This window comes from Bemisia tabaci, chromosome 8, assembly GCF_918797505.1.
Source record: "Bemisia tabaci chromosome 8, PGI_BMITA_v3".
Lineage (NCBI taxonomy): Eukaryota > Metazoa > Arthropoda > Insecta > Hemiptera > Aleyrodidae > Bemisia > Bemisia tabaci.
In genome coordinates, this window is record NC_092800.1 from 47,003,039 (window position 1) to 47,075,127 (window position 72,089).

The 72,089-nt window shown below is 39.7% G+C and overlaps 2 protein-coding genes and 1 long non-coding RNA gene across 4 annotated transcripts in view; 1 reads left to right on the top strand and 2 right to left on the bottom strand.

Annotated features, from left to right (window-relative positions):
* Positions 1 to 13,673: 13,673 nt before the first annotated feature.
* Positions 13,674 to 44,799, bottom strand: LOC109041462 (uncharacterized). The gene is made up of 2 exons (XM_019057825.2): positions 44,029 to 44,799; positions 13,674 to 19,626 (listed from the first exon to the last, which is right to left on the bottom strand). The coding sequence occupies exons 1-2, from the start codon at positions 44,624 to 44,626 to the stop codon at positions 19,082 to 19,084; spliced, it is 1,143 nt and encodes a 380-aa protein (XP_018913370.2). The 5' UTR covers positions 44,627 to 44,799; the 3' UTR covers positions 13,674 to 19,081.
* Positions 44,800 to 46,186: 1,387 nt separating this feature from the next.
* On the top strand, positions 46,187 to 52,400 carry LOC109041463 (uncharacterized). Of its 2 annotated transcripts, XM_072303218.1 has the most exons (4): positions 46,188 to 46,306; positions 46,745 to 46,824; positions 48,408 to 48,871; positions 51,900 to 52,400. In XM_072303218.1, the coding sequence occupies exons 3-4, from the start codon at positions 48,664 to 48,666 to the stop codon at positions 52,034 to 52,036; spliced, it is 345 nt and encodes a 114-aa protein (XP_072159319.1). In that variant the 5' UTR covers positions 46,188 to 46,306; positions 46,745 to 46,824; positions 48,408 to 48,663; the 3' UTR covers positions 52,037 to 52,400. The 2 variants fall into 2 exon arrangements, with proteins under 2 accessions (XP_018913371.2, XP_072159319.1); XM_019057826.2 differs by lacking the exon at positions 46,745 to 46,824 and having other exon boundaries at positions 46,187 to 46,306.
* Positions 52,401 to 71,073: 18,673 nt separating this feature from the next.
* The window catches only part of LOC109041464 (uncharacterized), a 7,168-nt gene continuing 6,152 nt past the window's right edge, over positions 71,074 to 72,089 (bottom strand). The window contains exon 3 of the long non-coding RNA XR_002009956.2: positions 71,074 to 72,017. This is a non-coding gene — a long non-coding RNA (uncharacterized lncRNA). The remainder of the gene's footprint in view (positions 72,018 to 72,089) is intronic.

The window sequence follows — 72,089 nt, forward strand, 5'->3', positions numbered from 1 at the left end:
TCTTGTAAGTACCTACATTTAAAAAAATTGCAAAATTTGCCGCCCCCTTTTACTGCCATGGGCCGCGGCCCATGTAGCCAACCCCTTAGTCCGGCCCTGGGTAAAGCTAGGCGGCGGCGGCATAGAAACATCTTTTATAAGCGTCATTCATGCGTTAGTGGGTGTTGATAAAAAATTGCAATTTATTGTAATTTTATCTCTATAAAATCGAAATTTTATTTCAATTTATCGCAATTTTATTTCAATTTATCGCAATTTTTCTCCCGATAATATTGCGATGAATCGCCGTCGATAAAATCGTGATTTTATTGCAATTTATCGCGATTTTTTATCCGATAATATTGCAGTAAATCACGACGTCGATAAAATCGCGATAAGGTGAGGTTGGGTAACTGGGCGGTGAGGTAACTGGGCAATACCCTCTGTATTTCTACCAGATTAGTGCAAAAATTGTTTTCACTGTTGGCATATCTTCATTATGACGTAAACCATCTAGAACGCATGTAAACATAACTTCAAAAAAAAATTTTATGGTGAATGGTGAAGTGCCGAAAATTGGACAGCTTTTTTTTCAAAACAACGCCGGAGGTGGTCCCGAAAAGAGCCTCATATCTCACTCCCAGCAAGTATTTTATTCAACTTTGACAATTCTTCTTCATGTATGATGTATTTGTGTAATGCGTGAGTAATTACAACGTAATTGGATGAAAATACTGGCTGCAAAGGGTTGATGCCCAGTTACCTTGAAAATTTTCCCTTTGTGGGGTAACTGGGCACCCACCCCAAGGTAACTGGGCAGGTGGCAGTGGTGGCACCTGCCCAGTTACCCATTGCAAGGTTGCTGTGCTTCGGTGTTTGTTTACTTCTGAAAATGTCAAAACTAATTGACTATTGTGGACTTTTAAGTGCCAAAGACCAATAATCAGGGTTCCCAGCACACTAAACTTCTAACTTAAGTCAATTATAGCATAACTTAAGCATTACTTAATTACATTTTTGCCGCTAACTGTTACGACATCACTTTTAACGACTTAAACATGGTTATATAAATTCAAATGAAATTCTCTGAAACCCTCATGAGAAGGACATTCTTTTCTGGCCAATGAGAATTACAAATAATGCCCCCCTTAAAAATTAAGGGAACTTTTTGGCGCCTGACTCTATCCCAGATCAGCCTTGCGGCTTAATTTTTTTTCATTTTTTAAAAATGTATCATGCTTAATCTCACTAAAAGTGGCCAAACAGTGTCCTGGTATACAATACTACTTTATAAGTAGTAATACAGAAAGTTCTAAGCATTTATCTACAAGGAAACAATTTTTTTTTACCGTTATTCAATTCTCAGATTTGAGGGTTTTTTTTGCCGCTAACTGTTACGACATCATTCTTAACCACTTAAACATGTTTATATACATTCAAATGACATTTTCTTAAACCTTCATGAGCAGGACATCACTTTGTGGCCAATGAGAATTAAAAATAATGCCCCCCTCAAAAATTAAGGGGGGGGTAGTCCAGTTACCCCACGACGTTGGGTAACTGGGTGAAAAAAACGGGAAATTTTTGAAAATTTGTGGGAAAAAATTGAAAGATGAAATTCGACTTTTGACTCTTTCTACATTTAGACAAGGTGTTGTACTTACTAAAAAAAATTTTAAAGTAGCCTCCACTGTCAATATAATGATGGGAAAAAAATCATGAAGTTGAAATTTTGACATTTTTCTCCGAACTCCTGCCCAGTTACCCAACCTCACCTTACATTCTCCGATTAAATCGCAATTTATCGCGATCATTGCTACTTGGGAAAAGAGAAATTAGGAAAAGTTTTTAAGAAATTACTTTTACTAGTCTTTCAAAGAAAAATTATAGTATGACAGGAAGTCTGCATCGTTTCAAACTACGCGGTTCCGTACTTGAGCCATGGTTTCGCGCCTTTGACCCAAAGAGCGCTCCAATTAACCGGCGAATGGTCCTTGAAAAGAAACAGAAAGCGGGCAGTCCGGACGACCTGACCTGAACAACGAAAGCAAGACTGAAAGTGTCAGTATTTTGTCTGTACGTCTTAATTATCGCAGCCTCCGTTTATCTCCCCCGAGCCCATTCATGCACTAGTCCTGCCAAAACCGAAACTATTCCGGTAGAAAGTGCTCGGATAAACAAGGGCAAGGAACACGAAATGCGCCGAGTGTAACTATTTTCTTTTTAATGGAATGCCTAATTGGTTCATTTTATTGCCTTTGTTTATAGACTGATCCGAATTGCTCGGGTCCGTGGGACGGGTGTGCCGAAAACGAACGTCTATCCGAATCGAAGAAGCGCGTGTGGTTAGAATGAGGGTGCTTTGAAGAAGCCAAGTTTGTAAGTCGCACGTAGTGGTCTGCTTGATTTATTTAATGATTTTCGGTTAATTCATTTGCTCCGTCGAAGGCAGACGGAATCTCGATCTGGGTAACCCACGTCGAACTTGTCTTTCCTTTTGTTTTCACTGTGCTTGAATCGCACTTGACTGCGTTGCGTCGCCAGGGAAAATCGACATTTATAAAATGTTGCCAAATCTCTCCCGAAAAATCATTTACTTTTTAGGAACGTTAAGAATATATTATCCTGATATTTTCATATACTTCAGCTAAAATTCCGAGTAAAATTCTTGCAAAGGTTGGGAGGAGGACATTCCAAGGTCGTGAGATTGATCTCCTCGTAAATTTGCGTATTATCGGGAGAAATTTGGCATTGTCTATAGGCCCGCACGGGCGTTTTTTCTAAGCAGCTAAAATAGGTACTAGACACACCTATAACAAGAAAAAGATAACATGGAGCGATCCTATTGGTAAAGGCAAGTGGTTGCAATGGACTAAGCAGGTAAGTAATACACTAACTCACAACGGACCCTATATAGTTAGTCCTCCATTTTCATCCTTTGTCCATAATGACGACCCGTTTCAACCGATAAGATCGTTTTATGTCCCCTTTATCTTTCTTGTCCATTCCTTTGTCGTGGTCCATCGACATTGATGCGAAAAGACATTGTTGAGTTTGGGGCGTCATCCATTGAAATGATTGTTTTTTTTAACTCTGCGTTTAAGTCTCTGAATTGAAAAAATGATTTGCAGTCCATGACAACCAACCGTTTTAATCGATAGGACTGCTTTATTTTCCCATTTTCTTCTCTATCTGGGCTATGTCTATCAATTTCAATAATCAGCAGCTTAGTCTTTTAACACATGCCCATCGCAAGTCTACGTCGCAACAACAACATTGATAGTAAAATATTAAATCAAGGCTGGTTTTGCGACGTATGAGTTTTTCTTCACACTTGAATTTTTTGAATGCGGACAACTAACACGGATGTAACCAGGAATCATCCTAATGATGTAGAAGAGATTCCTGAAAACTGTCCTAGGTTGAATCCAGCGATGACAGTGCCAGTATCTTCTTCCGACGGCAGTAAATTCTCGGTAAGTTAAGTAATCAATTTTTTCCTCTATTGCTCCTTATTTCCATATTCCAGTTCATTTGTTTCAACTCGCGTATGTTCCGCATTCGACAGCGTTGCGAAGCAGCACAAATGTGCGCAAACGTTATCGGTTGTAAAAGTGTATGCAAACGTTATGCAGGGAGAAGAAATGCACATATGTAGAAAGTTTCAAGACTATGATCTTTGGTTGCTAGTCGAAGAAATGAAACATGATAGAATAATAGGCTACGTGAAAACCTTGATAGCACTTCTAGGATGCTAATGTATTTATGTTTTTTTATTTCTTTTTGTATATATCTTCAAACAGAGACCGGGAGGGTGAGGGTCATTACGTTTGAAGCGATGCTCCACAATCTGTACATGTGCTCTTAAATAATTGATTCAACTTTTTGGGGGCAACAAATGAAAGTTATATTCATAACACATCTGTCTGTATATTTACGCTATGAGTTTAGCATTTTTCTGTAAAACTGGTCAAGAACCTAGATGGACAAGCCCTTTCACTGGTAGATGCATGATCTTGCACGAAGAGTATCAGTGCCGCACTTTAACCACTATTAAAAGTGAAATTAGACCGAAATTGCGGCTCGTTCAGTGGTTGGTTGCTCGTATTATTCCCGTTTCATTTCAACCTTGACGCTCATAGATCTGAATCAAAAGTTGTTCGAGAGTTTAAACCGCAAAAGTAAGGTGCATTACGGCTAGTTTGACCTACAGAGCCTAAAGCTCCGATTGATTCTCATGTTCGGTCGGCTCTTATATGTCTTGTTGCTGGTAGCATTATTACGATTAATAATGAATCTCTTGCAGCCTCGGACTGGCCATAAGGCCAATCTGCCATTGGCAGATACGCCCCCTTGGCGCGCCAAAAACGTGCCCCTCTGACAGATAGCAAAATAAGAAGAGAAAAAAAATTACGACCGAGAATATATGCGGAAAATTTCTTAAATAAACGGAAGAAGAGAGAGTTAGGAGTGAAGAGAGGTGCTTTTACGCATAGTGGTGAACAGAGGTCCAAGAACTACTTTCTGAAGCGTAAACACTTTTCTGTGAAATTGTCACCTTTTTGTTGACATACAGGCGCTTTATCATCCCCCTCCTTCATTCTCCATGTGTAACTCCCGTAGGAACGATAGCCGGTTCGATTTTTAGACATACGCACACTTTATAGACCTCATGAGAGACCTTTAAACATATTTCTTCCTTTTCAAAATGACTATTGATTTGGACATATCATAGCATATCTCGGGCAAACTTAACCTTAATTTATTTCGAAACTCAAAAGTAAGAGACATCTAAAGTGTAAACGCGATATAACTATTCTCGCAAGATGGATGTCCACATTGCATACGAAAAATGTAAGACGCGATGGCGTGAGTCGTGAAGTCGCAATGCTCTGTTCTAGTTTAAAGCAACATTACAAATAAGACAAACGGAAACAAACACAACATGGAAATAGAGCGAGGGAAAGGATGCGCGTTAACGACGGCGCAGAGATACAACTATTCGTACTTGATGGACGTCCGTGCTGCATCTGAAAAATTGAAGGCGCGATGACGCGAAGCGTGAGTTCTCAATGCTCTGCTATATCCTGCCAATATGAGGTGTCGCTCAGATTCGGGAGTAAAGTTAAAAAAGAGGCCCGAACACATCTCTCCTACCTTCGGCTGTGTTATTCACGTAGTGCTTGAAGCACCATTACGAATAAGACGAACGCAAACAAACACAATATGGAAATAAAGCGAGGGAAAGGATGCGCGTTAACGACGGCGCAGAGATACAACTATTCGTACTTGATGGACGTCCGTGCTGCATCTGAAAAATTGAAGGCGCGATGACGCGAAGCGTGAGTTCTCAATGCCCTGCTATATGCTGCCAATGAGGTGTCGCTCAGATTCGGGAGAAAAGTTAAAAAGAGGCCCGAATACGTCTTTCATGTCTTCGGCTGTGTTGATACTCGTTCTTTCTTTTTTTTTTTCAGGTTCTTGCCTGATTCTTTTTTAGGATGAATTTTTAGACCCACGTCTTAAGCTCGTGTAAACCGCAGCACTGACACGGTTCTTGTGGAAATAATGGTGCTTGGATGCGTCCAGTGGCTTTAATTTTTTTTGGTTTTCTTTAATTTCAGAAGTCTGTCGGTCACTTCAATACGTTCAATTTTACAATTTTTACTCTGTACGATTAATAAACTTTGAACCTGAAAATAGCGTAAACTTGTGCTGCTTTGCCAAAATTTTCTGAACCCCTCTCCACGAAGGGGATGCCCCATCAGGAAATATCACATTACGCCCCTTTAACCAGCCAAGGGTCTACGCCCTCAGATGCGAGCCAGTCCGACCCTGATCTCTTGCACATCACTTGCTAACTTCAAGTAAAATTTCGCGAGAAACAAAAGGATCCCACTGGTTTTTTCCTTAAACGAAATTTAAGCTCAAAATGAAGGCTGTTAAATTAAGTGGAGTTACTAAAGGAGATGATCGCCCACATTATGATAAGAGTCTACTCCTGTGTCCAGTCAAACTATGCATGCAAAGATAGGGAACAAATACGTTAGCAGGGTTACCGTTGCTGAAGCCTTTGAATCCTATGGCAAAGAGGCAATGCTGCGAATGTATACAGGGTGTCCCAAAAGTCACTTCCACCCTGCACCCCCTCTAAAATTTTACCTAATTAATATTTTGAAACGAAACTTTGGAGATGTTCATAGATGAATGTTAGCTGCTTTTGGGCCCCCCTTCGCCCATGAGGAGGGGCTACGGCCGCCATTTTGATAGTATTTAACATTTCAAAAATGTAATGCGAAAAAGTCATTTTTTACGACCAGAAACCATCAGGAGCCCGAGTCTTATGCGAATCCAACCGCAAGCGTCCGTAATACCAAGTTTCTGTCATTTTTCCGGCGCCATTTTGAAGCTATTCATAATTTCAAAAATCCAATGAAAGATTCGTTTCTCTCGTGCCGAGATACTCCCGGATATCAAGTTTCATGCAAATCCACCGATAAGCACAGCCTAAGTATTCTCATGCCGCTCTAAAGTTAGCCATTTTGACCGCCGCAAGTTTGAAATGGACAAAATTTTCCGGAAAACAAATGCCAGAATCGTTTTTCTTGTCCCAAAAAACTCCAGGAAATTAGGTTGCGTCCCAATCCGTTAACATAAACGGATATGTCAAATTTTATTTTCATCTTTGGCCGGCCGTCATTTTGTCAAAAATTGAGATTTTGACCTGCGGTTTGTGCCAATTTTTTTTTGGTCCTCGTTCGATCGATGTGTTATAAAGGGGGGGTCGCCATTTGAAAAAAAAAGTTGGGGTTCGTAGCCCCTTCCCGTGGGGGGGGGGGGACAATAGTAGCTAACATTGATCTCTGAACATTTCCAAAGTTTCGTTTCAAAATATTTATTAGGTAAAATTTTAGAGGGGATGGAAGGGACTTTTGGGACACCTTGTATAATCTCTATGTATGCATGCAGAGTTTTAGTGGACTTAGAGAGACACTTTATCATACCGTGAACGATCCTCTCCAATATGGTTCCAACTTTGAGAGCTTCCTTTGAGCTGAGAAGTTCGTTTCAGAGAATAAACCATCGTATTTCAAAGAGAGCAAGTTCCTAAGTTTCAAATCCCTGTGGAATACAAGAGCTCCATCTAAAATACTTTTGGTTGTCAGACTCGCTCACATTTTGGTAGATCCAATATGAGAAAAAATTGTATTTTATTAAAAAAAATAAAGATATAAAAATATAAGATTTGAAGAACCTCCTGCATTGAATTATTCCCGGGGCAGTACCGCTATAATACATTCTGCAGCCGAGATATGGTCAAAAATACTGTTGAACGACCGATTCTGCTAGGGATATGGCATATTTTTCACAAAGGGACAAGACATTGGACAATATGCAAAATTAGGTACTTAAAATGCTCCCAATTTTGTCGTCATAAAATGTAAACACGCTTGCTGATTGCAAGAAAGTTGATTTCTTTTACAAGAGCTCATTAAATGTGTGCAGTTCGTCAGAGTAAGATACCTACGCACCATTCTTTGAGTCACCTCGTCTTGAATTATATTGTCTCCAAGGAATCCTGGACGGAGAGACTAGAGTTTAAATCTGAAAAAGTTACTTACAAATCGTGTAAGAGTAATTTTCTCGGTTGTTCCTTTTTGAATTTCGGAAGCCAATTGCAAACTTTCTTTGTATAGGTGTTTTATAGACATGTAGAAGTGCGAAAGTGAACGTTCCACATTTATTATGAGGGTCGTTATGAAATTGATAAATATATCAGCTGCCGCAAGGAGTTCTAATTTGATAAGTTTGTTTTCCTAAATGATTGATTCGGAATATGTGAATTTTCAGATGATTGAGAATGTTGCATTTTTCCAAATGCATTGTGTTCATTTTCAAAATAAATCATTTGGCGTTACTATTGCGCTGAGACTCTTCAAAATGTTACTATAATACTAATGTGCAAGAAGAAAAAATACTTTGGCCCCCGTATACAATACCAAAGTTTTCGGTCTCGCTAACATAGGGTTTTGGTCATACAGGGTTATCCAAAAGTCACTGACCATCCCTGTAACTTTTTTCCAAATTGAGATAGAAGTTTGAAACTTTCGGAATGTTCCTCGGTCTATGGTAGCAACTTTTTGGTCCACCCAAAATTTTGGGGGGCGGCCCCCCTTAAGGGGGGCGGGGGCTAACTTTTTTTTTTCAAATGGCAACCCCCCTTTGTGATACCTCATTCGAAAGATAATAAAAAAAGAAAATTTTTGGCGCAAACCGCAGGTCAAAATGTTCATTTTTGACAAAATGGCGGCCGGTCAAAGTTCAAAATGGCGGAAATTTGGCATCTCCATTGTTTATTGACGGATTGGTGTGAAACTCGGAATCTTAGGGTTTTTTGAGATGAGAAAAACGATTCTGGCATTGGTTTTCCAGAAAAGTCAGTCCTTTTCAAAATGGCGGCCGTCAAAATGGCGGCCTAGAGCGGGAAGTGCGGATATTTAGGCTGCATATCGTTGGATTTGCAGGGAACTTGGTTTCTGGGGGTGTTTCGGCACGAGAAGAACGAATCTTTCATTGAATATCTGAAATTTTGACAAATTCCAAAATGGCGGCGGAAAAATGGCGGGAAATCAGTTTTACGGCTCTTTACCGATGGATTAGCATGAAATTATTTGATATTTCAAGAATCTAATGAAAGATTCCTTTTAATCCCGGCAAAAACCGCCAGGATATCGAATTTCATGCAAATCCATCGGTAAAGAGCCGTAAAACTGATTTTCCGCCATTTTTCCGCCGCCATTTGAAATTTGTCAAAATTTCAGATATCCAATGAAAGATTCGTTCTTCTCGTGCTGAAACACCCCCAGAAACCAAGTTTCCTGCAAATCCAACGATATGCAGCCTAAATATCCGCACTTCCCGCTCTAGGCCGCCATTTTGACGGCCGCCATTTTGAAAAGGACTGACTTTTCTGGAAAACCAATGCCAGAATCGTTTTTCTCATCTCAAAAAACCCTAAGATTCCGAGTTTCACACCAATCCGTCAATAAACAACGGAGATGCCAAATTTCCGCCATTTTGAACTTTGACCGGCCGCCATTTTGTCAAAAATGAACATTTTGACCTGCGGTTTGCGCCAAAAATTTTCTTTTTTTATTATCTTTCGAATGAGGTATCACAAAGGGGGGGTTGCCATTTGAAAAAAAAAGTTAGCCCTCGCCCCCCTTAAGGGGGGCCGCCCCCCAAAATTTTGGGGGGACCAAAAAGATGCTACCTTAGACCGAGGAACATTCCCAAAGTTTCAAACTTCTATCTCAATTTGGAAAAAAGTTACAGGGGTGGTCAGTGACTTTTGGATAACCCTGTATAGGAATAATCAACGTCGTTACAGTAGGTTATAAGGTAACGTAATTCTTGATATAGCCCCTAGAGAGACCCTTAGGTATCCTTGATCAAAGACTTTGGTTTTTAGACTCGGGACCGGATTTTGGTTTCTATAATACCGAAAACTTTAGTTAAGCCTGGACCGGGAATTTCGGAGATCTAAAAAAACCGAAGATTTATCTTTGTTGCCAAATTTTTTTTCCATTTTAAAACTCTCATAAAGGATAATTTACAAAATAAAAGTATAATGATATACCTAATATAACCTAAATGATAGTCTCTGAGTTTGTGATCCGTTGTTTTTTATAATGAAATACTTGTTCAGTTTTAAAATTTTGTTCCGGAAAATTGCAGACATGTATTGGCGATAAGTTTTTAGTTTCAGTTCCAGCAATACAATTAGGACTCAAAATGAAAGTACTCAGAAAAACAAAAATAATACCATGAAGTATGATTATTTAGAAGCGCCCTCAACTAAAGATGAAGCGTTGCTCACATGAACCAAAACCATTTTATCATGTCAGTTGCGCTCAGACAGTTGTACAATAGAAAGGATGTTAACATTATATTAGGTGAAGGTGATAAGTTTGCACACAATTTTTGACGGCTCATTACTACTTCTTATAGTCTCAGTAGTTAACTGCTAGTTCGATAATTTTAATGCTCTTGTCTCCTAGGCTTTGAACTTGAGCAGATACTCAACCCAAACTCATTTCTTTAGCGAGACTTAAGCTTCATTTTCTTTATAAAGCTGTCTAACATTTTGAATTGTTGTCCTTCCTCTCCTTGAGGAGGGAAATTATTTACGACGATTCTATTAGAGGCGATATAACCCTTCCTCTCTCTGTAATAAAAGTCGTGAATCAGATATCAGCCGCCTTAAAATGAAGATCGCTACTTTTCTTATCTACTGCTCAAGTCTCCAGGACGTAAAAGTTTGATTGTCCAATGAGGAATGAGCAATAGCACAAAACGTGTCATTTTTGAAATCGGCTCTGGATACATCCGTACTTTAAAGGGGCAAAAAGATATTTGACCAAAATCGTTGCTCCAGTTTAAACTCGCCCAGAGGTGTGCAACCAGTTGCGAGGCGTGAATGATCGATTTTTGATATTTTATCATTCAGCTATGGTAAAGAATTGATTATTAAGATGTCCGTCGCGAACACCCTGTCTATCAATCCTTTTCGATAGGTTTATGTGGTAGATCAATCGATGTATCGCAAAGCACGCCACGCCACTGTAGTGGAACTATCTAATGGAGGAAAAAGTCATGGTCCATTGAATCAAATTTTCAGAGGAGTGATTTTTTTGAGCCGGTTCGGAAAGTGAATTATACATTTTGACGATTAACTCACCATAGTGTACCGCAAAAACAATAAGCTAGTAATACACTACAAGCGGCTTACTATGTGACCCGCAACTGGAACAAGATCACTGAAAAAATTATATGTTTTTTTAGCATCTGATGTCAAAAATGTGTCTAGGGATCCCGAGATGCTGCCTTTATTGCCCCCGCAGTTGACTAAACATACTGTGAATGCGAATCCAATTGCGTGGGCAATCAAGGCAGCGTCGTAGCATCCCTAGACACATGTTTGACATCATATGTGCTATAACGGCATAAAATTTGTTTAAGTGATGACAGCCGTTTAAGTCCGCCATTTTGTTTTTCTCTGAAAAAGCTATCCCTCGATCATTGTTGATCCGATAAATAGTACGGTACAGGAGAATACGGTTATTCCTTATTGCTTTTTCTTTTTGATCTATTTCCTTTTTTAAAAAATTTAAGAGAACAGAAAATCGAATTTTTCAGCCATCTAGTGGTGCGCGGAATAACTGAATTTTATGTGTAGGGGAATGAATATATGCGTTGTCTTCTCAGAGGGAGACGCAAAACTGTCAGATCCTTGATTTTATTTTTCATGAGTACGATAGATGGTTAGATGGACCGCATATTAAGCAGAAAGAAACCAAGCCCTCATTAGTTTTTGCTATATTTAACCGGGCAATTTAATTTTTTACATAACTACGGTTGTGCGGATTTTTGTGCAAATTTCAGTGAATTTTCTGCATAGTAGGTACGATCCAATTCCTTAAAATTTTCCAAGGAATCCACACAAATTTTCTCTAGTAAAAAATTGAATTGTCAAGTTAAATTAGGCGATAGATGTGGCTTTGCTTCCTTTCTGCTAAACGCGGTTCAATATAACTTCTCAGAAACGTAAAAACACGTTGATGTACCTAAAACGCGTTAAAAGTGAAGGGGTCTTGTTTTCTTTCCAAAATACCCATTGGTGACAGTGGGCGCTGGGCGCCCAAAATCGCTCTCCTGTCCTCCAAGCCAGCCCCCTCCCCGCGAAACGGAACTGACCAGGCGCGGAAGACAAAGTGGGGCCCAACGAAACCAGCTGCATACCGAATGACCGAGTCTCCATGTCTCGGAGACACCAACCGGTTTAATCAACCCAAAAAGATACCGGCCGAGATAGTCACATTATCCAGTCCGAATTTCATCTCTAGGCCGCTTCATTTTTCAAATGCCCTGCGAGTCGCTGCTCCAAATCCAAAAGGACGCAATTCTATTCGCCTCTGAGCCCCGCACTGCATTTGGATCACGCATTGTGGGGTCCGGTTCAAAATGCAGTTGCGTGCTTTTGGATGTGAGGGGATTTCAAGCGCCGCGCGTGGCGACGCGACGCCGGCAAATTTTCGTCCAGTTTTTCGGTTTCGATGCGCACCCGTTCGTGTCGGGAATTACCTGGTTTTCTCGTTATTGGGCGCTCTGACATCGCGTTGGGCCTTTTACGACCCATTTGTTACCTCGCGCCTTCATTTCGGTGCACTCTTGCCGTTTTGTGCACAGTAAGAGAAAGTAACCGACATTTTGTATTAGTGTGGGAAGTAGAGCACTAAGTATTATGACCTAAACGTGCGGTTAATTTTTTTGGTCAGTTTTTCCTTGGGTTACAATGACTAAATTTTTGGGTTGAAACTTTGCAACCTCGTCAAAAGTCAGGCGCAAGCCGCTATGATCGATCCTGGATCGTTTTCGAAGCTAGTTCAATACTGCAATGCAAAGGAAGAACGCCAGATGAGCCCTTAGACGTTGCCAAATTTCTTCCAAATAAATACTTATTTTATCTGAGAGTTATGGATATTTTTACTTAAAACTTTTAGATACAGTAGATTTAATTGGGAATGAATATTATGTGAAAATTGAGGAGGGAAGATATCAATAAGCTTTCCAGCAGCAAATTCGCATTATATCGAGGAACTTTTGGCAACGCCTGGAGGCTCTAACTACAAATTGTTCAGCACAAGCAAAATACGCTAGCCACTCGCAAGTCACAGCCTCTAAGTGACAACAAGAGAAACAATAGTATATTAGTTCAGCATGCAGAAAACTTTCCCCATCCCCAGATGGCTCTGCAACCAAGTCTTGCTGATTCTAATCTGATAAAAAAATTAACTCAAAGTTACTCGAAGTAACCATAAACCCGGAAATATTTAACTGTGTCAGCCTGGTAAGGATTTTTAAGAGGAATGTAACTGTGTCGCTTCATTTTTCCTTTATCTCCTTTGTCTATAGCTTAAGCTATCAATTTCAATAATTAGCCTTAGAGATACTGCCGACTGAGTAAACTATTTAACCGTAACCGTAAACCGATGTAGCTCGGAAATTATGCTGAGCAAATCAGCGATGTCTAAAATACACTGCAAAATGTTGCGTAATTCCTTTCACATATTTCCAAATTTCTGCGGAGGTAGACAATTTTCTTCTTGTCACCAGCAATCGCGTCTGCCCGAAGAAATGGGAAATGACCCACTCTACGTGGAGAAACATGCATTCACCGTTTTTTATCTTTCTCATGTATGATTTCAATAGTTATAAAGCATTACATTTACTTCTTTAGTTCTTTCCTATAAATGCTTCAAAACAATTAGAATCTTATGATAGATTGATATCAGTTTTTGAGGCTGTTCGTTCACTTAAGTTAGGCTCCTCTCTACTTTGGTCTCAACAAATATTGACAATGAATTCAATTTTTATTGGTCGTTCCACGTGCATGATTGATGAGATTAAAGTGAAATCCCATGGTATGATACATCTATCTCGCAGTGAGCCGTATGGACTAAATTGCCACCAAAATCAATTAGCTAGTGATTTGCGAGTAATCTGAATAGAAGTGTAATTAACTCATGATCTCACATAAGATCGAACCACCTTGGAAGTTTTTAGGCACTGTATACGGCTTGCTCGAATATGTTTTACTTTTTGGGAGGAGTGAGAAATTGATCTTCAGCGGATTCAGATATCGACTTTTTATTCAATATATAATCTTGACGCAAAAAACACAAAATGAAAGGAAGAGAAAGAAACAATAAATAATTAAATAAATAAATTAATAAATACATTATCAGCGACTTTGTAGCTAGCTGGTCCTTAAGACTTAAAACGCAAAACTCTAGGACTTAATTCTATATGACACGAGTTAAAAAATAAAGAGGAACTGAGGTCTTAATTCTTAATAATTAGTACTCGTACGTATTCTTTGGGGCCGTTTCTTTGGAGACTCATATGCTAAATCCTCTAAAAATCGTCCTACACATATCATTGGCGTGAAATAAAATTAAATTTTGCGTATTTTGAAAAATTAGAAATCAGCTGATTGTAAACTAATCAAAGGAAAGAACATCTTCCAGTGAAACAGAAAATGAGGGTCTGATAACATTCAGAGCATCTTTACGTGGATAAAAAGAACGATACTGGGCATGGCAATGGATGCGTCCCAGAAAATTCAGAGCTTGCTTTTAAGTCTTCCGTGGACTGATCATTGAAATTGAAAGGCAAAGCAATGGACAAAAAAGACAAATGGAAAATGGGGAGATCCTATCTGTTGAAACAAGTTAATGGTTGTTGTAGATCGCGAGGAGAAAATGATGGACTAACTGTGGGGTCTGTCTGTCATGTTGCCTTTCCGTAAGTCTATACTACTTACCAGCTTTGTCCATCACAACCACTTGCTTCCACCAGTAGGATCGCTTCATTTCCTCTTTTTCCGCTTTGTCTGCAGCTTTGTCCGTCAATTTCAATAATCAGCCCGCTGAAGAGCATGGGTAGGTATAACTGGAAAGTCCAGCGGGCCGATCATTGAAATTATAGACAAAGCTATAGACAAAGCGATAGACAAAGAAGACAAAAGGGACATGGAGGGATCCTATTGGTGCAAGCGGGTGGTTGCAATGGACAAAGGCAGTAGTAACTAACGGCAACCCACGAGAAACCCGATAGTTAGTCCATCATTTTCTCCCTCCGTCTACAGGGACCGCACATTTCAACCAATAGGATCGCTCCATACTCCCTGTGTCCTTTTTGTCTATCGCTTTGTCTATCAATTTCAATAATCAGCTCGCCAGTAGTATTACCCATTGATTTCATTTTCTTCTCGCGCACAATCAAATTTCTTGCAAAATATGCCTATGATTTTGCCTTGCTGTTTTCTTTTAAAAAATATCCATTTTTTCAATGCTCCTCATAGAATCCCATGGGGTCTCTTTTTAACGAATGATATAGTGTGTGATTTTTCTAAAGAAAAACATTATACGCTCTTAAAAAGGGAACAGTAATCGGGGCTTGCAAGAGGTATTCTTTTAAATCCCAAAACACTTGGGATTCTTTTAAGCTGAAGATCTATGATTGAATCGTACATTCAAATTTTCAGCTTATGGATCAAATCAACTATTTCAAGCAATTTTAATCAAAAGGCTGAGATGAACTTGGCTTAAGGTCAGTCTTTCGATTATAACCTATCAAATAGCCTCTCCGTAATCGATCTCGGAATTATTTGAGACTAGATATTTAAATTTTATAGATTCCAAATAAGATGAATCTTTAACTCGTGTGGAACTTAGTTAGTTGAATGAACACAGATTGGACAAAAATCGATGAGATTTCACTCGTTCCGAGTCAATTAATTTGAGTGCATGTGTCATGCTCTCTCAAAAATCTAAAATGATCCTTATAATAAATTATTCTTGATATGAAGTTTGAGCTGTATTCACAAATAGTATAATAATATTTACAAATATAGGTACAGTGTCCAAAAGAAAGACAGAACGATTTACCCATGGAACGTATTTCGATATTCTGACTTTGAGAATTTCAAAAGGACAGAGCTAAACAAAGGAAACGTATTTACTTTTAGAATAGTCTTTAACAAAAAATGTTGCTTAAAGAGGTCAAAATTAATCTTCGTCTAACCGCCTATAACTTTCTTTTGGGCCACTTACAAAGAAAGAGAGAAGGTGAGTTAGGTCTGGAGCCATAGAAAAAGCTATGAATTGTAGTGATTATCAATAGGAAAATTACAAGTAACCTTTACAATGCCCTTGATCACTTGCAACCGTAGTAAATGAGCTCGAAGTAAGACGTTCAAAATAAATTTAATTGGAGAAATTCCTACGGATAAATAATTTTCTGATGATATTTGCATCCAAATATCTGCTTTGAATTTCTAAGGTTTTCTATTACAAGTTTTTGACAAAAGCTTGCAATATTCTTATACCTGTATCATAATTGTAAATATTTGTCAAGGAATGAAGTGATATTAAACTGAATACTTTCTGGCTATTTCATTAATAATTGAACTCGTAAGAACATTAAAAAACCATCAGAACATTTTTAGAAATGACGTTCAGATTTGCTATTATACTCGTATGTTAAATCTTCAACGTTAGATATTTACGAGATATATATGATAACAACATCTAATCGAAATAATTTCCAGGTGCCTTTTATCGTTGAAAAGAATTTCTATTTTAAAAAAGAATACAATTCACCGTAAAGATTGGCAATTTATTATTGAATGAACCATAATTGCTCTCTTCATGAATATAGCATCGCAAGTACGACTGAAAACTTTGATTCTGGTGGGTGGTCAAAAGTATTGTAAAGATAACTGAATTGGCTCTCTGTACACAATCAAATTACGAAAAAATCAAATAAAGTTTACAATTATGATGATCGTGTAACAAGACCCTTTTCTGTGATGATTTTTCTGGCATTTCAACGTCATTTAGCTTTCCAAGAGCTTTTAAATTTTCAAAGCTTCTTGAGAGTACCAGTAATGAGAGAGAATGGACGCTGGCATGCCCGAGAAGATCCTTCAACATAAACAAACAGCGGCCGCAATAGGAAAAAGAGGCGGGAAGGAGTGACCTTTTGGCGGTCAAGGTGCGGAAAGTGTGTGCGTGTAGTTGGTCGCATAACTCGAACTCTCTTGATGCAACATGGCATCGGGTAAATTCTAATCGCAACTGTTCCTTAAATATCTCCTTCTCCGAAGGAAGCCCAGCACTGGACATTTTTCCAGTAAAAATACAATACATGAATGGGGACACCGCATTGATGAAATATGCAGTAACGTTCTTTGGTCTGGCAAACGGAATCATAGATGCTCTTATTGATGAGCCTTATAAGTGACTCATTTTTACATTATGCGAGCTTCATTTTGGTTGTTTTTCCTTATTCTGCGTTCAAGTCTCCCGTTGCACAGAATGGGCGGTTGGTTGAGGACCGCCCATAAGTTGCATAACATCACACTGTCGGTTCTCTACCACCAAAATACCCTCTGCAAAGCTCTATAACGCCGCGTTGGGCGCCACCCTCCGAATCCTTCAGCGTAACCAGAGCAAGTAGACGGTTTACATTGTGATTATGGAGGTTTAGGGAAGCTTTGAACATGGCATCATAAAAAGGACATTCATTTTGAAAGCCAAGTAAAATTCATCAATTTGACTTTGGAAATAGATCCCTACAAGGGATTACAATGATTTGTCGCTGCAAAAAACATAACGTGCATTGAAAAAAAAAGAATCTTAAACTTGCTGCCAAAAAGTATTTTTTCTTAAATCAAGAATTTTGCTGCTTAACAGAAACTACTTTTTCGCTTAACCCAAGAATTATTTTGCTCGTATGGAGAAAAATCCAGCTGAAATCAAGGTAAAACAAATTCTTGGCGGCGAATTCAAGAATTATCATGCTTGAGCCAAGCACCTTTTTTTCAGTGTGTAAAAGACAAAATTCATTGATCATGGCAAACTATAAGGTAGGTACCTAAACATTTGTTAACTTTTGATATGTTTTTTCCAAATTTTATATTTTTTCCGTGACAAATCAGTGCAATTCCTTGTGGTGCTCTATCTCCGAAAACAAACGGATAAATGGACGTATTTCGGCCAAACGAAACTAGAGACGAGTGGGAAAGATGGAGTGTGCTCTAGATAGCTGGATAAGAAACAATGTTAAATTGGGCGTGATTCCCTTTGGAAAAATGAAAAAGCGAGATTTTACATTCTGTCCAACGGGACTATGTGCCAACTAAATGCGGCACTCATGCGCCATGGGCATGTGACAAGAGCGTTATGGACAGGGCTCATGAGTTAAAGATCCCCGAACGTCGTCGTCCGCAGTCCCAGTCGTCGACGCTGACGTCACTGGTGCTCAATAATTCCCATTCATTCTCACGGCTCTCAACTAACGAGCACACCCCTTCTTTTCCAACTGTCGCTATGGTTCCATTTGGCAGAAATGCGGCCAAGTTCTACTCGATTTTCTTAAAAATTGTCATTTTTATGAAGCTGCGTTAAAATTGTCATAAAGCCTCACTTGCTCACGCTGTAACCTCGTGGGTAATATTCATGGTCATCCCTAAAAAGTCAAGGCCTCGTTAAGCCATAAAAATTGCATTGTTTAAGATCTCATTAATATTGGTTGGATACGACCCTATGGGACCTCCCTGAGGAAAAGAAGAAGGATCACGAAATCGGCCCCAATATTATTGATCCAATCGGACTGGGCTCCACGGTGTTTATACTCTCCCATTAAAGTCCCTCCTATATCACAGCTCGACCAACGACCGACTCATCGCAGTAGGGAACCAAGTCTCCTGCCGTGATAGCGAAGGGAGCCGTAATTCTCAAATTTTCTAAATCGAGTTTCCTTCGAAATTCGTCTAATCTCTTTTAGATTAAATCACTGAGACAGCTAAAACAGCTCAATTCATCTCATCCGTGCAAAAACGAGATAAATGAGGAAGCCGTGAGTGCGCGAAAATTGGCGTTGTTTCGGACAAAACAATCGTTAGGAGCAATATTATACCAGAGAGCTGATGAGAGTAGTAGGGAAAATGACGATCTTTTTGGGCTATACGTAACCTGAAAATTTGTGAATTGTGTGTCCAAAACGCAACCACAAAAGCATGGAGGAGGTGGCACTTGCGACTGACTTACCTAACACTAGCCTATCATGAAAATGAAAAATACCCTTTTCATGTAGTTTAAATGAATTTGGGGATTTTTTATCATCTTAACGATTTCGGGGAGTTTTTCGGATGATTAGTGACAAATTGGCCGAGAGACAAGTTCCTCTCTCAATAAAATCCGCTTAGAACCACTGAGCCCATTTTCTTGAAACTTAATTTAGCACTTACGGCTCTCTTCGCTATGAGGCAGTGGCGATTCTTGCAAGTTGGCAACACTGTGTTTTCTTAATTTAAACCTATGCTAAACAATCGATTCTAGGTGAGGCAGCATGTCTCAATTGTCTCACCCAGAATCGATATATTTAATGAATTTAAATGGAGTATTGTACAAGTGTTGGGAACCTGCTGGAACTGCCACTGCTATGAGGAGCATGTTGGAATGATAAGTTAGGACTAGCCAAGACTACTTAGCTTCTTTTCAATGTGGCTGACTTTCCGCTTCTTCTTGGCGACGACCCCGCGCTTCTGGGTGAACTGACTCATCTTCTGGGGTACCTTATCGACGAGGACGTAGGCCCAGCCGGCCTGCGAGTAGGCCTTGCGGGTGTCCTGGGCCGGACTGGAGGCGGCCACCTGGGGCTCGTAGGCGGAGGCGGAGGCGGCGTCGACGTGGTAGGCGGTCTCGTGGGCGTGCGGGCTGAGCGGGAACTCGTGTTCGTAGTCGTGGAGGATGTCGTGCTGGAGGACGTCGATGGCGTAGGCCTTGTGGTGGTGCGGGGGGTGCGGGTGGTGGTGGTGGTAGTGCTCCGGGTAGTGGTACAGGAACTTCTTGTGGTGCTTCAGCTTCCCGAGGGTGTAGGTGTAGGCCACGACGAGGAGAATCACGCCGATCGTGATGCTCTTGATCGTCAAGAACGTGATGACGCCCAGCATCGTCATGATGACGCCCATCGCGTACATGATCGGCAGGAAGGCGATGTCGTGCCGCCCTCGGCCCTCTGTAATCAAACGTAACACAAGTGCAATGAGTCACTTAAACTCTCTCAATTTTAAAAAGCCAGTTTTATTCGAACCCTCCTTCCGAAGTAGGTACCACTGATTACAAACAAGTGCAATTACTGCTACTAACAAGTCGCTCTTATAGCGCTTCTGAGCGCTCTGCGACACCCAACCGTCACTGATAGCAATCCTGCCAGAGCTCCTCCGGCAGATCGCATCTCCTCATTTCCTGCCTTATTCCCTCAGTCCACGATTTGGCAGGGCGGGGCGTCCGCTACGTTTTCTGATTTCAAGTGCAATTACATGCTACAATCATTGCTACTGCATCGGAGTATTATTTATGTCACCTATCTACTCATTGAAGGAGCACTTCATATTGACATGTATTGCAATAAAATTAAAATGAGTTGAAATAATTACTTGCATCGCAAATCGTCTATTTTTCTAACATATGAAACTCGTTTTGTTGATCTTTGAAATTGGCATCTATCGATCAAATTATGTAAAAATAATGCAGTCGCATGATAAAAACAAAAACAAACAAACAATACATATATATACATCTAGAAATTTCGTTTCGATACTTTTATTGCTCTGTGCTACTTGGGTTGAAAAGTAATGCCGCAATCACACGTTGAATTTGGCAGCTGAATGTGGCGGTCAACATTCAGCGCTCCACAGCTGAATTTTCACTAATTCGAGTTATTTTCATGCAAATGTGTACTAATCTTTTCGAATAGTTCAGACAAATCCGACATTATTCGATGGTCGCTGAGAATCGTTGCTGAATTTTGTGCGTCAAAATTCAGGCATCGAGCCGATGACTTCCACATTCCCCAAGTAGCAGTGATCGTGATAAATAGCGATTTTATCGGTTGGTTAACGCTATTATGTCGGTAGCAATATATCGAGACATTATCGCATTAAAAATCGCGATATGTGGCGACTAAATCGCAATTTTTATTTCGAAAATATCGCGATAAATTGTCGGACGATGAAAGTGCGATTTTATCGCGATAAGATCGAGGACAGTCGCTCAAATGTTGATGATCCTGGCGATTTTATTAGCAATTTACATTCAGCTCCCATATTCAGCGTGTGATTGCGGCATTATGTTCGGTTCTGTCTCATCAATCATCAACAGTGATGAGCACCTTTTCCAACAGATTCGACCAATCAGCCCTGTTGGTATTTGATGGATCGAACCATTCATATGACCACCTCGCGAGGCGCTGCCAAACTCACGCAACAACGTTGCGATTTTGCCGGATCGGAAGTTCCGAACTCAAATAAAGTGGCAACTGGTAACTGCAAGGTTCGGATGCAGAAGTAGTCGCGAACACCGGAATAAAATTAGCTTATATTCGTAGTTCTCACTTTGCTAAGCGATCTCATTTTAATGTTGTCTCAACACTTTTCAAACCCCCGGCGCCGGTATTGATGAAGATTTCCCATCACATTCAAATATAGCATGAGCAGTGCTCCTTGGCAGAGAAAATAGTGACAGAGGTTTACTTTGTCGCAAAATTCGCGACGCAGAAAGTATAGCTCAAAAAAATTGATAATGCCTTCATTCACCGGCGATGCACCAGAATTTACACAAGTTGAAAGTACTGTATTAGGACGTATGGAAGGGTCACCTGAGCCGAACCTAATAAAGGATAGGCCTCGGCATAAGTGCAAAATTTGTCTTTTTTTAATAATATAATATCGATAAATTTTCTAATGTTGCTAAATTTTCTTCTTATGATAATCATTTCTACAAAGTGAACCAAGGGATCCCACAAAATCGTAAATTAAACAGCTTGCAACCCACTCTGTGCTGTGCTGGAGAGAGTTTCCAATCCCCATAACCCAATTTTTGACCGAATACGACTCAACATAATTCGCTCTCTTCAAAAATGATCCGTGGTAGAATTTGGTGCCTTTTCTCGAGAACGACTGCATATCCAGGCTCAAGATGACCTCCCCGTTTAAAGTTTGAAATTCTATATAAGCAAGTGTCACCTGAGACGAGTGGACCGATCGTCACGGATTCGTAGTTCCCCAGCTTCCTTTGAAACCCCAGCAGATCATCGTGTAGGAATGGTGAACTTGCTCATGCTTATATTCCTAAGCTCATACAACTTTCTCTCTGCTCTTGCTGCCTGGGAAGCTAGATACAAAATCAAGCTCCTGGTGGAATTCTAATTCAGAGGCTTGGAGGACAAGAGGCATAAGTACAGTTTTTGCTATCTCGAGAAAAACGTGAATGAAGTTTCGAATTTGCATGGATCCATATGGTGGACAGTAAGTTCAAAATGACTTTTTCATGTTTGAAAATTGAAATTTGGGAGCAAAAATTTTGCAGGACTAAAAAAATAGAAATTTTTTTTTAAAAAAAAGTTTTGCTTGAAGTCGTTAATATCTAATTTGTTTCAAAAACTGCATTATGCGCCTGGTCTTCTAAGCCCCTCAATAATTGATAATAGCAAGGATTATTGAGCCGTTTACGTCGTTCAAAAAATTATCGGTCAAAATGGATCTGTTGCTTACGAAAGTTACCGCATACTAAAAGCATTTCGTCCAGAGAAAATCGCACAAAAATCACGTTGAGTACTTCAAAATTGTCTAAAATCCACACCTAAACGCGAAACACAGTTTGCGTAACAAAATGTTTAAATTTCCTTATGTTAGTGGGCAGTTTTCGTTAGTGCTCAAATAGACCAAAAAAATTTACCCTTCAACTCTATTGTAATATTTCAATTTTCTTATATTTTATACATTATATTATATATATTTTTTTGTAAGAGGTAAACAATGAGGATCCTCTTTAACCGATTTGCAAATACTTTCAGAATGGAATATGAGATGGATGAAATAGTGGAAAATTTCAAACAACCGTCTGATATCCTATGCAAAAATTAAAATGGAATGAGAAAAAAAAAAAAAAACCGTAAACGTCGCAATAGAGTTAGGCAGTTTTCGAAGCAAGTCATTCAATTCCTTTTCAATCCAAATGTCCAAATCTGAATGCCCAATTACTTTCACACAGTACTTCTACTGAGAGGAAGAACGGAGGGGGAAGGGAGGGCGAGAGGAAGAGCGGAGATGAAGGGTGTTGAAGTGGGTCAAACGCGTCTCTCCACGTGTTTAAGAGTAAAGTTTTCCTTTTTTCATCTTGACTGACCGGTATTTTATCACCCCGGCACGTGGCTAGATCTTGGTGAGTGTTAGTGCTGGTAAAAATTATTAATGAGCAAGCGATATAAATTTATGAGTCGAGTATGTTTTGAAAATGAAAGCTATAACTTGTTAAGGATTGTGCAAAAGTGAAAAGATATATCCCGCGAATTTTGATTTGAAATGGCAACGATGGAGTCGTAAATGATACCGAACTTAAAGTGGTTCAGAATGGTCTGGATGAATGAAATTCTTAGGCTCGAAAATGAGGCGCGCTAAGCAGCATTCGAACGGCTTAAATTTCCCACCCACTGCGAATCTCCCGTCGGCAGCGTTGCCGCTTTTTAAAATCTTTTGGTAATCCGAAAAAAAATATTTGTGAAAAGGGGGCTTTTGCATCATAACGACAACATGGAGCTTCTGCATACGCGACACCGATTTCGCACCGTGGTCGCAACTCTTTCATTCATGTCGTCGTTCCTAGACAAAAGAACGTAACTGCATACTTAATTGCTAGTTTTTAGTTCTACACGGAAAATAGCGGACATTTTCCATTGGATGTTTTACATATTTCTTGCTGCCATTCCGTCGACTAAGAATCGATGATGTGACCTTTACGCAAGGAAAAGGACTTTAGTATCGTAAAATTCAAAATTGCAGATCTTTTTACTTAAAAGAACTACTCACAAAAATATTAAATCGAAAGGATCTATATACATAGAATTTTTGTGTCTTATACTTTGCTCCGTTTGGTGTTATTAATTTTTACGTAATTTCTTTTCGCACAATGCCTGATTGAATGATTTTCATCGCTGTTCAGTGGATTGTTTTACAAAGATGTTGTTACAAAAACACCCAAAATGTCAACCAATAAAGAGTCACAATAGCTTTCAATTTGCGATTCTGAAAGCGTGATTTTGGGGGAAATGCGTCTTAAAACCAAGTTTGGAGCTCAAAATGTACGCCCTCCTGGTAAAAATTGGCAGTAGAAATCTGTGTTCCGAAATACCATAGACCTACAGCCGGTTGTAAGATTTCCAATAGCTTTTATAGCCGGCAATTTCTTATAGCTTTTTATAGCCGATGGCGACTAAGTACCAGCCTGGCGATAAAGTGTATGCTGAACATTACTAATAACGGATGCTAGGACTTAATGAGCTTTTGGACTACCGCTCTCTTTTTGGGCCGTAGTATCTTGATTTATTTTGCGAGGAAAGCTCCATACTTTTGAAGGATGCCTGCCATGCTCCTATTATGTTGCAGCGCCTTCAATTTCGTATGATACTGTGCAATACCTCTGGTGTGTAATAGTTGCCTCCAGCGCCGTGGTACGCTGCGGCGCGGCGCGGCGGGCGGGCAGACAGCGCGAAACGCGCATTGGCGCCTACAAACCTAACAGGGATACTTCACGCATTGCGCAATGTGTGAAGTATCCCTGTTAGGTTTGTAGGCGCCAATGCGCCGCCGCTCCGCTTTGTGTTAGGCTCTAATATTTAATCTCGTGGAGTCAGCGTTTTCCAACTCATGACTTTGAAATGTTTGCACAATCTGAATGTATTATTCTCATTTTAATTGATGAAAAAAAATATGTAGTAAAAGGAAAATGTAATGTGCATTTTGTAAATATTAAGGTGATTCCGTACAATCTTAAGGATTTACAAAGTACACGAATTCCTACACAATTTCTCATAGCCTTTTATAGCCGATGGCGAAAAAGCAACAGCCAGGCGATAAAGTGTAAAGCCCGGCGATAGGAACTTTAACACGGCTGTATAATTTTTTATCGCTTCGTGTAGCCCGGCCGTATGATTTTTTCCACTTCCTACAGCCGATTATATGATTTTCTATCGCCTTCTTCAGTCGGCTATAAGAATTCTTATGGTATTTTGAAACGCAGTACCTATCGTCAATTTTCACCAGGGTCCTCATTAGCTAAAAAATTTAGGTTAATACTCTTTGTCGGTCTAATCTCGTCTTGTTCTGGAAAGAATATATCACAAGCACCGAAAGTCCTTTTTTACAATTGATAACTCAGTTTTGGCAAATATTGGAGTCGTATATTGTGATACTTTTCTCGAAGGGAGACGAATAGCGCTAATTTATTCCAAGAGTTGTGGGAGCCCTGCATCTTCTAAAATCAGTGGAACTTAACCCAAGTGGCACGATTACGAGACTTGCCAAGAAGCAGATTTGAGATTCGGATCGAAGCGATTGACAGGATGACATCATTGGTCGTAATCTATTAAGTCTCTCGATGACGAATATATTAACAAGGCTTGAATCTCATTAAAGTATACGGCTATTCTGAAATTGAAAGTGGAAGCCGAGACTCTTTTTGTGTCACTAGCGGCAACACTTTATGGCCACCGATGTTTGTTTGCGCATTAAAAGAAAATACAAATATTGTGGTCGAAATACTGCCAGCGGGCTGGTTATTGAAATGGACGGATGAAGAAAAAGATGGGGAAATGGAGCGACTATCGGTTGAAGCTAGTGAGTTGCAATGGACAAAGGTAGTAAGTAACAGACTAAGTAAGGGGAACTCACGCTAGTTACTGTAGTTATAGTTCATAATTTTCCCCCTCAGTCGATGCTCGAGAACTACCCGTTTCAACCAAAGGGATCACTCCATATTCCCTTTTGATTTTGGTCAATCGCTTTGTCTATTTTTATAATCAACCCACAGCGATTCAAAATTGGACTGAAAGGTCAATACTTCCAGTACGCGGATAGTGGCCACGGATCAATACGTAACCGTCTCATCGAATAGGAACCTTAGTCGAAATCTTCAGTACAGCAATTTTTTTTAAATTTGCTGGGAACATATAATTTTGAGATCCCCGCAAAAAATGCTCATTATTGACCGAAGAAAATTGAGAATAAGTTGCAAGCGGCTCAGTCAGAAGTCAGGAGGGAAGCGAAATCTGTAGGTTTTTCAAGAGAAAAAACTATAGGTCCAATTTTTAAAAGGGGAGATTGGTTTACAATTAGAGTCAAGTGATTTTTTTGGTAAGGAATGAACTAAGAAGGATCTAAGGTTGTGTTACTAACTAGGGGGCTACGCCCCCTGGCCGCTACGCGGCCCAACCCCCTGAAGGCGCTCCGCGCCATCAATGGGCCGCTTCGCGGCCCTATTTTTACCATCCTTTCAGTGTTAGTTTTATTTTCCCCGTAAAAAATTACAATATGAGGAACACTTTACTTTTAGAATGAAATAATTTTTGGTTTTGATGAATAAAGGAAAAAAAAAATTTGAAGTCAATTAAAATGACGCGTTTTGGAATGACTGCTTGATGAAATATTGCAGTAGAACAACGAACAATGATAATTAGGTAATAATGAAATAATTCAGGAGCCTGGGATCGAACCCACACCGTGATTAAGATGGACAACTCTGACGTCTTAGACGACTCGGCCACCGCGCGTCTTCAGGTATCAGGTGCGAATCTTGTGTAGATAAGGAGAGAGCTGATGCGCAGGCTACGCAGCTACTGCGCAACCTCCTCGACCACTGCGCATCCTCCCGCGCATAGCGGTAGCAGTCACGGAGCGTTCTGTAAATTCACTCACTTTTATAACGTGATTTTAAAAAAACCTGGGTCCTAGTTCCAAAATCTTATTAAAGCGGGCTCATCTAGGGCCTATTACCTGTCGATTTACGCAAAAATCATGAAAATCGGCCCGGTAGAACGCTCAAACGAACTATGACAAAAAGTATAAATTTACATTGTTTAAATGGGAGAATTCGCAACTTTACCACGTAATATAAAAAAACCTGGGCCATATTTTGAAAATCTGAAAAAAGTTGGCTTATCTAGAGACAATTGCCCGTCGATAGCCGCAAAAATCATGAAAATCGGCCCGGTAGAACGCTGGAACTAAGCGTCACCAGTTTCGCAAAATTAGGAGGTCTTGGAGCTTATAGTATAGATGTGAAATTCGAGGGAAGAGCACGGAAACTAATATGAGGAAATGGTTACTCAAGTAGAACGAACTGCCATAGATTAATAATACTAATATTTAACAATTACACGCTACAATTACCTGTTACTACTGCAAAAAAAAAAAAAAAAAAAAAAAAAAAAATCGAGGTGTGGTCCTGGTCTTTGTTCCCTATCTCGTAATTGAAGGAATCTTCCCATCGAAATTATTTCTATAATAAAATAATTATAAGTCGGAATTTTTCTCTGCACTGAATTTTTTACTGAACTTGAGAAAAATTGCTATGCAAAAGAGTTTTGGCTCCGAGAAATGAGGAAATTTTTCCTATCACCGCGCCGGTCACAAATGGGAAATTGGAAATACGGGAGAAAATTTAGGAGGAAAAAGCAAAAATTACCGGTCCTCCGCTGAGAGCGCCAGCGATTAACATTGTTTCAATCCTAATGTTGCCACTTGACATTCTACTCATTTGTGACGGCTAAGCTTCACTAACGAGGTAGTCCGAAGCATTCAAAGACAAGGTAATTAAAAGCGATTGAATGTATTATTACTTCTTCGTCTTCCATTAAAGAAATTCTGCCGCATTTCCTCTTGCGCGGTTCAAAATACGTCTTGCTCGTTGTATCCACACTATCACTCTCAATTTCATAGAATATGTGTCTATAGTCCAGTAAACGAAGGGAAAAAAGAGGGGGTTTGATGAACAAATTAGTAACAAGCTAATTTTTCCCCCCATTGATAGTACCCATTGAGAGGACCATTTTCCCAAAAGTCCCCATCCCTACCCCCCTAGGGATTTTTGCTAGCCCCCCTCAAAGTTGAAAAATCCCCCTCTGATTCAAAGCGCTATAACTCAGACCCTAATGTAGCTAGACACCTCTAATTTTTTTTTAAAATGTCCGTCTTGATATGTTCTTTAAGAAATTTTTAATAATCATGCAAATTTTTCCACGGAAAGCTGAAAATTTTGAAAAAATTCGCAAATTTTTAGAAATCGAATTGCCTCTTTTTCACAAAGAGCGTGATAACTTTTTTCTAACTGCAACTATGAACTTTTTGTTTATTAGAAACTTTGTAGGGAACACAATTTCCTTTCAATTGGTCCTCTTGAAGTAAGGATTCGGACAATGAGTGGGGTGGGAGAGGAGCCGAAACATGACGCAGTGCGATGCCGCGCGGCGCCGTGCCGCACCCAGCGCTGAGCGGTACGCCTGGCGACCAGAGGGGCTGGCGATCGTCTTGATAGTCACATACTAAGTTGACTTCAATCGACATCGTTATATTTTTTCTGAGCATATACTGTGACTTGTGGCAAAGATTTTGCCGTACTTAGGAAAAAAGCCTCATGAAAGTTCGAATGTTGCCGAATTTTCTCTTATACGATATTTTGCTATATACCTACGTAAAATTATGAATATTTTTTCGATAGGTACCCTATCAGACACCGTAAACAAAACTGTGTATTCGATTCCCTGAAAATTTGCAAGAAAATTGCTCACAAGTTTGCCGGAAAATTCTTATTATATCAGAGGAAATTGGGCAACGTCCGAATGTTCATACGGCGTTCTTTCTTGGCATGGCAGTATTGCGTCGCCTCATTTGACTATGAACGGATTAAGATGGTCCTGCATCCTTAAAAACACGACATCTCGATGAAAAGACGGTGCCGAGCATTTTTTTCAGCATGCCGCCGCTTTCACCACGCTTCCTAGGAAAAATGAATGGAAATATCCTATAGACAAAGTGCCGACCAGCGGTCAAGTTCCGAATCTGAGGGTAGGAACCAGGATGGCTCCAGGAGTCGGAGGATGTATTGTACACGGAGAAAAAAATCTCGTGCGTGGGACCCGAAGTTTAGGTCATATGGATCTCTGAAGTTTTCGGATTGAGCATCTGAACACTTAAGGTCTGGCTGCCGAAGTTCAGGTATGACATCTGAAACTTCAGTTCTTACATCTGAAGTACTTCGGTTTTCACATCCGAAAAATTTCGGTTCTCACATCTGAAGTACTTCAGATGTAAGAACTGAAGTTTTAGATGTCAGACCTGAACTTCGGCAGCTAGACCTTAAGTGTTCAGATGCTCATTCCGAAAACTTCCGAGATCCATACGACCTAAACTTCGGGTCCCACGTACGAAATTTTTTTCTCCGTGTATGAGGCGCGTACTGAAAATGACCGCGGTGGAAGAGTTCATTCTCTCTTTATGCTGCAAGAGTGTGTGAGAAAATGCCGAAAAGATGGCCGAAACTTGCTACTTACGGAGATATTGTCAATATGTACGTATCTTGTGCTCTTAAGCGATACACTAAGCATTCATCTTTTGTTTTCGACGGTTATCCTGCTTATTCAACCACAAAAGGTCAAGAAAAATTAAGAAGAGCAAAAAAAAAAAACAGCCACAATAAATTTCACTTTAGTAATGCAGTGTAGGTACGAAAACGCAGGCTGAATTTCTCTCAAATTCTTAAAATAAGAAAAAGCTCATTGCAGCTGTCAGTGAGGAGTTGAGAAAAGTTGGTGTCGAGGTGTTTATTGCAGAGGCCGATGCAGATCGGGATATTGTCTCGTCTGCCATTTTGAAAGCTGAGAGAGGAGAAACAGTTGTTATGGTAGGGACGGACACTGATCTTATGGTTATAATGTTAACATTAATCAAGAGAAGGAAACTAAAAATATTTTTCAAAATTCCTGGAACTTCAAAAAATCCTGGTACTCTGTATAATATCGTGAAACTAGTCGACGATTTTAAGCTAACTAGTTCTTTACTTCTTTTCGCTTATGCAATGACAGGATGCGACACCACCTCCACTCTTTTCAGGACAAGTAAAATAAAAGCATACAACCTCCCAGTTAATGATTCTTCTTTACAAAAAGATGTTCTAATTTTTAATGAGTCGAATGTTCATAAGGAAAGAATAGGCACAGTAGGCGAAAAATATTTAATTCATTTTTATGGGGGAGCCAACTTAACTCAAATTTTAGATGAGTGCCGCTTTATAATGTATTCAAGAAAAGTTGCTAAAATGTCCTTAAAATCTAAATTTGAGATGGTGACTCTTCCACCAACATCATTACCGGCGAAACAGCATAGCTTTAGAGTTTACTATCAAATTCAAGTTTGGCTTGGAAATAGTTCTCTCGACCCGAGAGAGTGGGGATGGAGGGAAGAGGAGGGAAGCGATGAAAGAAAATTTCTATTACCTATTCATTCTACATTAAATTTTGCGCCTGATGATGTTATATAGATGACCTCCTGTAACTGTAAATTAAGTCTGGTTGCGGCACAAACTGTAAATGTTTTAAAAAAGGGCTCTGTTGTTCAGCTATGTGTCGTAATTGTAGTGGCGGAACATGTAAAAATATATTACCAACCGTCGAAGAATTTGAAGAGGACCATCTATAGGTTTTTGCCCGAAATAGTTTTAAGTATCGTCTTGAACTTGCCAACAGCTAACTTTATGTGTCCATTTTCGTTATTTTATGTCATTATTGTTTTGTTACTGATAATTTTTACGATGATTGCTTTTATTTGCTGTTCAATTAATTTTAACCTGAAAATTAACGAATGCCATCAATAATAGACTACATCGCTTAAAAGGTGACATTTTTGTAATACCCATGTAGGCATTTTCTTTCGTATTAAATATTTGTTTTTGCTCTAATTTTTCGTAGAGCTGTGTGTTCTTTCATAAGTAAAACTATTAGGTAATTAAAGATATCCATAAATTTCCACCTCAATCTAATTCTATACTCATTTATTCCTCTTATTCAGTCATGTTTACTACTAACTAAATTTCAAAATGTTTCACTCTCAAAAAAATAAATAAAAAAAGGAAGGAAGCGAAAACGCGTCCAAGTGGAAACAGCTTCATTCAAATATAATGTAATTATTTATAGCCAAACATATTGAAAAATTTATGGTTTTGAAAGATAAAATTTATCTGCAGTTCACAAGAATGTTGCCCTCTTAGAATTGAAGAAAAAAAAATTCTAGGAGTGGGCTTTTTGAGAAACATGCCGCCATGAAGCATTGAGTTGGGGCGGTTCTATGTGAGTGCTGCGTGTTATTATACGCTGCGCTGCGCCGCGCTGAGCCGCGCTCTGCCGGACTTCCACCCCCCTCTCATCCTCACCCTTTGCTCCTACCTTAACTTCCAATACACCATTTGATAGGAAATTGCGTCCTCTAAAAATTTTCATATAAGTATAAATTCCATTTTTTAATCGATAACGGAGTTATTCCGATTTATTTAAAAAAAAATAATTCCATTTCATAAATTTTGAATTTGTTTTAAAATTTTCTTAACGATCTCTTGATAAATTTTGATGACCAATGGTTTCATTTTAACGTACGTATCAATACGAACAATTTAAAAAAAAATTGAGGTGTCTAACTATAATAGGAGCCAAGTTACAGCAGTTTAATTGGAAGGGGGGATTTTTCAACTTTGAGGGGGGCTAGCAAAAATCCCTAGGGGGCTAGGAATGGGGACTTTTGTGAAAATACGCCCCACAGTGGGTATAATCAGTGGTAAAAATTTCAGCTTGTTACTAATTTGTTCCGCATAAATCCCTTCGTTTACTGGACTATCTAGTGGAATCAATTTCATTTGAAAAGGGTAGGTGGGAATGTTCTTTCGCATCGATGTAGAAAGTGTGGATGCTCGAATAATGGGTCCGTTGTGTAGTTTTGCTGGAGAGAAAAGAGGGATTGCGTCGTATGGAAGGTAATTGAAAAAACACCATCAGCACACCGTGAAACTCTGAAATTCATTCTTACCTGTTCAATCTGCGTAAGAAATTTTTCGCATTACTGAACTTGCCGCTTCAAAGGTCATACACAATGGCCGAGGTGTAATTTTACACTCCATGCGAAAGTTAAAATGGCCGCCTTTATGTGTTGCAGTTTTTTAAGGCAGAAGAAACAACATCACAAACGTTGTTTATTCGGCCCCTTCTCTCTACCTCTTTTCAAATTAATTTTAATAAGTGGCAGTATTTTTGTTTCATTTGAGAAACTTTCGCGTAACTGCTTCTTAGTTTCGCATGGAGTTATGGAGCCAGGGTGACTAACTGATTCAATGCGACTTAGCTCATAGATGACAACCTATCTGATGTGTCTTTGCAGTTGTAATGGATACTTTTGGAAGTGGGAAGTTCTAAGATGCGCGAATTTTTTATGTCCTGAGGGAAGAAACAGTATTGGGAAACATGTCAGCTAGAGTCTACTAAGATCGATCCGACCCGAATTCCCTGGTAAAAATTGGCTGTAGGAGCTGCGGTTAAAAATAGCATAGGAATTCTTATAGCCGGCCATAAGAGGCGATAGAAAATCATATAGCTGGCTGTACAAAGTGGAGTTAATCATACAATCGGGCTATACGAAGCGATAAAAAATTATACAGCCGGGCTATAACTAGTTCCTACCGCCGGGCTATACAGTTTATCGCCTTGCTGTAGCTGTATCGCCATCGGTTGTGAAAGGCTGTAAGAAATTGTATAGCGGGCTATAGAAGCTGTAGGTAATCTTATAGCCGGCTGTAGATCTACAGTATTTTGGGAAAAAGTTCCTACTGCCAATTTTAATCAGGGTTGCTAGTCAGAATATCAATTTTAAAGAGAGAAGTCTCGATTCAACCGTGTTAAAATTCCATTTTCTGGAAATATATCTAATGTGTACGAGTTGCATTTTGTACCCTACAGTTTTCAAAAAATCTAAGTATTCTAAATACTTCAAAATTTTAGGACCATTAACAGGGCAGGTTGTTTTTTTTTTTTTACTTCACTTGAGTAATGGTGTGGAGAAAAAAGAATGTGTTTCTTTTTGGCAATTAATTGCTTGCGCCCTGAGAAAACAAGTCCTCTATGGAAACATGACATCTAGAGTCCATTAAGATCAATCCAATCCGAATTGCAAGTCAAACCCTCAATTGTACTGGCAATGAGAGAAATTTCGACTGAATCTTATTGAATTTCCATTTTTATTGAATATATCGGTTGCGATTTTGGCTCCTGCAGTTCAGGGCCGGATTTACCTACTTGCCGCCCATTGGCCACCTGTATTTTGCCGCCTCCTTCTCATTCGTTTTGAAACATCAATAAAAACCATCAAGTGAACGTGCCGCAGGAGTAGGGGTGCATAAAACGCGTTTAATCGTGTTAGACACATTTTTTGCGAAAGCCCTGGCAACACTACCAGTAAAAGTTTACGGAACTTTGCACCAAAGTTAAGTTCCATAAACCTACCTCTATGTGGACAAGGCCTTCCATTTACAAGAAATGAACGAAAAAATTATGAAAGAAAAAACATGAATGTGGTTTAATAATTTTAACTTCCGCCACCGCGCTGCGCTGACCACACTGTGTTCGGCGCAATGCGTGAAGTATTCGTGCAGTCTTGTAGGCGCTATGCGTTTCACGCCAACCGCTGCTGAGCGCATTGTGTTTGACGCAATGCGTGAAGTATGCATGCAGTCTTGTAGGCGCTAATATGTGTCACATGCCGAACGCCGCGCCCAGGGCTTCTCCTTTCCATCTCAAGTCTTCGTCATTATTGCTCTCTGCACCGCGCCGTTCCAGGCCGAATTGCGTGTTTGATTTCTCTCTTTACTCGACTAATTAAAGGTGCTGTTTCTTGTATCACCGAAAGACGACAAAATTAGGAATTATCATACTCTCGGGAAATGAGAGATTTTGTCGCATTTTCTCGTTTGTAATTTTTTTCTGAATCCGATTTTTTTTATCCCCACTTTTAAAAATAGTGTAAAATTTGAATTTGCCGCCCATGGGCTGCTGCCCAATTGGCCACCTCCTAAATCCGGCCCTGCTGCAGTTTTTAAAAAATCTCGGTAACCTGAATACTTCAAAATCGTAGGACTATTATCCAGATGCACTGATCTTTCTCATAGTTGAGCAATGGTAATGGATTAGGAAAAAATTATTTTGAAATGAAATGTAGTGAATAATAATTGTGTCAGTAAAATACTACGCCTCAATGTAAAATTTGCAGGTATACTTGAGAAATTTCACTTTCCATCTCTGTTGTCTAGGCACAAAAAAAAAAAAAAAAAAAAAAAAAAAAAAAAAAAAAAAAAAAAAAAAAAGAATGCAGGAACAAGGGAAACATGGAACAAGAAACTCGGAGGCGAATATGCTACGGATGTGGAACCTCCGACCGTCGATCAGGCTCCGCATCCTACGATCTCTTAAACGAATTCTCAGCATGCCCATCTGCAGAACAAGTCCCGAATTTGTGAACAAGAGAGGCGACTAACTGGAGGCGATGATAATCTTGTCTCCGCCAACCAGCGCAGCGGTGTCATATCATGTTTTACTCAAGTTCATCCATTCTCCTTTGATCCATAAATGTTCGTTAATCCATTCGTTTAATGAAAAATTATTTTGATGCAACGGAACTGCTGTGAAACCAAAAATGTTGTGTGGTACGAAGGGGAGAGGCACAAGAGATCGCACCTTCACGGAGGGTCTCAAAGAACTTCTCCATTCTTGAAAAGTAGGATTTGGGCGGCCGTTTCAGGAAAATTTTGAAAATTTGGATATTTCAAAGCAACGTTGAGCAAATAAAATAAAACTGTGTAAAATGATTATTACATAAGCAAACATTTTACTGGGAAAATGTGGAATTGTTCGAATTTTCATGGGTCGTCCTTCCTTATTACGACAGCACACCCATTCGGGCCGCTCTTTACGCGGTTCACAAAAATGTCCGTAAAACTTGACAATGTTGTCTCGAACGAGGTGCCAAACTGTGAAATAGTAAACGCTGCCTTCATTTTTTATTTGTCGGCAAAAGACTTTTGGTCGTTAATCAATTTATAATTCTACCGATGATAAACTACGTAATGATAAAATCTCGACGAAACTCTTTTGTTATGCTTGAAAGATTAGCTTGAAATTTTTAATCTCTTAGCAGCTCTCTGCGAAACTGTGGCAATAGGCGAATGAAAGCAGTAAAGTCAAAAAATTTTCGAGACGGTTTACCTTATTGAACTGACAGCAGGTCACACATTTATCTGTGATACCGAAATTGTAAGACCTCAAACGAAATGTTTCCTCTTGTAGTTGCAATATTGCTCTAAAGTTGCAGTATTTTTTAGTTATTTGAGAGAATTTTTTTAGCTTGCTTCAGGCAACCCAGTAGTATTAGCTGATCGAAGGAGTTGAAAAACTCGTGAATTTCAAAGAGAAAACTTTTTAAAAAAACTTTGAAAATATCTTAGTCGGAGACCTTTATTGTTCTTTTTACGTAAAAATTCCATCTTGCAATTTTACTGCTATGAACTTTAACAAACTTTATGGAGCGATATTAATTTGTGTTATTCCAGTAGATAAGCAGTTCCTATATTCGCAGTATGTTTATTGCCTATACAGAAAAACTGAAAGCAAATGAGATGGAAGATCTCTACGTATAAATGAACAACGTATCGACGGTAAAACTTCCAAACCACGTAACTCGGTTGGCAATGTAACAGACTTCCCACCATACTTACTTTATTTTTTAATTGAAAAACTATTCAGCGTTATTTTTTAAACATTTTCGTGAATATTCTCCTCTGCACCGGGAAAATCCTGTGAGAAATTCAAGGAATGAAGTTGATTTGTCCTTCTTAACAAAAAAAAAAAAAAAAAAAAAAAAAAAAAAAAAAAAAACGAGAAGAAACGAAGAAGAACGAAACGAGAAAAAAGATTTTTAAACAGCGCAAACGAGAGGTATGTGGCTTGGGAGTTTCGTCGCGGATATTTCATCGGATCTATCAAACCTTTTTGAATAGATAACTATTAGCGATCCCTGGGATGTTTTTTTGCGAAATACAGCAAGATTGGAGGCGAACCTTAGGTGAACTATGTCTTTTCATAGGTCTACGAGTAGTGTATCGACTGATTAACGTTTATTAAGCGAGATTATGTGTCCTTCATGGATCGATAACTACTTATTAAAGTTCTCTGGTATGTTTTGTGCCTATGCAGAAAATTGAAGGTGGCCTTCAAGATTAATCTTGAATGTGTGTTTTTTGAATGGGTAATTATTCGCGGTCTTGGTTTTGCTCATTGCTTAAGCGGCGAAATTGAAGGCAAGATTCAAGTGGACAGTATCCACCAACAGATTCACACATAGTCTTTTGATTCAGTCAAAACTTGCATCGGGATGACTATTTTTTTTTTTTTTTTTATTAGTTTGCTATTTGCGCTGCCCGGTAAATTTGATACCCGTAGGTTATCAATCATCTTTTGTTTCCTCCTTTTTTCCCTCTTACAAAGTTCTTTTCTCTCATTTTAGCACCCTTGTATGATGGCGCATTGGTGCTCATGCGCCACCCTTCATTTAATTCCCATTGGAAAATGGTTCTTAATCTCCAGTAAATTTCAGTAGTATAACTTTGGAAAAGGATCCTCGCAAAGTTACAATGATTCTCCTTTTCGAAAACTGAAAAAAAAAAAAGAAACAAATTTATTTTTTGACAATTCTTAAAGTAGGTGCAAACCTACCTTGAAACTTACAAAACTCGGTGTGTATTTCCTTTTTTGCAACTGTGAATCATTTTAATCTCTTTGAAGGACCCATTTCCGAAGTTATACTGCTGAATTCAACTGAAGGTTGGCAAAAAATGTCCCTGGTAAAAATTGGCGGTAGAATCTGTGTTCCAAAATACCATAGCCTAAAGCCGGCTGTAAGATTTTCAATAGCTTCTATAGCCGGCTGCACAATTTCTTGTAGCTTTTTATAGCCGATGGCGATTGAGCGACAGCCAGGTGATAAAGTGTATGCAAAACGTTACTTATTACGGATGCTAGGACTCTTTTTGGATTACCGCTCTATTTTTGGGCCGTAGTATCTTGATTTAATTTGCGCGGAAAGCCCCATACTTTTGAAGGATGCCTGCCATTCCTAATATGTTGGAGCGCCTTCAATTTCGTATGATACTGTGCAATACCTCTGGCGTGAAATAGTTGCTTCAAGCGCCGTGGCACTCTGCGGCGCGGCGGGCGGGCAGCCAGCGCGAAAAGCGCCTTAGCGCCTACAAACCTAATATGGGATACTTCACGCATTGCGCCATGCGTGAGGTATCCCTGTTAGGTTTGTAGGCGCTGGTGCGCGCTTATCGCTGGTAGCACGCCGCTCCACTCTGTGTTAGGCTCCAATATAATCTTGCGGAGTCAGCGTTTTTCAACTCATGATTTTGAAATGTTTGCACATCCTGTATGGATTATTCTCATTTTAATTGATGAAAAAAAATATATATTAAAGGCGAACATAATGTATGTTTTGTGAATATTATGGTGGTTCCGTATCAAACTTAATGATTTCCAAAGCACACGAATTTCTACACAATTTCTTATAGCCTTTTATAGCCGATGGTGATAAAGTGTAAAGCCCGGCGATAGGAACTATAGCCCGGTTGCATACTTTTTTATCGCCTCGAATAGCTCGGCTATATGATTTGCTCCGCTTTCTACAGCCAGCTATATGAATTTCAAGCCATAGTTGACGTGTTCCTCTTCGAAGAAATAAATTAGTAGCTGAGATCTTGAAACACCGCAATGCAGATATGTTGTTCCGCATAGAGTCCCTTTTTTTATCGAGAGTTAAGACAATGTGAATCCATTTCCGATTGGTTACCGTATTTTAGGCCTCCACAGGGTCACAAACGGGAATAAAGATTGCATTTTCACCGATTGCAAAGATTATTATCTAGAATGAACCGAGGAATTACGGGTTTGACAAGGAACGAACGGAATGAGAGAAGGGACGGAGAAAGGAATTTGAGAATGAGCCGATCAAAATTTACGAAAAAATATCAATTTGTGTAATCTTTATTCCCGTTTGTGACTCCATGCGGGGGTGTTGTCTTAACTCTCAGTATAAAGGGACTCTAGCTCCGCACTTTAGCCATCGATGTAGGGCCTCCTAAGGAAAGGAGCTGCTCAACGACTAGGAATAGAACCCTTAATCCGTGCGTACCTCCTTAGCACAAGATACCCATTTTGCTTTCGCGGAGGATATCCATCCGAGCCGGCTGTACAAAACAGAGGAAGACCGCGCAATTAGATTAGAGGAGTGAAACTTACGCGCGGTAATGATGAGCGAGTCCAAAAAGTTGAGAAAGTATTTTCGTTTGGCTCCAATTTCGGAGGAACTCGATCCTCGTTGCTCCTCTGACGTAAGTATACGGTCCTCAATTTCCACGCGAGTCTTGCTCTTCGCATGACACCATGCTTTCCGGGGCTTATGTAGAAAAAGAGTCACGCGTCTTTTGAGCGAGCGGCATTTTTGGACAACGGACGCGGACGGCGCGCAAATAAAAGTGGTCCTGTTTGCCGGATCACCGCACACTCTGGTCTTTGACCTCAAAACTTGGCCAACAGTTAAACTTTAAAAACTCATGTTAAAGGAAAAATACGCCCAGAGGTCCTAGCTTCGGATCCTCGGTCAGGGTGACCAAATTTGATGGTCTCAGATCTTGTCACTTCGGAGGAACAATCATGGATGTTAGCTCTCACTCCTTCATCTATCCTTCTCTTCAATTTCGTCTGTTAGGCCTTAGTCAGCAAGAGGAACACTTAAAATAAGTTTTCAAAAAAACTTAAACTAGTTTAAAAAAGGAAAACTAAAGCTGTACAGGATGATTCTGAAGTATTAGAGTGATTTTAGGTGGGTGAAATGACCCTAATGGACCCCCTTCCCGCCCGTCCAATCCCCCGTCTATTTTTGAGCAGCCGAAGTAGAGTTTTAACATTTTGGGCATAGGTGTTCTGTGATCAATTAGAGCTAATTATAGTCGTCTTCATAATTTTGGAGGGCCCCTTAGGGAGTTTGACCCCCTCTCTTTTTTCTTCTTTGAATTTATTTTTCATTATGACTTAATTTTTTAAATATTTAGGGTGTGCAAAGTGAAATTTTTAAAAGGTAAAATTGAACAATGCCAGCTACGAAATATTCCTCGACAAGTTCTGTGGCCAGATATCACAGTGTGCGCCGACATTTCATACCGGACTAGGATTTCTGTACACACACACTTTTTACTTCTGGGATCCTCAGGGGGCAGGGAGGGGGGGGGGGGGAGGCAACGGCGTGATGCGTAATTGTTATCAGATGAATCGCACTCATCGTGGAGTTGAGGCACGTGCTGTCATACTGTTCTGTGCATAAACATCGTATCTACCCGGCGTTTTCAATTTGAGCAATGCGTTTCTTGCGTGTAGTAGTATGGTAGCATCACACGCAACCTTAGTTGGGCTGCGATGCACCACGCTGCCATGCTAAGAAAGAACGCCGTAAGAGTGTTCAGGTGCTGTCAAACATCTTCTCATACAATACGAATTTTCATCGAAATCTGTAAATATTCTTTCTCCAATTTTCAGAGAAATCTATTTGTAATCAGATCTAATTTATCTGAAAATTTCAAGAGAAAATATTCATAACTCTGCATAAAAATAAACTCTTCGTTGGAGGAATTTTGGGAGCTATCAAATGTTCATACACCATTTTTCCTAAGCACGGCAGCACGGGAAACGTGCATTAAATACCGAGTGATCCAACAACAAGGATACCACCGCGTATGCCACCGAACATAGGGGACCATGTGAATAATGTAAAAACCAAACTCTAAACATACTAAAATTATTAGCGTCGGGTTGGAACAACGATTAATACTCCCTTTGTCTCAATCAGAGCGTTAGATTTAAATTTTTGTGTGTCAATATGCGGTTTTTGAACGTATATTTTCAATGACACAGATGTAATTTTGCTTCAACTGGGCTGCAATACAGTTCAGCCCAAAAAATCCCGTAAAATCTGCTGTATCTATTTTCTCCAAAAAATTTATTTCAGTGGTAATTCACAACTGAATCAGTGAGAACGAAAACACACCAATTCGGGAAAATGTAAATGTTCATCAGGAGACACAAAAAACTGTATAGTTGGTGAAGAGATTAGCAAAAAAAAAAGAAAAAAAAGAAAAAAAGAGATTTTTCGTACCAAAGGACGCGTACTTGATGACACTCTAGAGGCTCAAGTTTGAATACATAAGCCATCTTTAATGACAAAAAGTTGACCATTTTAAAGTTGCCGAGTTGGTGTGTTTTCATTCTCACCGACTTTCTAACACTGAATTTTCGTGTTTTACTTTGAAATATTTTTATTTCTCGGCCTGTATCTCTCAAGTTTTTGTAGAATTTGGTTGTAGGAAGTTCATACAATGGAAAAATGAAATCCTCCGAATCCCCCCCCCCCCCCCCTTACCCATGATCTTGAGAGCGCCCATCGAGTTGGTGTGTTTTCATTCTCACCGCCCCTTTTCGCCCTGTTTCGAGCACTTTCTGACAGTAATTTCAAAATTTCCTTCTTCCATGGAGATGCGCCCGTCTTTAAGCAATACAAAACCGTAAAAAAGTGAAAATCGAAAAAATCCCGAGTTGGTCTGTTTTCGTTCTCACTGATTCATTCAATTAAGGCTGCCTGAAATTATTAACTGATAAATTCTCAAGGCACCCGAAAATTGTTTGGGATGAGGCGAAGAAGAATCTGGGCGTAAAGATAGTTGGAATGGCAACGGAAAAAACGAAAACCCTAGGTTTAACATTAACCTAGTTCGAATATCCGGTTGCGAGTTCTACTCAATAAATTGACATGTCCGAAAGAGAGGACACTGGTTTAAGCGTATCAAGATGCCTTAACCAGGAATTCATAGCAGATGCCATTTTTGTACCTTTGACCCGTAACATGCGGTCTCGTCCGAAAGCGACAGTTTTAGCTCAAATATTGTTTAGCTGCTTCCGCTCAAACTGAAAGTGAGTATGCTCTCATCATTTCAGGATTAATTTTCACAGTATCAGTAAAGAGAATCTTTGCATAATGTAACATTTTAGAGCGATCAAACTTGGATTTGATTCTTTTTGAGTTTTATCATCAATTATTATTATTATGTTCTCGTATCTCAATTCACAGCTCGAGGCCGGCAGATATTTAGTCCTCCCCCGGCAATTCAATGCAAAGGAGAGTCCTTGAATTTAAAATTGAAATAAAAATTTAAAATTGGGATTAAAACTTTAAAATTGGGATTAAAACTTTAAAATTTAAACACAAAATTTAAAATTGGGACTAAAACTTTAAAATCGGAGTAAAAAACTTAAAATTGGGGTTAAAACTTTAAAATTGGAATTAAAACTTTAAAATTGGGGTAGAAATTAAAAGTTGAAGTTTAAAATGCAGGTTAATCTATCGGTTATTATTATTATTATTATTATTCATGCGATTATTTCCTTCAAATTTTTGTCGGTGGAATTAATGTTTAAGAAAAGTTATTAACCATTTTTGGTAGAAATATTTTTTCATTTCTTTGTTTGATTTTTTACATATAATTATTCAGTTGTAACTCAGGGCCAAGTTTTTTTTTTTTTTTTTTTTTTTTTTTATTTTTAATCTGAACATTGTTTCATCAGTCACAGGACGTTTTGTATTACATTGAGTATTGCAGTCCGGCACCCTCATGCGTATCCAAAACTTTATACAGGTTTTTCTCAAAACAATGTTTTTGACCATAGGGTTCTCAGGATCTACTGGATGCGTTTTCAAAAACTTTATTTTATTTTTTTCCTCACCATTTTTTCTAGTTATATATACGAGAGAGTTTTCACTAATTACTCTTCAAGAAAAAAATGAACAGTCTGACGGCCTCTTTGGCTTAACTTTTTACCTAAGTCTTCTTTTAAAACTTTAGAAAATGTCAATTTCTTGAATTCTTAGAAATTAAGCCAGAGGAAGTTCTAAGGAATTGAACAGAATTTTTTTTTTATAAAAATGTATGCAGTAAGCCTTGCAAAAAGTGTGGCTCCTGTAATTAGACCATTTTCGGGAAAGGCGACTCAATGAACGGTGGCTTTTTAAAGAATTAGACTCCTGCCAAGTCGGGTCAAAAGATGGCTTGAGTCTCGGACAGAAATGAATTAGTGAGTTCGAAAACACACCAACTCGGGTTTTTTTCGATTTTCACTTTTTTACGGTTTAGTAACACTTAGGTATGGATAGAGGCATCTGCACGCAAAAGGAAATTTCGAAATTGTAATCGGAGGTAATCGAAACAGCGACGGAAAAAGGGAAAAATCGAAGTATTTCATTGGAAATACCAATTTTTGGCCATTTCAAGGGAAACGGGTGACCATCCGATCTTGCGGTTTTCTTTTTTCGGTTCAGTATATACATTGTACCAACAAGTTATTTAAATATTCAAGCGTTATTCAGGTCAAAAAATATAAATTTTTCTGGGCAGACTTTGAAAGATCAGTATCTGAAAGTCGGTGAGGACGAAAACCCACCAACTCGGAAATTTTTAAACGCCTAATTCTCTGTCATCAAACATGGTGTACCTGTGGATTTCAACTGGTGCTTTACAAAGTCTCTGAGTACTTGTCCTTTGGCACCAAAAAGGTTTTTCTTAAACTAACTTCTCCGCCCGCTGCGCAGTTTTAGGTGTTTCCTGAACAATTTTTTTTCCGAGTTGGTGTGTTTCGAACTCACTGATTCAAATGTCATTCTTGTGTCCCAAACATTGAGTTACGAAGGGTTTGGCTTATTTCTTTGCTTATTCTCTGACTTAAAGCCGTACCCATTTCTCGTGAGTCCCGAAGTAAGGCGTAGAGTTTTATGGACAACAGGGCGGACCTGGAGATCGAGATACACCCTTATGTCAGAGAAGCGACGATTTATGCACAATGAGAGGGGGTAAAGTTGCATAATAATCCAACATTCCCGAGCCGCGGACATAGGAGTCTATATTTCAAACGAAGTAGGTATCAAAATTACGCTCACTGAACAGCAAACTTCAAACTGTTATAACTTCTCAAAAACCCCCATGATTCGACGAAACGGACCGCCCGCCCTTCGCAATATCCCCTAGAATGGACGGATTTTATATGGCTCAGCCCAACCGCTCTAGACATTGCTCCATCCTCTCTCATGTTTTACTTTTTACAAAGAAACAAAACAAAAACCAGACATGAATATTTGGAATCATGCAGAGTATCCCAAGGTAAAACCGCTAGACTGCTGGAAAGTGTTCTATGGGTACCTATGTTCAGGACTTGTTTTTTCCAAAAGGATTTTCTTTCATACACCTCCAGTCAAAGATTCACCTCCGCCCAAATTTTTTGGGGAAAAATCATAGTTTTTTTCTGGATTTGAGCGACGGTTTTGGAAGCAATCTCATGAAACAAGACTATACTACCTCCTAGGGAAATAACTGCTGTGCTACGAGATAACGCCCAATGGGTGTTCAAACGTTGTCAAACCTCCCCCCGACAAGATATTTATTTTTGAGGAAAGTTACGCATTTTTTCCTTTGAAATCTTTAGATATTTCAGATTTAATTCACTAAAATCGTCTGAAATGTTTGAAGCAAAATATTCACAATTTTCCCAGTAAATATTATTCTTTTATGGAAGTAAACATGGCAACATCTGAAGGCTCATACGGGGTTCTTTCTTAATTAGCACGGTAGAGGAGGTGATTAAAAGGTAGTCCCCTGATAAAAATTGTCAGTTTTTTAAAAAGTTTTAATAAAAATTTTCAGTTCAATTTTTAGTTTTTACTATCTTTAGATTAAGTACCTATACATTTAGGTTTCATTGGACACTATAAGTTCTTTTAATTCGACGATCAGAACGCTGTCAGCTAATATTTTAGTAGGCAAGCGTATAGTCGATTGCACCATTGCGCAACAACCCCTGGTTTTGAATTTTCAAATTGAGCCCCTGAAAAGTTTAACTTTTTAACACTTATGTACTTTTATCTCTGGATCTAATCAGAATATTTTCAATTTGTTTTTGTTAGATTCTCGATTCTCTATAACACAACGGACGAAAGCGTTTTTTTTTCAATTTTGCACAGTTGAAATTTTAAGAGGTTGCCAAAGTTGGAAAAATTCACATTTCCTTTAAAAAAAATAGAAAGAAATAGTCAACTTTTGAAATTTCAAAATTTCAAAAACTGGTTTGTCTATTTATTTATTTAGAAGTCTAATACCTACCAAAAATAATAAACAAAAACCAAAAAAAAAAAAAATCGTTCAAATATTTTTTTAATCGTCTCTGAGAAAAAGGTACGTGAATAAATGACGCAGATTCACATGCTTTAGCATGGGGCAGGGGACTCCTCTTAAGAGACGACAACGAACACGACCCTCCATGTTCTACATACCACATAGCCGCAACTTGGTCTCACTATGTGGCCACTTAAAGTGACAACTATTATCAAAGATTATGCAGATGGAAGACACTTACCTTGGATCTCATTCTCGAATCGGTCGTCGATCTTCTTGATGCGGACGCCTAGCTCTCCGTTTCCCGGAGCCCGAGCAATCTGCAACCCCGTCTTATCCGAGAGCAAACAGTACAAACTATGCGACTCGAACAAGGCGTCGGCCGACTTGGCCAACTGCACTAACGACACAACTCGCGTCACTGGCTCGCCCTCGATGCCCTCATTCATCCCTTTGTTACTTAGGTTGTTTCTGACCAGGAACATGTTCGGAGCTAGGTTGTAGAACGGAGCGCGTCTCATACCTCGCAGCGTGTTGGCGATCCCCATGTTCAGGACTTTGAAGAGGTCCTGGTAGTCGTTTTCAGTGGTTGCGTCGCTATCCGCGTGTGAGGCGTCGCTATCCGCGTGCGTGACATCTTCAACCACGTGCGTGACATCTTCAACCACGTGCGTGAAGTCATTTCCGTCGCTATCCGCGTGGCTTTCCTCCTGCACGGGGCGCTCCTCCGTGTCCGTAACGCGGTGACCCGGGTGCGTGACGTCGGGCAACACTGTATCACACGCGATGGCGAGGAAACACGCGGACGCGGCTAGCGCGAATAAAAGCGGCGTCGACATCTTTGCGCGAGTTGCGAGCGATTCGGATGGCGGCCGCGCAATGTTCTGTCTGGCATTCTTCGCGACGAAGACGATTCGGTGGTAGGAGGGCGGGTCCGCGCGGTGTTTAGGGTGGGGGCCGCCACCGCGCAGCTTCAGAACTGGATCGCTCGAGTCGGCTTCGGTTCGGGTGCACCGGAACTCTGCCTTGCTCGGCAAAAACATCCTATCTCCGCTGGGGATTCTGTGTAGGTAAGTCGTTTTTAGTCGGGATGGGGATATTGGAGCAGGGGTGTTGCCTGATGCTCTTGCCGTTCGCGGAGAGATCGACGTACACTGCTGCAAAATGGCTCGCAGAGCGAGTCAAATGTCACTCGTGTAGCGAGTGACCGAGAGTCCAGGGGGCGCAGCCCCTTGGCTAGCCGTGACAGAAGCGTGAGGCGCGCCCAGAATGGCTATAGTACTACCATAACTATAGAAAGTGCAAAATGTAGTGTACTATGCAGTGGAATTTTAAAATTCTTGGTTACGTACTTACCTCTGGATGCCGAATCGTGCAAAAATGCGGATATTCATTAAAAAATCACGGCTTTTGGCTAACTTTGGACTACCAATATACGCAATTTCAATAGCTAGAAACGAAAACTTCAAAGAAAGTCGGTAAACACACACAAAAGACGTGCGTCCTAAATGATTAATTTGGAAAGTGTATGTGACATACTGCATGCGTAAACTTGGGCGCGAAGAGGTCCACAAACGGCAAACGGGTCGGTTTTCCTCCTATGCATGCAGAGATGAAAAGTGAAATTTCATAAGGCTCGAATAAATTTCACAAAAGTTGAAATTCATTAATTTTTTTTTTTTTTTTTAGAATTATTAATTAAACCTTTGGAGGTCTGAAAGCGTTTCAGATGGTCTTTCTATTGATGCTGCGGTATTATGCTACTCTACTGAAGGTGCTAACACACAAAGGGGGGGGGGGGTAAAAAGGGGAGTTTAGAGAGAAAAACCCCAACCTAACCTCTAAACTAAACGAAAACATTTGCAACGCGCGAATGAATCACTGTTTCTAGACGTTTCTTGGCATCCTGGATGCATCCCCAAAAGTTTCGAAAAATTTCATGAAATTTCATGAAATTTTACACGAATTAATTTCATGGAATTTTCCATCTCGGCATGCATGGCGTAATTTCCGAAAAGCCGGCGACAGTACTAATTTTTTTTTCTTTTTCTTTTTTCAAAAATTTATTTTTTCCTGTTAATTTTGTACCCAAGGGCACCACTCGCACATGTGCATCCATTAAATTTCGAAAAAGTCAAAAATAAGGGCCACCCTACTTCACGTGAATCTAGCCATTATGATCGATGCGAACCGGTGACGCGGCAAGCTTTGCGATTTATCGGTTGATCCGCCATGTCATCTATTGAAAGGGATCGATAAACAAGGTGAACACCTTGTTCAACGATTCTTTACTATAGCTTCAAATGAAGAAATATCGATAATCGATCATTTACACCTCGCCGCTGATTCAAACGTCATGCATTAAATAGGCACGATCCGTTCCAAACTTTTTTTATTCGTTAAGTATATTAAGAGCTCTGGCACTGTAAAAACTACAGTTGCACTGCAGATGTACAGTTCCTCATTTTACAGCCATGTGCTGGCGAATGTGTGTGATTCTCTCTGTGCTCTTATTCCAGGTAACCTTATTTCTAAATTATTGGAGTACAGGATGGTCAAATTTCATTAAGTTTAAGAGCCTCAGCCACGCTCTCAGTATTTTTTTCAAGGTCTTGAAATTATCAGAAACCCGAAATGACGTACAGAACTCTCAATTAATTAGCCCGTTAAACAATCTGGATTACACTCATTGCGTGACCTTGAAAGATTGAAGAAAATATTGAAAATGTTACCGAGGCTAAAATTGTGCAATATCACGCGAACCATTTTTCTTCTTCCGAAATTCATGAAATGTGAAGGAAACATCTGCCAAATTGTCAATGAATAGTAAAATATCATCAAACGATTTAATGCTAAAAATGCTAAATCTATGTGCTAAAATAACCCAGAAATATTGTTTCAATTTATTTCTTACGCTTTACGTTCAAAGTGTTTTTAAGTGTATGTTGTCTTTTCAGCCTCTGAAATGAACATTTCATGGTGTTCCTCAACACAGGTGTTTCAAATGTCATGAAATATTAAAGGGGATCCCAAAAGCGTAAGATACTCTTGAAAGAAAAACAAGTTACAATCGAAACACTATGTGGGTCGCGGTGTTGCATTACCATGTTTGGACACTTATTTTATCATACACAATAATTTTTTTTTTTTATTTTTTTAAATATATATACATGTATAAATTTCAAAATCGTATTTTTAGTAATGATATTAGTAATAATAAAAATTCACTTTTTTAAAATTACAGCTCCGCACAGGCTCACTGAGCGGCCGGTCAACGCTCAGTGGGTCCCTAAAGTAGCGCTACGGAGCGGTAATTCTGAAAAAGTGAATTTTTTTGGAAATATTTGTAATTTCTGAACTTAGCGACTCTCAAGAATCTCTATAAACTTATTTAGGATGGTTTGAACATTCGATCTGATTTAATGGTCGGGATGCGTTGGGTGGAAACTTCAATCGCTCATAACTCCGGAACTGTTTGGTTCCCCAGCTTAATAGACTACTCGTTAAATTCGGAAAAAGACGAACAATTTTAAAAACTGGTCTTGGCTCAAATGAAAAATTGAGATCTGTGTATATCCTTTGCTTAAAAGTAATTTTCTGGACTCAAAAACCGAAAAAAAAAACCACAAATGTTAACTTGAAAATGTAGTTTTGGGATTTTGATCGTCAGAATCTTAAAGTGTGCAATTTCCGACGATTTTTCGTCCAGACCGGACCTCGATATCTTCCTTCGTTCGAGAGATATCGAGGTTCACAGGTTTTGCCTTCCATCCCCATAGCGCACCCCGCCAAAAAAAAATTTGTTTGGGGGTCTGAAAATTTGAGAAAAGAAGCGCTCAAGTATAAGTAATTAATAGACAGTTTGAAGACATTCCGGGGGGGGGGGGGGGCGTCGAGAAAAGCCGTTTTTGCATCAAGCTCTTTCATATTCAAACACATAATCTGACCAGGGATTATTCTTTAAAACGTTATAATTGAGGATCTTTCTGAAAGACGCGATAATGATATTTTTTTTACGCGGACGAAAAAACGCGCAACGGTGCTGTCTTTAACGAACAAAAAATGCACTCCATTGAATTGCAAAAGCAAAATGCCAACGGTTTTCGACAGAAGAAACGGGACTCAGCCTTGGTTGTCAAAACGAATATAAAAATTCAAATTGACATGAAAAAACTAACGGGATTTGTTAAAACGAAAGCTGGCAATAAGGCCAAAAATTTCGGCAAAACAATTGTAATGGCATCACATGGTAAAATGCTAAAAAAAACAAGCGAAGAAGCTCTAATAAATTCGTATTGGAGTGTAGATTAGAGAAACGCTCCGCTGTTTTCTATTTAGGTGCGTTTTCAATCTCCCTTCAGAAGATAAGAGCCATTGAGATGACAGAGCTCACTCGCCGAAATTTCAATTATCAATTTTGAGAAAGCTGAACTACCGCTGAAAAAATAAATTATAGAAAAACGATTATCGTCTGTCATGCTTTGGCATCAGAAGCATTAGATAGAGGTAGGTATCGCAGATTAATATTTTCTAAATATGTTAGGCCTCTTTCCGCCATGTTGATGCTAAACTGGTGTGCAATTTGAACGTGCATTTTCTAAAAGTGCTTGTTTTGGTCAGGTCCTCTCAGTGGGCGCCCCCAAGTCAAAAGCGTCCTCCGTGCGGTCCAGACAGCGGAGTTTCAAAGCGCCCCCAGCGCCTATTCCACCTCCACCCGCATCTTCACGTCCGACCCTAGATCCTACACCAATCCCAGATCTTCCATCGTAAACCTATCACTATTGAAGGTCGTCTAGCTGCCGAGGAGGTAGGGTTCCTGGTCGAGTTGGAGAGGCTTTACAAGCGCTTTCGCCCGGTCCCGGAAGCGGTCAAGGAGATGATCGAGAGAAGCGATGAACTCGTCAAGTATTTCAAGGACCGGAACGCGGGGGCGGCGGAGATCGCGAATGAGATACAAAAGATCGCCAAAAACCTCGTAGTCGAAAAAGGTCCATTCGGAAAGGAGCAGCTGGTCCCTTATACTAACTTCTTACTGGAGTCCGCCCGAAAGAACCATTATTCTGTTCAGGTTATCAAAAATACAGGTATGAGTCCTTTCCAGAGACAATTTGAGGGGCTTGGAAGAGAAGGGCATAGATGCACTTTTTTTAAAAAAAATTTGACATTTTAATGATCTCAAGAGGGGGGCCGTTCATAAATTAGGTCACCTATTTTTTCATTCTTTTGACCCCACCCGAATCTCGCACCGTATCCAATCGCCATCCACTGCTAGACTCCCCATAAAAATTACATCATCCTTAGCCTCCTCCCCCCTCTTTTAGGAGGGAAACGAAGAAAATCGATAAAATCAGTAGAAATAGTCTGCAGCGTTAAGAAAATGACTAAATCCTTTTGTTGAGTATTGAATAAGTGTTGTGTTCTCTTAAAAAAGAAAATAATTAAATATACTACTACCTGAAAAATTAACCAACCCAAACTTTATAGCTAAATTGGAAGGATTAATTGAAAAAGTGTAAAAATTGAGTGAATAAAATATACAGGAAACCAATTTTTGTTTTCAGGAAAGCTTACGTCATTATTGGCTTGACCGTTATTCCTCCCTTTCACACAACCTCATCCACCACTAGAACCCCCCTACCTCTGCTTGGTGAGGTAATTCATGGACGGCCCCGAAGTAAAACTAGTCTTAATGCATATTCTGCGAAAAATTCGCTCCCAAACTCCAATTTTTAAGCATCAAAAAGTCAGTTTGAACTTTCTTTCCGCCAAAAGGATCCATGTGGTTTCGGAACTTCAAAACACGTATTTTTCGAATGACGTCTCGCCGACGTGACGTGTAGTCGTTTTTTCAATGATGAGAGATGATCGAAGGGTTGGGCAATTAGGTTTCCTCATTGGAATGCTCGAATGCAACTATTCGTTAGGGGATGTCCGTGCATGTTGCATTTACCAAAATTTGAGGGCGATCTGACCGTGATGCACGTACTTCAAAGCGCTGTTCGAAATACGACCCTATTTGCTTGTTTTAGAGGGGGGAGGGGCGACAATGGGCTACTACACAAGGTGTGAATTAAACCACTATGCAACATGTTTCCTCATCAGAATCTCGCGGGGAAAACGAACACACAAAGGGAAGTCTAGAAACAGGGCCGGATTTACAAATAGGCTACAAAAGCTGTAGCCTAGGGCGCAACATTTTTGAGAATTTTTTTTTCTTTCTAAATTTAACTAGTCTTTCGTTACTTTTTATTTTCCAAAACCAACTTGCAAACTTGCAAACCTCAAAACAGTTAAAAATCGTGTTTTTTAAAGGTGAATTTGAACATTTTCCTGACACCCTAACACCCCCCCCCCTCCTTTCTAGAGGGGAGGGGCGCCTGGGACCCCCCCCCCCCCCCCAAGAGCGCCTACTTTTAAGGGCGCCACCCTAAGTTTAGCCCAGGGGCGCTAAAAATGTAAATCCGGCCCCGTCTAGAAATCAACTCTTAAACAAGATTTGCTTAATATTAACATTGCTCTCAAATGGCAAAAATAAATATGACGTCATTCGTTCGGTGTACCTTCCCTTTAATCTATGTTAAAAGTACTTTTCAATATCTTTTTTAGGAGTTGGTGGCCGAGCTTCCAGTTGTGTGATTCGTTCTTTACGTAAGATCTTCTTGAAGAATACGGTCGGCTAACTTTTTAACGGTTCGAGATAGAAAAATGAAACTTTGGGAATGTTCCTATCTCAAAGGGGACCATCTTATGGGGGAGTCAAAATTTTGGTCCCCCCTAAGGGAGGGGGCGGGGGGCCCCCAACTTTTTTTTTCAAATGGCAACCCCTATCTTGTGATACCTCATTCGAAAGACCATAAAAAACTAAGAATTTTGGCGCAAACCGCAGATCAATATCTTAATTTTTGACCGAGTTATGATAGGATCAAAGGTCAAATTTGACCTATTTTCAAAAAATCACAACTCCGGTTCAAATTATCGTAAAGAAAAAAATAAAACGGGAAAATTTACTAATTGTGTTCGCTTTTTTGTAAAAATTGCAGAAATCACTTCGAACTAATTTTAAGGGGGGGTTCGGACCCCCAAATACGTCAATTCAAAGGTCATTCAATTTTCCCGCGAAATAAGCCAATTTCCCCTAGATTTGCCTCCACATTATCTCAGTAAGGTCAAAATCAGTTCAACATTACGTTGGGCAAGTCCCCAAATTTCAGGAAAAGTTAAAAAAAACGCAATTTAAGGTAATTAAATTTGACCGTTTAAATTGGTTTTTTTTTAACTTTTCCTGAAATTTGGGGACTTGCCCAACGTAATGTTGAACTGATTTTGACCTTACTGAGATAATGTGGAGGCAAATCTAGGGGAAATTGGCTTATTTCGCGGGAAAATTGAATGACCTTTGAATTGACGTATTTGGGGGTCCGAACCCCCCCTTAAAATTAGTTCGAAGTGATTTCTGCAATTTTTACAAAAAAGCGAAAACAATTGGTAAATTTTCCCGTTTTATTTTTTTCTTTACGATAATTTGAACCGGAGTTGTGATTTTTTGAAAATAGGTCAAATTTGACCTTTGATCCTATCATAACTCGGTCAAAAATTAAGATATTGATCTGCGGTTTGCGCCAAAATTCTTAGTTTTTTATGGTCTTTCGAATGAGGTATCACAAGATAGGGGTTGCCATTTGAAAAAAAAAGTTGGGGGCCCCCCGCCCCCTCCCTTAGGGGGGACCAAAATTTTGACTCCCCCATAAGATGGTCCCCTTTGAGATAGGAACATTCCCAAAGTTTCATTTTTCTATCTCGAACCGTTCAAAAGTTAGCCGTATACGTGTAACCGTGACAATTTCTTTAAGTTCAGACTCTGTCTAGTCTCCGATTGTTAACAAATCCGTGTGAGGAGGGAGATTTTAAAAAAGTCACGAAAAATGTTCTAAATTGATCCACACTGACACGAATTGCCCCATAAGAAGATGAACTTTAAACCGTTTGCCTACCTCCAATTGAGTAACTGATGCAGATGCTCTCTGCTTCAAAGTTTACCCTTGGTTGAAGCATCCTCTTTTAACGCGTTCCGTGGCACTGAATGCGTTGTTTTAAAGTTGTCTCTTTCTCTAGGTCCTGAAGACAGTAGAGGTTTCTACACACGGCAAATTGAGGTGCTCCAACAGTTAGAAACGGAAATCCTGCTCGAACTCAAGAGGAAGCTTAGGCCGCTTAGAAGTCTTTCAAAGAAACTCGATGTTTACTTTTAACCCTCAAGACTTTCGGATTCGTACAATAATTACTGGGCTACCGCTCATTTGATTAGTTCAGCTGAAACCTCACCGGAGGATTTGAGTGTCGAGTTAATCGGAATAACGATTTTTTTTTCTTAAATTAATTCCATTTGAACGTTGTTAAAAAATATTCTTCGCATGAGAGGTTTCTGTCAATCCTCTCAAAAATGTGTAAAATATGACACCGAAAAAAAAAAAATAATTGTGGCATTTATTACAAAAAATTTTCGGTGTAGAACTTTCGTAAACTTAGTTAAAAGTATTTTAAGATCATTTAGGTATCCAGAGTGAACGTGTAATGAATCGATTTTTTTCCAATTACAAATATTGCATCACTGATCGTGAAATGTTTTTTCTTCGAACCCCGTTTATTATTTTGAGAGTCCATTATAGATTGCATCTACCACTTCTGGAAAATCTTCTTCAAAAATTATATTAATATTATAACCGCAACTGATATCCAATCTGTTGACCGAAGACCGTAGAATTTCTTCTCCCATTCTAATAGTGTCAGTACGGAATCTTTGACGGAAATTATTATTTTGCAAGGACAAATATTTTCATAGCAATTTTCTGGCCTTAAAAAATAAGCCTTAATACGAACTTATTGAAATAAAATATTGAATTGAGGGTATGAAATGAGCACTGAGCAGCCTTTTTTCCGTCAATGATTACTTGATAAATCGACTTGATGGATCGAATCAGGTGGCTTTCGTAGAAATTCTATCGATCTATGTAGCGATTGCTTTTCCCATAATCTGAGGGTCGTCTCAAGAAATAAAGACGTGATAACTAAGTACTTAGAAATATTTAAATGATAACATACGTAGTTTTCTAAATTATATTATCAATTTAGTCGTATTTTACCAACCCTGATTTCTTTTCAAACCCATGACTCCCGATGGAGCGTCTTCAAAAGCGGTCAGGTACTTCTATCAGGAATACCTTGAAACTTCATCAAATTATGACTTAAAAAAATGTCGAATCAGCAGGATTTTTAGCTCGAATGTAAAACTAGTTACTTTGATGATACAGTGATGCAAAGTTCACAAGTTCAGCATGTATTCGACACGCAACTATAATTTAACAATCACCAAAGCAGCTTCCAGCTCAAGCGGAAAATTTCAAGAGAGGTTATACTTCATCACTACCACATGCCAGTAAATTACTTGGCTTCCATGAAATAGGGCAAGAAAAACCCTTTTTCATTGTGCGAGGCCGCGGTCCCTGTTACTTGCAGTTGGTAAATCTGGTCGTGCTAATTGATCCGTAGTCCGTACGTCTAATTTGCCAGATAATTTGTTTTATAATGACTTTTTATCATGCGAGTCACGTTAGCCTCTCAGTGTATTAGGAGTGGCAGCATTACAAAAAAAGCATATGTTCTACAAATGAGGTCGTAACATCTCACATGAAATTCCTCTTGACATTTCCGAAATATATGAAAAACAATTAGTAATATACGTGTAATACTTTTTTAATTGCAGACTATCAAGTTGAATGATTAAAATTCTGACAACATTTTTTGGAGACATCTTTTTATTCATATTTACATTTACACATTCTTATCACACTTAGTATTAATTCAAATGAAAATAATTCAAAGCAATAATTGTTTTAATTTTTGCGTATATTGTTTGATATTCTAAAAAATCTTCAACTTTGGATGTACAGCGACACGAACGATAGACGAATGTAACGTACCTCGTTTGTCACAATGAAAATCAGCAAAAGTTTATTCTTCTGCACGATAGGCAACGCTCAAACTAAGTGCAGGCCCGCCACATCCCATCTCGGGCCCTGGTACCAGTTTTAAGGTCCGGGCCCCAAGCACGGAGGGGGGCGGGGGTCCGAGGGGCACCTCCCGAGAAATTTTAGAATTTATACGACTAATCGGACGCTTTTTGAAGCTTCCATAAAGAATTTTTCCATCAGTTTCTGCGGAATAATTATGTTTTTTTTTCTACTTTCAGCACAAAATACTTGCGAATTGGCGCATTCAAAACATCTGGAAAATTTGTATTTTTATTTTTTTTTTTTTTTTTGGGGGGGGGGCATATGATACTATTTTCAGTTCTAAGAGGGCCAGGCCCTCCTGGACTCCCCCTTCGTTTGTCTATGGCAAGGGAGTTGAGCCATGAGCCATTGAAGTCGAGGATGCCCAGACTGGAGACTCTTAGCATCTGACGACGGAAGAAAATGAAACGCAGTTACTAAAAATATCCCTCTGTACTGAAAATCTTGAAAATAGATAGACATTTTCCAAGAAGTATACTTCTCTGAAAATTTAAGAAGAATTCTAGAGTGCCCCAGCGTGTTTCTGAAAATCTGTTCACCTTTTGCGAGATTTTTAGGGTAAATTTTTCACTTTTTCTTACGAAACAAGGGTTGCATGTGAATTCGTAATGGTTTTTCATGGGTAACACGGGCCTTCTCCGGAGCCCGGGCCCCGGTACCAAGGACCCAGTATCCCCGCCTTGTGCCGGGGCTGCCTTCATGCACGCTAGGCTTGTCGATTTCCTTTGACATTTTTGCAGTGGTGAATGCAGAGCTGAAGTGCGCTACACCTAGAATTGTATTTAGCAAATGGATAGTTTTTCTACGAGGATTAAAAATAGACGAGTGGTACGGAATATAACAAAAGAATATGAATTATGCAAAACGATAATCCGGGTATCGGAACTTGGCTGTTTTGAAAACGCCTTCAAATGCGGCGTGATACCTCGCGCATTCCGGAGAGTTCAAATAGTTGTATCATTGCGCCTTAGAAATGTGACGGAAGATTACAATTGATATAGCCTTCATGCACGCTGGCCTTTTCGATTTCCGTTAACATTTTTGTAGTCATGAATGCGCTTAAGTGCGCTTCAGCTAGAATTGTATTTAGCAAATGGGTAATTTTTATAGGAGGATTATAATTAAACAAGTCGTTATAAATTGAAACAAAATAATATGAACTATGGAAAACGATTATTCCGATAACGGAACTTGGCTGTTTTGAAAACGCCTTCAAATGCGGCGTGATACCTCACGCATGCCGGAGAGTTCAAATAATTGTATCATTGCGCCGTAAGAATGTGACGGAAGATTTAAATGGAAATAGCCTCCATGCACGCTGGGCGTGTCCATTTCCTTAGGCATTTTTAAAGTGGTGAATGCACAGCTGAAGTGCGCTCCAGCTAGAATTGTATTTAGCAAATGGATAGTTTTTCTACGAGGATTAAAAATAAACGAGTGGTACGGAATATAACAAAAGAATATGAACTATGCAAAACGATAATCCGGGTATCGGAACTTGGCTGTTTTGAAAACGCCTTCAAATGCGGCGTGATACCTCGCGCATTCCGGAGAGTTCAAATAGTTGTATCATTGCGCCTTAGAAATGTGACGGAAGATTACCATTGATATAGCCTTCATGCACGCTGGCCTTTTCGATTTCCGTTAACATTTTTGTAGTCATGAATGCGCTTAAGTGCGCTTCAGCTAGAATTGTATATAGCAAATGGGTAATTTTTATAGGAGGATTATAATTAAACAAGTCGTTATAAATTGAAACAAAATAATATGAACTCTGCAAAACGATTATTCCGATAACGGAACTTGGCTGTTTTGAAAACGCCTTCAAATGCGGCGTGATACCTCACGCATTCCGGAGAGTTCAAATAGTTGTATCATTGCGCCGTAAGAATGTGACGGAAGATTTAAATGGAGATAGCCTCCATGCACGCTGGGCTTGTCGATTTCCTCTGAAATTTTTGCAGTGGTGAATGCATAGCTGAAGTGCGCTTCAGCTAGAATTGTATTTAGCAAATCGGTGGTTTTTCTACGAGGATTAAAAATAGACGAGTGGTACGGAATATAACAAAAGAATATGAACTATGCAAAACGATAATCCGGGTATCGGAACTTGGCTGTTTTGAAAACGCCTTCAAATGCGGCGTGATACCTCACGCATTCCGGAGAGTTCAAATAGTTGTATCATTGCGCCGTATGAATGTGACGGAAGATTTAAATGGAAATAGCCTTCATGCAGGCTCGCCACATCCCATCTCGGGCTCTGGTACCAGTTTCAAGGTCCGGGCCCCAAGCACGGATGGGGGGAGCCCGAGGGGCATCCCCCGAGAAATTTTAAAATTTAAACGACTAATCGGACGCATTTTGAAGCTTCCATAAAGAATTTTTCCATCAGTTTCTGCGAAATAATCATGTTTTTTTTTTCCTACTTTCAGCACAAAATACTTGCGAATTGGCGCATTCAAAACATCTGGAAAATTTGTATTTTTATTTTTATTTTTTTTTTTTGGGGGGGGGGGGCATATGATACTAATTTCAGTTCTAAGAGGGCCAGGCCCTCCTGGACTCCCCCTTCGTTTGTCTATGGCAAGGGAGTTGAGCCATGAGCCATTGAAGTTGAGGATGCCCAGACTGGAGACTCTTAGCATCTGACGACGGAAGAAAATGAAACGCAGTTACTAAAAATATCCCTCTGTACTGAAAATCTTGAAAATAGATAGACATTTTCCAAGAAGTATACTTCTTTGAAAATTTAAGAAGAATTCTAGAGTGCCCCAGCGTGTTTCTGAAAATCTATTCACCTTTTGCGAGATTTTTAGGGTAAATTTTTCACTTTTTCTTACGAAACAAGGATTGCATGTGAATTCGTAGTGGTTTTTCACGGGTAACACTGGCCCCCTCTTGGGCCCGGGCCCCGGTAGGGACCCAGTATCCCCCCCCCCCCCCCCCTTGTGGCGGGCCTGACTAAGTGGAGGAGAAAAACAGACGAGGCCCTTAGTTACTATCGCATGCGACGAGGTTACACATATTTCATTTTAATGCTTGTAAGCAACTATTCGGGCTCCATGGATGAACGCATTGCCTACGCACGGAAGTGAAGGCGTTTTGACGCTCCAGGCACTACTCGCGACACCCGCGGCGCAAGGCGCGGTTGTGCGTTGTACTGTGAGGTGCGTGAACTGCATGAGGGTGCTATACTTGTTTCCTCTTACGTCATAACTTAATTTGATCGTCACCCATTGTACCGATACGGTAAACTTTCACTGATTTGTATCTAAAAAATGCTCTGATTGTTTAACTGAATTGCAACCTGTCCTTTCTGAAATGTGGGCTACAGCTTCTACTTTCACTGACCTAAGAACGAAAAATTCAGCAATTTTTTTTTCAAAACCATGGTAGAACTCAATTCTAGAGGATTTTGTGAGCCCATAAATGAAGCACAGCACTATGTGGGTGCCGATATAATAAAATTACAAACATTTTTACGAGTCGCCGTGCCGTGTCTTTTTTGTTTCGGTTGGTAAAACTAGGGTTAACCCTGAGATAGAGACACCGCATGTGCTGACGAAGAGAGGTACATACATCTTGTTTGGACACTCTCACTGGATCGAGAATTTGACAACTGTGATTATGGGTCAAATACGTGCCGTTCGTAGACACCACGCTCCTGTATCGTTCTCCCGCACACGGCACGGCACAGCGAGTCATAGCACGGTTTTTGTGTATTCATTCTCAGTTCCCGCCAAAGCCCAAACGACTCGAATGAAGGACTTCCGAACAGCCAACTGAACGTGCTTTTACTTCGATACTACAACCAACGATGAGGTTTTATACGTACGTATCATTTTGCTCTCACTCGAAAGCACGATCTATGGCCCTGTGAGTCAATGACCAGAAGCCAATCTTGCAGGTGCGCTGTTTTCCGTAAGATTATACAACTATATGCGTCGATAGTTAAGGAACAATACCTCCTACCTGCAAACTGACAATTTTGCATAACAAAGTAGAAAATTCGCTATTTATGTAATTTTGTGGTTGGATCTGTTTTTTTTCATACATTACAGTGTCTTTACAACGCACCCATGCGGAATTGAAAATAAACTAAAAACATAAAATTAAATTTTTTGTCAAAAATAACTGACTCATAAATAAATTAACTCATTTTTGTCAAAATTTCCAGTTAGGCGGTATTGTTCCTTAGTCCACGATATCGGTGGAAAAAACTGCGGAACCGCTCTGTATCTCCGTTTGCAAATTTGCAGACTTCCTGCCATGCATAAACGTTTCCGTGGGAAAATAGTATCGATATAATTTCTAGAAAACTTCTTCAATTTTTCTTCTCTGTTAGCAGAATATTCTGTATTTTCAAGATATGAAGCTTTTCCTCTGAAAGAAAAATAAAATAGGAGCAGAATCGTAATTTGAATGCCGCAATGAAGATACATGGTCTCGCACTTTTGCCATCGATATTGCATTGTCATAGAGCAGCGGAATCTAGGCTCTTTGAGGACTTTCTGAGTGTCATATACTTTTATAGTGCTACTTTCGTTTTGCATTCATATCACTCGGTGTTTTTGGGTGCTATATGTATATGTTGCAGGCAAATAGTCAAATCAGGCATTTTATTAAATGCCTAGGCGATAATAGTCAAATATTCTTACTTAGACTGAAATTCTGATTATTTTACTGATTGCGAACGAAATGGCTCTTTGATCACGTGAGAAAGAATTCTGTATGAAAACTTGCTTCATACGATCATAAATACGTTTTTTTTAGTCCTTGAATGCAAGTTTATCTCAAAATATGCAGCACTTCATAAAATAAACAGTTTTCACAGTTTGGACGGGTGAAGAAACATTAGAAGCATTTTTGAACGGGAAACACAATGACACTTTATACTTTGACGGATTTTTAGTCTCAAAATATTGAAAAATAGGAAGGTCTATGTGAAAACATTAAAAACCTCGTAAACTTCAAAAATTTAGGTACCTGCCTAGGCATTTGATAAAATGCCTGATTTGACTATTTGCCTGCGACATATAAACTCCGACGCCGAATTTCACTCCTCGATTATTAACAGTATTAAGGAGCTAATACTTTATCCACTCTTCTTTCGGAGAGCCATACGCATTTATAGTGCTAATCTCACCTTACATTCATATCACTCGTGATGTTTAGGCACTCTATAGACTCCGGCGTCGAATACATTTAGCTCCTCGATATTTAGCAGAGCACTACTCCATTTTACAAAAAGATAATGCGAGACCTTGGCACCTTGGCCCCTAGTCGTGACTATTACTTTCTTACGATTGCAGTAGAATCCCATAGGCGGATGTATAAGTGTGTTGAGACACATAACTAAGGATGAGTGACTAGCCGAGGCCGTGACACCAAGTTCACAGTGCGGGTGCGCAGGAGCCTGTCTAGGTGTCGATTACCCCCCCCACGGTCCTCCCTACATCAGCATCAAGTTCCTTACTCCAGTGAACCACTGACCTCTTCCAACATCCTTCAACGTTTGCACGGAATGGAACGCGAATCTTGAAAAGCACTTTGCACCCATGTATACGCCTCCAGGGTGTCCGAGTTTGAGGGTCACCTTCGAATTTTGATGATGGTACCCAAATCGTTGAAATATAACCACTTAACTTAACTAGTTGAACTATAAAAATAAGATTTCACTAAAGAAAAATATTGTAAAATAATTTTTAAGGGTTGCGCACCGCCGACACCACCCCCCCAGCCTCGGGCCAAATTATTTTGCCCATTTGACGATTTTTTTCTTACAACATTAGAATTGAGCAAGAGCTTTAAACATTTCACAGTGAGAGAGTATGTTAGGGTACTTTTAATGAAAATTATTACTCCCGTCATCATACGTTCCCATCATTTGCTATAAACCCTCAAAATGGATCTCATCTTAAATGGATGGATTTAATCTTTACGGAAATTTATTTACCTTTTTATCCCGATGAGCTAAGTTGATGAGTGATTAGACTATGATCATTTCGGAAATTAATCCATCTTCAGGTCTTCTTGAAACACTATGAAGATTTTATCGCGGCGCGACACGTCACATGGTAAAAATTTGACGTGTAAAAGTATGCCATGTGACGTGTCGCGCCGCGATAAAATCTTCATAGTGTTTCAAGAAGACCTGAAGATGGATTAATTTCCGAAATGATCAAAGTCTAATCACTCATCAACTTAGCTCATCGGGATAAAACGGTAAATAAATTTCCGTAACAATGGAACCCGATAAAGGTACCACTTTCTACGGATTTAATCTTTAATGGAAAAAAAGAAAAAAATCCTAAGCACCTATCGCGACTTTGAAAACGCTGGAGTTACGGTTACAAGTAAGAGGGGGGGGGGGGATAAAGTGAAGTATGAATTTTGGTCACAATGAGTATCAAGATGCAATTAATGGCACGTTTCATGTTAAATGTAACTTTTTCGGCTGGAAAAACCGTCATAAGACAAAAATACAAAATTTTGAAATTCTTGCATTTTAGCCGACTTTGAGGGCATATAGCAAATGATGGGAACGTATGATGATGGGAACAATAATTTTTATTTAAAGTACCCTGAAAAATTCTCTTACTGTGGAATTGTTAAAGCTCTTGCTCAATTGCATCAGTGAGAACGAAAACACACTAAATCGAAAAAATGAAAATAATCAAAGATTCACGCAAAACTGCGCAGTAGTTGAAGAAGTTAGCATAAGAAAAATATTTTTGGTGGCAAAAGACACGTACCTAAGGATACTTTAAAGGTCCAAGTTGAAATAGATGCGTTAACTTCAATGACCTTTATAAAAACTGACTCTCTTTAATAAAAATTAAGCATTTTTGAGTTACCAAATTGGTGAATTTTCGTTCTCACTGATTCAATTCTAATGCTGTAAAAAAAAAAAAAAAAAAAAAAAAAAAAATCGTCAAAATGGGCAAAATACAGAATTTAGCCCGAGGCCGGAGGTGGTTTTTGACCGCTCGCATTCCTTAAACATTTTTTCAGACTTTTTTAGAAATTCGGAGGTAACCCTCAAAAAGGAACTCCCTACCTCCATCTCCTCCATTCCCTTCCACTTTTCTTCATTTTCTCATAGTCTCCTTTTTCTATCGCTTTGTCTATCAAAATCAGTAATATAATAAAAAACCTCAAAAATAACGAAAAAGTTACAATGCGTAACCAGTAAGCTGATTAATGAAATTGATAGACGAAGTGATAAGCAGCAGGGCCGGATTTACCTACCTACTTGCCGCCCATGAGCCGCCTGTATTTTGCCGCCCCTTCTCATTCGTTTTGAAACATCGATACAAACCATCAAGTGGGCGTGCCGGAGGAGAAGAGGTGTATAAGACGCGTTTACTCGTGTTGGGCACATTTTTTGTGAAATCACTGTCAACACTAGCACAAGTTCAGGAAACTTCGCGCGAAAATTAAGTTCCGTAAACCTATCTCTGTGTGGACGATGCCTTTCATTTATGAGAAAAGAACGAAAAAATTATGAAACAATAAACATGAATGTGGTTTAATGATTTTCATTTCCACCGCCGCGCTACGCTGACCACACTGTGTTTGACGCAATGCGTGAAGTATTCATGCAGTCTTGTAGGCACTATGAGTTTCACGCCAACCGCTACTGACCGCACGATGTTTGAAGCGTTGAAGTGAAGCCGCCCTGGCGCTCACAATCAGTGCTTGTGTGTTGTGTGGGTGTGTAAATAAACGCGGAGATCCGTGGCGGTGCTCTAAACTCCTTTTAAATGCCTAAAACGAGCAAATCAATTAAGTTGGGAGGGTTTTGGCACGGTACAAAGCAGGAATCCCTGATGAAGTTAGGTTTTTTCTCGCTCATGGTGGTTCCGCCGGTTCAAACAGGCCGTTATTACAGTCCTAGATGAGCGTTAGGTACTCCCAAACGAGATTAATTGGTCGATGACGGACCACAATAATCTGAAGTTAAAACAAGCAGTGATCTCCAACGCAATGTGTTGATAAGGCGCGTCATTAACTCGCACAAATCAACCCCTTTAGTTTTCATTTACAGAGATTTCAAAATAGGCAAGCAGCACAACAAGAGAATTCATACGATCCAACACTTCAACGACACACTTTGACGAGACCGCGTATTGTGAATGTAGAAAGCTATTTTCGAACGAATTTAAGTTTTTTGATCTGCCTGAAGCTAAATCTTATCAGATTCTTGAAGAAAAGTGCTGCGGAATAATTTAAGCGATGAAAGGAAAAATTCTGTTGAACTCCTAGAAGATAAAGTCGATTTAAAGGTATTTTGGGGCTAAAATACCCAAATCACCGGTAGTATAAATCCCGTTATATTATTGAAAAGAAATTGACTCGATATAAATGCAATTGCTTTAAATATGTCTTGATTTTGTTACTTTAAACGTCTTTCCATGGAAAGAAGTTCAACCATGTCGTGCTTTATTCATTCCTGAATTGAAAGTAAGAAATCTACGTCCCGAAAATCTACCGATTTTCCGTAAAATATCGCAGAAACTTGATATACCAGGTCGATGTACCCACTCGTTGAATTTACGAATCAATTTCGTGAGTGCACATATGTAAAACTTAATATGCTATAGTCATTTTGGGTGCCTTTATTTTTCAAGAAACAATTACAAGTAATTTCAATCCCGAAGAACCATCATTTTTCCGTATAAAATCGAAAAAATCAAAATATGTCCACTCCCTGATTTCCATATGTGCGCAAGTAGCTTTCTGTATGAGCCACGTTTAGCAAATGGTCTAAAGAGTCTCGAGGCTCATCACAGATTGCACTTACGGCTCCATGGCTATCAGAGGAGTCGTACCAAATTTTGAAAAGATTAACAGGGGTTTGGAGATCTGTCAAAGCAACGTTTTGAACAAAACGGATCAGTAAAATTCTCATTCCCAGAGTGCCGGTCTGCTCAGCCATCCTCGAATCAGTTCGCTTGCTTCTGCTTATATATGCATATTTTAAATCAGCGCTGCGCATTCTTAGGCTTTTTTTTAAAAAAACCAAGTAACGTAGACTCTTGGTATTCACTGCACATAAACTAGAAAGCCCCCGAATGAGAAACAACTTTAAATCAAAATTATTGACGGATAAATAAACTTTTTACACGCTTTGGAAAATCTCAGAAGTTCGCGGTAGTCACTTTTCGGTAAGGAACTAAGGGACTCGATTATTGTATCGAGTGGGGGGTCGAAACGATCGCAAAGGCGGTATACTACGTATACGCGCCAAAAAACTATATATGGGTAAGTAACTTTTGAGCAAAAATCAATCTAGAATACTTTTTTTTCGCAATATCATTCCGTTGCCGCCGCTTTATTTGAATTTAAAACTTGTCCCGATTCCGCCGCCAATCCTCTAGCCAATTAATCGAAGAGGTGACTTCATTTTTTTCCTCTAGCGCTCCGTCTTAAGGTCTCTGACTGCAACCACCCACCTCCACCTATAGGATCACTCCATTCCTCTTGATCTGCTTTGTCTGCATAGCTTTGCCTATCAGTTTCAATAATCAGTCCACGGGTTTATTGTCAGATTGAGGGGGGGGGGGGCTTTTAAAAAACATACCCTAAGTGCACAAACGGTAAATTAACATTTAAGTAGAAAAACAAGTGGATTAGCTTTTTTTGGAGGGGGGGGGGGTCAATGACTTGAGCCGGACCTTGATACTTCTGAGGACGCTATTTTTCCGCGGTGCGTTGTTTTTCTACTTAACTGCTTCTTCATGGACACGGTTTCTTTTGCTTCAGAAAAAAGATTAATAATTCTTGTCTAAAACTTACTACTCCCTCTCGATGAGCGCCCCTCGGAAATGTTCGGTATAACGAATTTTAATGTTGCAAAGAAGGGCTCCGCGTGCTCCAGATTTCGAGTGCAGCAGATTTTTTTTTATTTTTTTATCGAAAGTGCAATGTTTAAGAATTTTTTTGGCGGAGAGTTTGGTTTGATACAGCAATTCCATTGGGCGTGGGAAATTTTTGAAAAGAGCATGAAAAAAATGTTTCAAACTCTGTCAATTACTGAAAAATTGTCCGATTTACATTCGGTTTGGACAGGGTGGCTTGTTTTTTTGCGTAGAATTGATTTCTGAAATAAAAAAGTAGGGGTGCCATTTGAAAAGTTCGACTTACGGGTGGGGCACCCCCCGCCCCGCGCCCCTCCCGCGGTTTGGGAAAATTTCGAATACGCCAAAAGGTGTCCCCCTCGATACAAACGAACACGTCTTTTCCCGTTTTTCGAAATTCCGACGCGTTCGGCAGATATTCAAGGTGGCTCGTTTTTCGTGAGACACCCTGTATTGACGAAAAAATACTATCCCAAAATAAAATATTACTTTGGTGTGTATTTATCCTACGGTTGGCCACTGGGCCACACTAATATCCTCGCAGTATCAAACTCTAAGTGCAACCGTCTGAAAAGTCCATGAATTTGAATCACCCTGTGTAGTATAAATCTCGCGCACACTATCCTCCTGTAGAAAGTCAAGTCTCAAAGGAAGCCGATTTTTAAAGCTACGGCAATAACGCGCAGACAAGGATTGGCGATGATATTTAATCCACCAATCGTGACAGGTCGTTGCGTAGAATCGAATTTCTGACTCAAACGCGAGTTCCTACGGCAAACCGGTAGAGTCGAAGGGCCAGGAAATAGATTTCTGCCTCAATAAATCGACACATATAGCAGGTCAAAATGAACGGGTGAACGCCAGGTTTATCTCAATATCATAAATACAGGATGTTCCAGGGTTAAACCGTCAGACCGTAGGAGCGTGTTTCATGGGTCAAATAATATTTTATTTAACAACTAGCAGGAAACCCGTGCTACGCACAGGAAAACCCCACCATCAGCAATCACTGTGATTAGTGATCAGTTACTAATTGTGTTTCTGAATTATTATCTACTATTTCAAAATTGGCGAGACGCACTGGTTTGATTAAAAAGTTGATATTAGTAGTATGCTGCTATTTTGGTCTGTTCTGCAATAAGCTCACATGATAATTATAATAATCAAAAATTCCCAATCAAAAGTTGGTTATTTTCATAAAGATTTGTTACTTTTGTCAGTTCAATGTTTAATTGAAGTTAGCTGGTGAGTTTCAGCCGCGAAATAATTACGGGATTTAACCAGCGGTTTCGTTTAATTCACAGCAATGGCGGGTTTGTCATCTACATCGCGGAGAAAACTTGATTTTTCCTGGGATTTTGTAAAACAAATTAGAAATTACACGATAATCACCACGGTATCACGGCAAATACGTCGTGTTCCTAGCGAATTTTTAAGATCATTACAATTGCGCGTTATTCACATCAATATCGTGGCATACACGCGAATCTCTGACTCAATTAAGATTACGTAAATGTGCGCATGAAACTCATAAACATCTGTTACTTGAGATGGGCGAAAACGTATGATTTTCCTTCAATTTTGTATGATACCACATACCCACTCCGGAGTTCAAATAGTTGCTCGCTTCAATTCTGCTTGTTAAAAGTGACGAATTGGAAGAATCCAATCTTAATTTCACGAGAACCATATGGGATGTAACCATCGGTTTCCCTATATAAGATTTAATGTTTTGAAATAAAAAAAAAAAAAAAAAAAAAAAAAAAAAAAAAAAGAGCATTAGCGATGATTTAAAATTTTGCAAGTAAGACTCATGTGTTTTGGTTAAACTATGATAGAAACAGAAAGCAGGTGAAGAATGTCGAAGCGATGTTCTAGTTTTGCTCCGCTGTCAGCACCGCGTCTGCAGGCGCACTGCGCAGTGTGACCGAGCCGTCATCACAGTATAGAACGCCTTCAATCTAGCAAGCGGCAATTTGGACATCTTCCGTGGTGAAATAGTTGTATCAAGAGCGCCCTCCACGATCGGAGTCAAATATTGATGAAATGCGCGCGAAACCCCCGCTTCTCCTCCGATTGAAGCGTTGCACACCGTCTTTATGTTCCATTTTGATTTATTTATTTTATTTTTGAAGCCAAGCAACAGATTCTCTCAAAATTTCCCGAGAATTTGCCTTAATCATTTCAAAACAGAAGATAAAAGTAACAAAAAGTAACCCCAGGCGACGTGAAGACTAAATCACAACAATTTTTTTACTTTCGAACTTGAGCAGGTAAATTTTTTCAAAAAAAAAAAAAACAAAAAAAAACAAAACGAAACGAAAGGTTCCGCGGAGCACATTTTTCACTAATCTTGCAAAAAAACGGAAGAAAACTCGAACCAATGCGCGAACCAATCGCGAAAATCGCGAACCAATGTCATAGAATGAAGAGACTACGTCAGTCTCTTTATTCTATGCCGATGCATAGACAGATTTTCCAGATTTTCACATCCCTGAGAGAGTAGCCCGGCAACGGATGCACGAGTCGGAGCTCGCAACAATCATGGCGCGGCGTTTCCAACAGCGCGACGCCGAACTCGTTCCATCTTCCTCGCACTCGTTGGACGCTTAACTCCTTCCATCTTCCTCGCACCCGTTGCGCGTACCAGAAGAACACACGTAAAATTTATCAGTTGTCTTTCAGCGCGAAACGCGGAAATCGCTCCATCTCGCTCGCACTCTCTCTCGCACCCGTTGTCCTTACGGAAAAATCGACCCACGCGGACCACGATATCCCGCGAACCGGAGGGCGGATCGCGAAATCCTCCCTTATCCGGCGCCTCGGGGTAGAGAGGGATCCCAGTGCGGAATCTCAGGATCATACGGCCTCCCGTTCACGAGATCCGCTGATACGTGAGTGAGTGAGTGAGTGAGCGAGTCAATCAACGTATTTATTAGTATAGATAAAGTTTTCTTTCTCCAAAATTTTCTATGAGACGCGGCGCGGCTACGGCTCAACCAAATTTTTGGGAGAATCATCGTTTTTCACTGTAATTCGGAGGCGGTTTTGGGCAGAAATTCATGGGATATGACAACCTGTAATGTTTCATTGAAGGTTTTGGACTTGGAAGACAAGGCACATTATAGTTCAGTTTTAGCAGGGAAGTGATTCAATTCTTATCATCTTTATAGCCACCATAAGCCTGTGTCACACTATATCAAAGTTAGCCATCAAAATATCATCAAGGTCGGGTGTTGTGATTGGCTTATATTCAATAACTTGGACCAATTACATCACTTGACCTTGGCTTATTCGATGACTTGGACCAATCATCGATAACTTGGACCAATCACAGCACTTGACCTTGGCTTATTCGATGACTTGAACCAATCATCGATAACTTGGACCAATCACAGCACTTTGACCTTGGCTTATTTGATGACTTGGACCAATCACAGCACTTGACCTTGACATTTTGATGCAGTATTTTGATATTTTCACACAGGCTATAGTCTTAATTTGCACGTGATTCTGGTGATAAGACTGAGGGATGGGATGTTTCATTCTACAATGACCCGCCAGAATTGGCACAATCTAATTCATCGTGCCATGCTGATCCTCCCTTACTACATCAAGAAACCTCCAGATAGAAGCGGGATGAAAACTCGTCTCCGTGCGAGAGGGGAGGGGTATAATTCACCCCCCCCCCACCAAATTTGAATGTTGTGGCATGGACCAAGAGAATAAATAATTACCCCCCCCCCCCAACTCCCAATTTAAACCTGTATTAAAAACCGTTACCACGCGACTACAGCGAACTTGGCAGAGGGTGCGGTGAACTAACGCCACAGCTTTCCACGATCATATACCTATTCTATGGTAGGTTAGTATTCCATGCAATTTCCGTTGTAAATTTCATGATTCATTTGATTAGATAATTTGGTACATTTTAGTTTAGTAAACTAATGAAATAGTACACTGAAAAAAAATTCTCGGCGTTTTTACCAAGGTCCGTTGGTAACTTTACCATCTCACTTTTTTTGGTAATGTTACCAAGACAGACTGGTAAGCTTACCTAAAAACCGATACATTTACTGATTTTATCAGATAAGAATACCACTTTTATTGGTAATCAATTCCCGGTAACTTTACCGTTTTATCTCGGTAATTCAAACACAGTCGATAAGAAAATCTTGGTGTTTTTACCAAGGTCCATCTGTAACTTTTATACTCGGTAACCCGGAGACTTTATTAAGCTTTAATTAAAAATGGGAAACTTTTCACACTAAACTCTTCAGAACTTCAAAACGTTCACGAGGATCTAGAAACTTCCATGAGCTCTGAATGATAAGCCTAAATTAGCGGTGCATGGAAACATAATGCACCAGCGGGCCGATTGTTGAATCGTTATCGAATGATCCATATCGATAAATCCCTATCTTCACAATGGTGTATATCGATCAAGGTCATTCGATATAGATTCAACAATCGACCCGCAGGAGAACCCAGTCGTCGGTTTAGTTCACTAGATCCTCTGCCCAGGCACATCTGGTGTCGCCGCTAACTGGATTTGAGGGTCGCCTTATTTATTCTCTTGGTCCATGTTGTGATCTTCATGTAGGCCACAACACTTTTTTGTAGACTTTAGAAGCAAGGAGATCCATCATACATAGGTAGACAATTTGTAGCCTTCATTTAAGATGGAGTAAATTAACGCGGAGACCAAGAAAAAAGTAGGCGTTATACAGTAAACCTATTGACTTGAAACCAATTTCGCCCAGTTTGAAATTTTTGGGAGTTTTTGTTCCGAAACGTTCGCTAAACACCTAAGATGCTCTGGTATCTATGACTTAATAAACATTTTAAGTTGCTGGCGGTTTATAGTCCTTCTGTTAAACAAATGGAGTGAACTTGAAAAAAGATCCGCCAATTTTGTGTTCTGATCATGGCGGATAAAATGATGAAACAATATTATTTTCTCTAAAAAGCGCAGTAAAGGCGGAATTGTAAAAATCATTTTGCGATTTAATCAAATAAAAGCTCAATTTCTTTGCCATGCCATATTCATTAGGTCGATAAAATCGGATTTTAAACAACCACAAACTGAGTTTAATACCTATGTAAAAAAGGCAGGATAATTCAAAACGAATTGCACCTTATTTCAATTTAATTGCAATGAATTCCAAAGAAAGAAGCATCTTCAATTAAAGTACAGACAGAGTACAGATAACATCATATTCCGATATTACATATCAATAATCTTACTATGTAATCGCAATTTATTGCAACCTGCCTTTTTTATTGGGTCTTAGTACTCCGTATTTTGACCTGTAATCTTATAAACCAAGCCTATAAGCTCGACTCATAAGCCTACGAGGCTAGACGCCGCAGAGCGCCAGAGAGCGCTGTGAAAGCGACTCTTACACAGGGTGATCCAAAAGTCTTTTCTACCCCCTCTAACTTTTTATCTAACTGAGGTAAAGATTTGAAACTTGGGGGATGCTCCTAAGTCAACGGTAGCTACTTTTTGGCCCCCCTAAAATTTTCAGGGAGGCTCCCTTGGGGGGCAACGGACCCCAACTTTTTTTTCAAATAGGAAGACCCCTTTTGCGATAGTTCGTTCAAAAGAACATAAAGAAGAAAACTTTTCTCGCAAATCCGTAGTCAATATCTCAAACCGTTCCAAAATGACGGCCAGTTCAAGTTCAAAAAGGCGTAGGTTGAAGTTCAAACAAGCAGTTCCAACGCCAAAGCGTTGGAGGGCGCTTCTTTAACACTGCGCATGCGAGGAACGTTTTCATACGGCCAAGCGAGAGTATTGCGGACGGACGATGTATAACAAATTGCCTACGTGAAGGTGGTCCGGCAGCAACATACCCGCCGCTAGTCTCTGGAAAACAATAGAAAATAGTAGAGTCCCTTTATACCCAGAGTTAAGACAACTCACTTTTGGTTCGGCTGAAAGTGGCCTAAAAAAAAATCCAATTCTGATTGGTTCTCACTCATGGAGGCCGAAACGAGTGCACCAAGATGGCGGTACCTCGAATGTGAACAAGAATAATGAAAATATTACCTAATTGTGGTTTATCAAGAATAAATTGTCATTTCCATCGGTCCAAAATGAAAAGAGAATAAGAAATTATTCACAAACCAATCTCATTTTCTTTTTAATTGATCAATTTGTTGATGTTGTTGTTTTTGTGTGACAGACATCGCAGGATTCCTGATCCTTATCCCTCAATATCGTTCGTTTGGGTGCACTCGTTTCGGCCTCCATGGCCAGCCAAGGCCGGCTGTCAGTCAGCTGATAATCGAGTTGTCTTAACTCTGGGTATAAAGGGACTCTAGAAAATAGTAGCTGCGTACGTTGCCAGCGAGCGCGCTGCGAGCGCATCTGTTTCAATTACCTAGCATCGAGTCGGGCCTCTAACTTTCTATTCTCTCTGACATAACCTTAAACCTTCAACCCAGAGCAGAGACAAGAGACCCTCCACTGGCCTCCTAGCGACAGGTGGAAGCTTTTACTTTCGGGGTTTCAACAATTCCTTATGGACAATTATGAGCGAGCAACAGTCATCACCATATTTTCGGCTGTTGACTTACCTACAGGGTCGATGATGAGCTTCGGATGACGTCATAAGCCAAACAACTTTCCCAAACGTCGGCCATTTTCGGCTTGTTTGCAAAACGAAACTGCCAACACGTTGTTGAACATCAACCATGTAGGTAAGTCAACAGTAGAATGCTGAAGTCCCGAAAGTAAAAGCTTCCACCATAGCCAAGTTACTAGTGGAGGGTCTCTTGTCTCTGACCCAGAGCCGCAAACAGCTGACGCTTGACGATGCTGCGCCGAGAAAATGAACCAATCACAAAATAGCACAGTAATACGTCACTAAAATGAAGAGATCACGTGACTGTTCGTGATTTTTTCGAATCAATCTGAAACTTCAACCTCGAGTATGAGGCATTTAAGCATAACGAAGCCCCAAAATAGTTTAACCAGGTAATACGTCCGTGCGAGATTGTTATGCTTAAAAGCAAAACATTTCACGAAAACTTTTACGAATACCAGATGCAGAAGAAAATCAAATTTTCCCGGGTGTACCAGAATGGCGTCATTACCCATAAGGCAAAACGGTATGTAGTATAGTACATGTTACATCGGGGGAGTCGAACGGCTGGAAAGGGCGCATCTGGTACCCAGAAGCGCCCAAAAGGTCGAAAATTCACACCGGTCACATGTCGATTGATTTGCGCGAAAATCTGTATCTTAAAGTATTTTGACACGAGAAGAACGAATTAGACGTTAGATTTGAAAAAAAAAAACCGAAATTTCGAAAATGGCCGCCGGTTATAGTTCAAAATGACCAATTTTTTTTTTTTTTTTTTTTTTTTGAGATCTAAGTTCAAATGTGTTAAACTTATGCCAAAATACCCTTAAGTTACAAGTTTCAGGAAATCCATCATCAAAAAACGGGATAGCAATTTTCGGCTTTTTTGAACTTTAACCGGCCGCCATTTTGAAACGGTTTGAGATATTGACTTCGGGTTTGCGCGAAAAGTTTTCTTTTTATATGTTCTTTTGGACGAGCTATCCCAAAAGGGGTCTTCCAATTTGAAAAAAAAGTTGGGGTCGGCCGTTGCCCCCCAGGGGGGGACCTCCCTGAAGATTTTAGGAGGGCCAAAAAGTAGCTCCCTTTGACCTAGGAACATCCCCCACGTTCCTCAAATCTTTACCTCAATTAGGTAGAAAGTTAGAGGGGACGGAAGGGACTTTTGGATCATCCCTGTTGCATGCAACTTATAATCTTCCTCAATTCTGGCACTTCAGACTATTATTTGTCAAAAAATTCACGCAGAATCGCAGAACACTCCCATCACACGAGTTGCATTTAATTACCAATTTTTGAATTTTTGAGGATTTTACCCGTAAACGGTCACAAAAGTAATCTATTGTACATGCAAGTATCCATAATGTTTTTGGGTTCATGTAAGTACTTCAGCCAACTGGGCTTGGCGGATATCCCCCCGAACCAGGCGGATATCCTCCTGAACCAGGCGGTGTTGGATACTTGTGAATTTCTACCTTGACATTGTTATTTATGGTAATATTTTTATCCCAATTTGCTATATCATTTTTGTAATTCATTGCGTGTGAGGTGTCATCTGCGTGTGCTGTATGTTCATAGTTCGAGCCGCTGACAACAGGGATCATCCATGGAGCCCCCGTTATGAATGACGTCAGAGATGAAGCTACGAGAAGGATGACGATCAAATCCAGACACCTCCTCATGTTGTATCGTGAGATCTGAAAACTTCAAAAACGTGTGCCATATTCATTGTTATTCCGGAAATAGCTCATTTCCTTGGAGAGGTCCTGTATGACT

Excerpts from the sequence above, each read along its gene's own strand:
- LOC109041462 (XM_019057825.2), bottom strand. The coding sequence starts at position 44,626 with ATGTCGACGCCGCTTTTATTCGCGCTAGCCGCGTCCGCGTGTTTCCTC. Across the intron at positions 19,627-44,028 it reads ATTCGAGAATGAGATCCAAG|AGGGCCGAGGGCGGCACGAC; the intron begins GTAAGTGTCTTC and ends GTTTGATTACAG.
- LOC109041463 (XM_019057826.2), top strand. The coding sequence starts at position 48,664 with ATGATCGAGAGAAGCGATGAACTCGTCAAGTATTTCAAGGACCGGAAC. Across the intron at positions 48,872-51,899 it reads TCAGGTTATCAAAAATACAG|GTCCTGAAGACAGTAGAGGT; the intron begins GTATGAGTCCTT and ends CTCTTTCTCTAG.